The sequence below is a fragment of the Eucalyptus grandis genome, chromosome 7 (assembly GCF_016545825.1).
Source record: "Eucalyptus grandis isolate ANBG69807.140 chromosome 7, ASM1654582v1, whole genome shotgun sequence".
Lineage (NCBI taxonomy): Eukaryota > Viridiplantae > Streptophyta > Magnoliopsida > Myrtales > Myrtaceae > Eucalyptus > Eucalyptus grandis.
This window is the reverse complement of record NC_052618.1, coordinates 35,818,171-35,890,259: the sequence shown is the minus strand read 5'-3', so window position 1 is coordinate 35,890,259 and position 72,089 is coordinate 35,818,171. Positions and strand designations below refer to the sequence as shown.

Here is a 72,089-nt window from a genome sequence, read left to right as displayed (position 1 = left end):
ATCAGCAGGAATTTTCAGGGCTTGCTCGCAGATGTATATACCGATCGATTCTCTGCAAATTCTACTTTTCAATCGGAACTGCAAGCTCTTATCTTGACTCTGCACTACTTGCTGCACCTAGGTCTGAATACAACACATCTCGTGATCGAATCCGACTGCCAGAGCTTGATTGACATGATCCACGCGAAAGAGCAGCCGCCATGGGAAGAAAGGGTCTTGTTTGCTGAACTGAAGACCTTGCTCGCTGATTACCCTAATGTGCGCTTTCAGCACTGCAAAAGGGAGGTGAATAGAGCTGCTGATTAGGCCGCCAAAGCCCATGGTAGAATGGACCTGGGCCACAACTGGAATGTTTTCACTCTATTTATGCTGCAAGATCTTGTAGTGGCTGATGCCATATCTCTGGCTGTTCGTAAGTGTTGGATGTAATTTTGCAACTCCCGGTCGTAACGTTGGGATTACTTAATGAAGTTTTTTTTATCTTTCGGACCAAAAAAAAAAAAAAAAAAAAACGACGACACAAATGCGGCAGGCACCATTGTCACCTCAACAAACCGACTCAGAAATCTATTGCTTCTCATGTCGACACCCCCAAAACTTGGATCACGGAACCTCGTTCCTGACAAAACTCAAAGTTCCACTTATCCAAAGATGCTGATTCACTGAAAAGGATAATACTAAGTGCATAACTTCTTCTCCACTTGTTGCAACACAACAATACCTTTTCCAAACCATCAGCTCCGTGATTTTCAATTCACTAACTCTCGGCCGCAAGAAAACGATCACCTAATATGCGGTGGCCCGAGCTAAAAAGGGGTCGACCGAAAATGAATCCGAACTCTAACCAAAGCAAACAAAACCTTTATCCTCCATCGCAATTCCTAGGCAAAACGATTTAGAAATTTACCTTATAAACGTAGGGCTGAAAAGGCGTCGAGAAGAATGGTGCGGCCATGGTGGAATGCTGGCGACGACTTTCTGACTTCGTTAATGGGCATATGGGATTTAGGGTTCTTCCTTCATCATTGAAGACGTTCGCTTGATTTGGGGCAAGGGAAAACGTAAGAGAAGTGACGGTGGCATTCTATTTTGAAGGATCTAGGTCCTTTTGAAAAAAAAAAAAATGGCGTTGTTTTGTTTTTAGGCATCCATGTCAGTGCTGGTTTGGCCACATAGGATGGCTGGCACTGACTTTGTATCCACGTAGGCATTTTTTGAGCTAAATTTGCCGAAAGGACTAAATTGGCACCAAATAAAAATGTTTAGGACTAAATCGGTATCAAAAAAAGGTTTATGACTAAATTGGCAAAAAAACAAAAGGTTTAGGACTTTTTGAGACTTTTCCCTTACTTTCTCTAATTCCCAATTTCGCATGATTTGAGGCAATATAGCCCCATTCTCTCTTCTTATGGAAAGTATATACAAACAACTAAGAGAGAAGGTGAAGAGAGGGAGAAGAAGAGCAAATGTAGTCACCGAAGTCGCTTGAGACCTATCAAGATGCTTTATTTCTCATTTGTCGATCCATCAACTCATCATTTCACTTTTGCAAACTTTAAGTTTCTTGGATGAGCTCTATGCGCCTTCCTTGTTATACAGGCCATATAGCCCCATTCTCTTCTTATCGAAATCATAATGGAGTACAAAAAACTAAGAGGGAAGGAAACCTCAAATCTTATTCCGAGTTTAGGTGTAAAGTGTAGAGGGAAACTGTGTTTGGAGGCGGAATGTGGATTGCATTGCGAATACATTCTATTAACTATAGAGTAATGGATAGAAGATATTGGCAAGTAGATTTATAGTGGTTTAGCCTTATTGCTTGTTTTATCCACTCTCAGATATAACAGCTTAAAAATAAGGTTGGAGCACAATGGTGTAATCCTTGAGGCCTTGATAATGTATAGGGATGAAGTTGCTTCTCCGTGAAATCATGTCGTCCCTCCAAAAATACAAACACTTTACATTTGAACAGGGGCACCTGAAATTTAGGTCCCACTTTCAAGGAATCATTAAGTTTGAGTTAGATTTAACCAATGACATACAACACACAGAGCACATTTTTAAATGTCAAAAATGGGTTCTACTGGTCAAACACTCGTTTTGACACCCATATTACCGCTGGAATTAGAAGCCCAATTTTTACAATTCAGGATTATTGCCTGTTTTTTGCACTGTTAGTAATTTGCGTTTTCCAAATTTCAAATGCACATAATGAATTAGGGATCACAAACATTCCAACGCAACATAATCAAATCATTCGAATGTCGGATGAGGAAGTAATCATTGGGCATATTTCGATTCTTCCGATACCTAAAAAAGGTCCTAGAACCCAAGACCATACGGTTTCAAATTGAATGAAACTTTTAAGACCTATAAATAAATTAAGAGAAATAATTATTTAAAAAAAATGTCAATTTGCCGAAATGACATTTCATTCATAAATTCAAACCTTAGACCTTGATATTTTTCAAAATCTCGGCTTGGTAATTTCGATATTTTACTTACCAATATTGGTTTTAATGAAAAGCTTTGGACATCACCATCCTAGCAATGCGAAGAATCACGTAAATAGGACACGAAATGGAGAAGTTTATGGGCCCAAGAAGTGGCAGGACTCGGGTGCCATACCCCGCCCGGCCTATAAGGACGCGTATGACAATGCTTTTTAGATGGGGAAGAGTTTTTTTTTTTTTTTTTTTTTTTTACAAAAATAAATTTTTTTTTTTATTTCTAATTCTATTTTGGGTGCCATGTTCGCCCTGGCTTATAAGTAAGGTGTTGTGGGTGGTGAGTCCCGTCTTTAGTCGCCTCAGATTTATTTGCTAAAATTTCTAGGTTATACGACGGCTCTTGGGTATCATAAAAAAATATATAAAAAAAAAGGGCCTTGAGCAAATAGAAAAAGGATATATATATGGCTTTGTCACTCGACTAAATCCACGGGGGTCTTGGTAAATCGATATATTACGCATATATTGCTCGAAAAGATAGGAGACGCACTTCACCACCCGTGGAGAGCTCACCGGTCGATGGTTGCAGCCTCGCACAGGCGGAATTTCTCCGCTGGCGATTAAAGCGAACGATCAGCAGCGAGCGAGCGAGCGAGCAACTTCCCACAGCGCCAAACTCCCACCCCCCGATTTCCTTCGCCATTCCATCTCCTCTCCGAGCACAAGCGAGCGAGCCATTTCTCTCTCTCCCTCTCTCGCGCTCGCGTGCGTACAGAGGTTGCGGTTGCGGTTGCGGATTCGATTTGAATCAGCCGAGAGAAGAATCCAAATGGAAACGAGCAAAGGGGAAGACGCGGGCGGTCGCCCTCAGGTCCGCCATCCGAACCCTGGCCCTGGCCCTGGCCCGAACCCTAACGGGAGCGCAGGATCGAGAGGGAAGTCGTGCAAGGGGTGCCTGTACTACTCCTCCGTCTTGAAATCCAAATCTCAGCCACCTACCTGCGTCGGCTTCTCCAGGACCCTCAACGAAGGTCCGTCTTTCCTTTTCAACATTTGTCGCTGCTTTTTTTTCCCCTCCTGATAAGAAAATTGACACCGCGAATGGCGGCGAGAGGATTTGGTAATCCGCTGCGATTCGATCTTTTTTCTTTTTCTACTTTTCGTGTTGGGTTTGATGGGTTTGATGATGGCATCGCATTTGAGCAAATTGCTTGGAATTGAGGTCGGAGGGTTTTGCGGGCGCGGGGCTGATGCCCGACAAGATTAACTAGTTGAATTGGGGCACCAAAATTACGATGGTTTTTCATTTCTGGCCTATTCATCGATGTCCTGTCGATGTTTAAGCTTATGCTGCAACATGTTGTCGATAGGTTTTTCTGGCTCTTTGGGATTTTTGTAAGGACATCTGCTGCTACAGGTTCCCCTTCTGATTGTTTTGCCTGTTCGAGATTGTAGAGTTTGGCGGGGATCTTTTTCTCGTGCTTTGCCTTCAAATATAATGGTGCTTCTAGAGTGAGTGGTATGGTCTGATTGTGGGGCGTCCAGAAAGACACTCTGGTAACAAAGCCTTAATGTAAGCTGTACTGGGACAAGCCATGACTTTTGTACTCTGATCTCTGGACCAGCACTTTTTGAGTAGGATACTGGACATGATCTAGGGGAATTTCTATTGTCCCATTGGTGTTTTTACAGGACCAGTCCTGCATTTGATGTGGATTGCTGGATAAAAAGGGGTAAAACATGGTTCGTCAGATATGTCGGTTTTCTAGTTGTAACTGACTGAGGTTAAAGGACAGTTACGGATGCAAAGGTGATCAAAGTTACATTTGATGAAGTAAAATAGTTTATGGTTATATATCAGAAAAGTGATAATGGTCCAGTAGAAAGTGGCCCGAGTGCTTTTGCAAGTGAACAAAGGTTTGAACCTTGCTGGTGCAAGGTCAAATATTTTTTTCATAAGGCCAAAGAAACCATCAGAAGTTGTACTGGTTGAACCATCCACACTGGGTTTGATTGGTCTTTAAGGACTCCAATTCTTTCACATAAACCAGACTATACCATGCTCTGTTTCCTGGTTGAACCGGCCAGTCTTGTCCTGATTGAAAACACTGGTTTGACAATTTGCAATTTTCACTTAAAGGTACTTGTTGTCTTCTCGTTAACCTACAGACAAAATGTTCCGGCTCCATCTTGAGAAAAGCTTGAATCCTTTAGTCCTACCGTATGCTGTTATTTGTATATGCTGACCCTTAGGATTGTTGATCAGTGCCTAGCTATATTGTGGGAGAATCTGAGTTGGAAGCTACCAAAGAGGGCCGGAATCTGAAAGACTTCAGCTATGCCTGTGTTGGTTACTCTGTCTTCTTGGAAAAAAATCATCAATCTTCTGATGCAAAGGATAAACAAGCAGAGCTTCCATTCTGTGTCGGTCTTGAGGTAATGACTCCTCTCTGTCTTCACCTCAATGGGATTGCCTCTCTTTATGAATTAGCTTCTTCCTAATGACATCATGATGGTGTTTTTGTTCAACACAAAACTGGAATACTGCGAACACCTGTTGTAGGTTAATGGTGTATTTTAAGTCTTTTGATGTGTTTCTGTTACAAATTTAAGTCGCTGCAAATGCAGGATAAAAAAAAAAAAATTGTGTAAGATAATGATTATTGAAGTGTGATTTATTTTTGGTTGACTCAGTTATATGTTAGCAGAACGATGCTTTTTGAGATCCTACTTTTGAGCATGATGTGTCAGTTAGGCTATAGTGTGCTTTTCATCAGTGCTTATAAATTTCTTGGAGGCTCGACATTGTTTAATTGTTTTTTGCGGGTACTTGGACAGATTGCCATTTGATTCAGTATCTTTTGTTAGAGAAAGTCCTTGAAAGGACACAGGATACCAAGGTGCTACATATTTTTGCCCATTCATAGTTTTGGAAGAAGTTAATTTGGAGGATGACATGACATAGGCTGCACACTGGTGATTCTAATTTGTAAACCAAGTGTGACCTTAAATTAATCTTGCATGTGCTAATGCTCAAATTTGGACTTGAAAATGTTCAGCTAGGTTACAACAAACTAAGAATCTTTTGCAATGGCTTGATGAGACATCTTTTGAGCTATTGTTTCTCCTTTTTACTGGTTGATGTAGTTGTGCGTTTTCTTAGATGGTTTTAGTACTTTGGAAGCTTCTGTTTTAAGTAGTCAACTGTAAGAGAGCCTTCGATTATCAACCATCTTGTGGGCCAAATAAAATTTTTTAACTGTCTCTTCTGTCGTTGGTATATACTGTAAAATTAAAGCGAACTATAAATCGTCAACCATAGATAGGCTTGGTTATTTGAACATATTCGCTTATTCTTGAGTTGTTTGTTGGTAAAATGGGCATGTTGTATGATTTGTCCCCCACTTTATTTTTATCTGACAGCTAATTTTGTGTCAGGTTCTGTTAGATAAAAGAACAACACCTGCTGAGAATGTTCCTGCCAATCTTCATAAAAAGGAAGGTGAGGAGCTTATTTCTCTTTTGCAATACTTGCCTTATTACTTGGTTATATATTGCCAGCACACACTTATCATTCTCTCTTTGTTCTACCGTGCCCTTAGCCATAATTGGCATATTACTTGGTTATATATTGCCAGCACACATATCATTCTCTCTTTGTTCTACTGTGCCCTTAGCCATAATTGTCCCCTATGCCATGTTCTATCGCCGGCCTTAGGCCCTAGATGTGCTCTTCTCATGCTATTCCGCATTAGTTGCTTAGTGACAATTTGGTTCTTTCTTCTCAATATGGCCAATCCCTGTGTCTTCAGCTCCAGATGGTCATGCTTTTCCTCAACGGCGGAGTTACAAGCCAGCAATTTCTTCTGGCGATGATTACTTTAGTAGGCAAGTCCTCTACTCATTTGTATTATCCTCCTTCGTGTTTTAAGATTACTTGCAAGCCCAGATGACAAATCCCATTGATTTTCAGGTTTAAGAGAAACGCAAGTCTGGTTGCCTCCGGTGTTGCCAGGAATGTGAATAGAGTAGGAAACTACATAAAAGAGAGTGTGGATGATATTTTCCAGCCTTACCGGAGGCGACCGAAGTGAAGCAGATCTTTATGGCGTAGTTGAAGAATGGGCAACTTCCCTGGTCGCCAATTTTAACAGAATCCCAGTTTCTCTGATAGAGTTATTAATATTACTACATCCTTCGTCGAGAAGGGCCAAATTCCATTATTGTAATAAATGAATTTTGACGAGTGCACTTAAGATTCTACTAAGTTTTGAGAATCTCTATGGTTTCAGTTTTGCGCGATTATCATTTCCCGTCTTCAATCTCCGCACTTCACATTTCCTACCTCCTGATGTAGCATCTTGTTTTCAAGCAGTCACCTTTCTCTAGTCTAGCGCGGTGTGTGAATAATGTCTAAACAGTATATGCCTATTATTCACATTCCCTCATCTGATGTATCGTCTTATGTTCAACTTGGCTCGAGATTCAACATGACAGCCGGTTCAGCTTTCTTCTAACAGTTTCTTTTTTAACACGAAGCTTTTATTTTAATTATCTTTCTAGTTTATTTTACTTTTTGCCATGACCGACTCAACAAGCCTTGAGAGGCTAATTATCCAAGAAAAGTTGTCGATGGGCCTTGGCTGTAAGCTGCTTAGCCACTCAAGCCCATGATTGTATCTGTTTAAAGTGTTTTAACCGACTGTTTCTTCCCAGTTTTCATATGAAAGAAGTTGATCGATTTAGTATGTAAAACGGTTACGTCAAAGAGAAGTCAGCAGCCGTTCCCATGTAGTGTCACGGCCTATGATTCTCTCGTACTCGTGAATCCTTGAGAGGAAACTTTGGGTTATCGAGTGAAGAGTGATTATATAAAGGAGTGAATACAGCTGATTTGTGAGAGTAGCATCGGGATAATTGGTGCTAGGAATTCTAGAATAAAACAAATATATCTCTTAGAAGTTCTAAAAGTGGGATTGGCCTCCGTGCACAAATTGATTGATAGCTAATTTCCCTCTCTTGATGAGGCTGTGACAATCTGAAATCAGTTGTTGAGTGATCTGTTGTCCTGCTCAATAGACTAGATGCCTAAGTTAAGCTGGGTATGGTATGATCTTGTATAAGGAAGCTATTTGCCATATTGTTCTCTAGAACAACTATTGACAAAGATTAGCTTGGTGAATTCTGCTCACTAGGCATTGCATGTGTTGTTCCGCTATCAAGGAAATGCCGACCAGTGACACTAGCATGTTACTTCGTCATTGCCGTTTTAGACGGTTTGGGAGACTCATGATTCACTAGTCTTGGTGTTAAATCTATCCCAAAATGAAAACCTTACTTTATCCAAAGAATATTTTAATTAATATTATGAAAAGCCATAAACCCATATACTTATAATAAATTTACCTCAAATTAATTTTTTGACCATGAAAAACCTTATACTCATACACTTAAGATAAATTTACCTTATGTTAGTTTTTATTAAATTTTACTAACAAATTATTGAACTGGATGATATGTAACTCTTTAATAGGTATATCAATTTACGATTTAACCATTTGTTTGTCGTAAGTATATCAGTTTATGATTTTTCTTCAATTTAATATAAATTAATGGAGGATAAGTTTGTCATAAATATACCGGTTTATACTTTATGATTGTCAAAAAATTAATTTGGATAAATTTATTACAAATGTACCAATATATGGTTTTTCATAGTCAAAGAAGTACTTTATGGTAAATTTGTCCCATGTATATTATTTTGGAGTTGAGATGTAAAATCATATATTTATTTTAAATAAAGTATAATTTCAATATTTCCATTTAAATTCTATAAGTCATCTATTGTTGAGAAAATCTCAAATAAGGACCAAAAGTGCCATATTTTTCTTAAAAGAGGACTTGAAGTAAAGTTTGTCTCAAAGAGGGACCAAAAGTGGTCATTTAGTCTCAAAGAAGGACCTCACTCGTCAGCCAATGAATAAATGCATCTTTGATGTATATTCCGATGGCCTGATTAGGGTATTCTTGTCTCTTTTTTTTTTTTCCATTTTTGATTGCCCTATTCATCGTCTTCTTCGTCTCCTGTTCACTTCTTATTGGCCGATCAAGAACACCGGACTTGAGGAAAGGTTGGCAAGCGCCAGCTACTGGTAAGGGCCAGCGAGGGCTCAACGCCCATCATCGGAAGCGAGCGAGGGCTCGACGCCCATCGCTAGCAGTGGGGGAGGGCCATCAAGCCCTCGTTGGCCATGGGGAGGGGGGGCGTCCAAATCGAGGCCCTACAAAGAGGTCCTCAAGGGCAAAATGTGTAGCCGAAGAAGTCGTCGATCTGGGAGTTCAATTGTGTTCCAACTTTTCTACCTCAAGATCTTCATAAAAGGTTTTATCTTGGATTCTGCAAACAACAGTTATGGCCCCATTTCCATTACATGCTTCCCATGTGTCCAGACCATGGGGAGCGTTTTGACCGTTCATTTTGGCAAGCATATGTATCTGCAAACAAAATTTTTGCAAACAAGGTTATGAAAATCATAAGTCCTGACGATGACTATGTTTGGGTTCATGATTATCACCTTATGATCCTACCCACATTTCTAAGAAAGCGATTTCATCAAGTCAAACTCGGATTCTTCCTCCATAGTCTTTTTCCTTCATCAGAAATATACAGAACCTTGCCTGTCTGGGATGAGATTTTGGGGGGATTGTTGAACTGTGACCTTGCAGGTTTCCATACGTTTGATTACGCACGCCATTTCCTTTCATGCTGTGGTAGAATGCTAGGCCCGGATTATGAATCTAAGTGAGGGTATAATGGACTGGAGTATTTTGGTCGGACAGTGTATATCAAAATTTTCCCTGTAGGTGTTCACATGGGCCGGCTTGAATCTGTCCTTAATCTTCTTGCTACATCCACCAAAGTCAAGGAAATTCAAGAACAGTTCAAGGGGATGAAAGTGATTCTTGGTGTTGATGACATGGATATCTTTAAAGGCATCAGTCTAAAACTACTTGCTTTGGAGCAACTCTAGCAGCAGCATCTGCAATTACATGGCAAAATAGTCCTGGTTCAAATTGTGAATCCAGCTAGAGGTTCATGCAAAGATGTCGAAGAAGTAAAAAAGGAGACATATTTAACTGCCAAAAGGATTAATGAAGCTTATGGTGCTGCTGCCGGTTATGAGCCTTTGGTTTTAGTCGACCATCCCGTTCCACGTTACGAGAAGAGTGCCTATTATGCAATAGCAGAATGCTGCACCGTGAATGCCAAGAGAGATGGGATGAATTTAGTTCCTTACAAGTATATTGTCTGCAGGCAGGGAACTCCATGCATGGATGAAGCACTAGGCATAATGAAGGATGCTCCCCGCACGAGCATGCTTGTCGTTTCCGAGTTCATTGGTTGCTCGCCTTCTCTTAGTGGAGCAATTAGGGTCAACCCTTGGGACGTTGATGTTGTGGCTGATGCTTTAAGTTTAGCGATAAACATGAGCAGTTCTGAGAAGCAATTAAGACACGAGAAACGTTACAAATATGTCAGTAAACATGAGCACGCGACTTCACACACGATCTGGAGAGAGCATGCCGAGATCATTACAAGAAGCGATGCTGGGTATTGTTGGAGAAATCTTCTTGAAGTGTTTTGAAGTTAACAAAACGTTTCTATCAGTCTAGTCGAAGGCTTGCGAGACTCTTTGTTTAAAGTCGAAGACCTCCCGGACAGCCAAACTCAAGACTCAAAGTCTATCCTCATTGACAGTCTCTAATCCGTTGAAGAAAGGTTATCCAGAGCTGGATGTTTCGTTAAGGATTTAACCTTATCAACTCGGAGAAGATCTTGTGGCTGGAGAAGACATAACAGAGTCCTTTGATTGATCGAAGATTGACTTGATAATTGAAGATCCGGTGATTGCCTAAATATTATTGGAAGGTTCTGCTTATGGAAACCGAGATCCTGATTGTATGGGCGAACATGATTGATGGGCTATCAACACGTTCCTTTAATAGCTTGAACAATCTTCCTAATTGATTCCGTCCAACGGGTAGATTGGAGGAATTCCTTTGGTAAGTGCCAACGGGTATGATGGCATAAAGGAGTATATAAGGAGGACTGTCTTAGTTGTTCAAGGTGTGTGCGATAGAAGAATTCCAAAGTCTGAAGCTCCTTTTTGTTTAGACAAATCCTTTGAGTGAATACTTGTATACAAAAGAGAGTCTATATTTGTGAGAAATCTTGAGGAGGTGTGGTAGAACATCTACACTTTGTGGAATCAAGGCAAAGCTGTAACTTCTCTTTTGTTCATAGTGGAATCCAGCCAATAGGCTGTCAGTGAAGAAGAGTGGACATAGGCTTGATATAAGCCGAACCACTATAAACCGCGTGTTCAATTTTCTCTTCTCTCAGTCTTACTTTGATTAACGTTTTCTTCAACTGTCTAGTATTGTGCAATTGTTGAAGAAAAATCTTTTATATACCTATTCACCCCCCTCTAGGTACTCATACTAGCAATATCAATTGGTATCAGAGCCTGTGTACTTACTTTATTTGAAGTGTTTTACTTCGTAGTAAAAGATCCATGGCTAGTATGCTAGCACCAGGGCTGATGGAAGGGCAAAGCAATATCAGACCACCCTACTTTGATGGAAATGATTACAACATCTAGAAGAACAAGATGAAAGCTTTCCTATGATCAAAGGATCCTTTGGAATGGGACGTTGTAGAAAAAGGAATTACTCCTACCACTGCATCAATCTCTGAAAGAGGAAAAGAAATTGATGAAACCAGCGGAATGTCTCAAGAAGAAATAATCAAGAGACAAGCACTCAATGCAAAAGCAATTTACTCCCTATATTGTGCTTTATCACCAACTGAATATAATATAATATCTTCTTGTGGTACAGCAAAAGAAGTTTGGGACAGATTGCATATCACCTATGAAGGAACAGATCGAGTGAAGGAAACAAGAATCAACATTCTTCTCGGTCAATACGAAGCCTTCAGAATGAAACCAGGAGAATCTATATCGACATGTTTAGTCATTTTACAGATATTGTGAATGGTCTTGAAAATCAAGGTCAACCAACTTCGATCCCATGAAGGTAAACAAGCTACTGCGTGGACTCTCCAGGGATTGGAATCACATAAAGACTTCGATAAGAGAGACGCAAAGAATTATGCCACTATCTGTCGACGAGCTAATTGGAACTTTTCAGTCTTATGAAGTGGAACAGATCAATGAAGATGAAGATCCAAAAGGTAAGAAATCCATTGCATTAAAATCAAATGATGATTCTGATGATACAGATTCTGAAGAAGATATGGACAATGAGGAGCTTGCTCTCATGATAAGAATATTCAGAAAACTGAATAGAAAAGGAAGAATGGTCAACTCAAAGAAACAAAGCTTTCAAAGACAGCAGACCAAGTCTGTTGATGATGAGGAACCAAACAAAGACGTAGTCGCTTTGAATGTAAGAAAAGGGACACATCGACCCAACTGTCCTCTTCGAAGAAGAAGAGAGGAAAAGCTGAAAAATTTCGAAAAGCTCTCAAAGCCGAAACTGGAGTGATACGAGTGTGAAGAAAGTGATAATGAATATGCCAATCTATGTCGATGGCACAATCAGACTCAGACTCTGGATCAGACTCAGACAGTGAATTTGAGGTCACCGTCAAGAAAAAGGTAAAGTTGTATCTTGACAATGGATGCTCAAGACACATGACAGGAGACTCAAATTGTTTTATAAAGCTTGCTCAAGTAAATGGTGGAAAAGTTTCATTTGGAGGAAACAACAAATGAAGTATTGTGGGATTTGGAACTGTGAAAATTGGAAATCTCACAATAAGTAATGCTTCCTTAGTGGAAGGACTCAATTACAATCTTCTCAGCATTAGTCAACTGTGTGATACCGGTTTCAAGACCTTCTTTCAAGAAGGAATATGCCCAAAGTATATTCTGAAGATTTCCATACTTCTGTATCAAAGTCTGAAGACTGCCAAACTTTAGTGTCGAAGTCTGTTATACATCAAAAGTCTGTCAACTTTGACAAATTCCAGACTTAATGTGAATGATGAACCAGAAGACAGACTCTATGCTGAAGCTGAACTGGGTACAGACCTTAAAGCTAAATCTGTTCAGAAGCAAAATATGTTCAGACTCAGATTCTAAAGTCTATTGCTCTCAGACTTTACATCCAGAACTCGACAGAATGTAACTCAAGCCCAATCATATAACGGCTAGTGATCTGGTTTAGATTCCACATCAAGATTGATTTGATTGACTCAATCTAATTGATTGACGATTGTATATTGAAGACAAGAACTTTCTATACGAAATAGCTTTACTTATGGAAACCAAGATTTCATTTGTATGGGCGATCGAAATCAATTTGGGATTTTACCTTTGTCACTCAACGACTATCAAATCTTCTAGATACAAAGCTGTCCAATGGGTATATTGGAAGACGATCCTCAAGATATTGTCCAATTGGTAGTTTGGAAGTGGAGGAGTATTTAAGGAGATGAAGGACCGATGAGCAAGAGAGATAGAGCGTAGAATTTATAATTCCAAAGTCTGAACGATCTTCGATCATACACTTGTCTCTTGAGAGCTTAAACGTTTGTGATCGTGAGAGAAATACCAAAAGAGTGACTTAGTGAGATAGTGTGATCTACTACTAAGTGTTTGCACTCAAAGTTGTAATCTCTTGCTGATTGCATAGTGGAATCCAGCCAAGAAGGCTGTTAGCGTGGGAGAGTGGACGTAGGCTTGGATTAAGCCGAACCACTATAATTTATGTGTTCTTATTCTCTTCCTTAACTCCTTTGTTTGAAGTTTATTTTATTTCGCATATAGTTGCCAAGGTTTATTTTAAACACCTATTCACCCCCTTCTAGGTGTTCATTCTAGCACTTTCAGTAAGTCTCAAATACACAAGGCTTTGTCTCCCTTGTAATTGTTTGATATAATCAATAAAACTTTGTGAAATTTCTCCTTTTCTTGTAACTTTTAGAAAAAAAGAAGAAGGGCATTCCGATAAAACATTCATCGTCATCCTTCTCAATTGTATAATTTCTTTCGAAGAAATTTTGATAAGATGATGTTATATGATACTGGGGTGATATACGCTTCTTATCACTATTTTGTCCCAAGAAAAGATAGAATTGACAAGATTTGTATTTTCTTGCTTTTCTTTTATCTCTTACTGATTTAAGTTCCTCTTTTTGAAAGGTACTAAATCATGGTTGAAAGGGTTTCCATTGTACGTACTCGCCATTAAACAAGGATGGAGAATGAGGATACACACATTCGTGTTATTATCATGGAGAACCAATGGCGCAGATGCTGACTGAGCTTTCCAATCAAGTCAAGAACTTGACTCCAGTAGCCCTTGCTACTGCTACAAATCTTCCTACTACACTTGTTGATGTGCCAGCCACTGAACTTGTAGGAAAAGGGCCTGTTGAAGAGCTTCCTACTGTCACCCCAATAGTTATTGATTTTGAGGTTCCATCTAAGGAGAACCCAACCCGTTACTTTGATGAAGAGGGGTCAAGGCAACTTGCAAAGATCGAGGAATGCCTTTGCATGCTACAAGGCTACCAACTTCAAGGGCTCAACAAGCTATCACCTTTGCCAAGGTGAAGATCCCTGAATTCTACAAAGAGCCTAAGTTCACAAGGAGCTTGTAGACGAATTCCTTCAATAATACAAATTCAACACTGAGATCGCCTCAACTCGAGAGGAGCTAGTTCAGGTTGAAAAGAGATGAACCGAGACCTTTAGGGCATACACTCAAAGATGGAGCCCCACCGTGTCTTAAGTAAAAACGCTTTTATTTGAGAAGGAGGCTATGAAATTGTTACTTCAAGTCATGCCTCGAGGCTTCCTCAAGAAAATGTATAACCACACGTGTATCAATTTTGACACATTGATGGAATTGGGTGAATGCATTGAACAGATCATGCAAGAAGAGAGGTTTTCTTTTTTTTCTTTTTTTTTGTGAATAGATGCAAGAAGGGAGGTTGACTGAAACAAAATATTGTAGGTATGCCCCAAAGAAGAATAAGGAGTCAACTGTGGAGATTGCCTATATCCAAAACTCCTCTCAGAAATGTACAACTCTTCCGCTCATTAGCCTACTATAGAAGTTAGGAATTCCTCTCAAAATTTCGATAGCAAAGGAAAAGCCCTGCAAAGGCAATTTACTCCACTACCCAGACCTAAGTCTCAGCTATTTCCAATGCTGATCGACAGCCATTTATTAGTGAAAGAAATCCCAAGAGATAATCTACCAAAGTTCCTTAGGTTCGACCCAAACAAAACTTGTGAATACCACATGGGGGAGAAGGGACATCACGTGGATAACTACTTTGTCCTCCGTTCAAAGATCCAGAATTTGCTAGATAAGAAATTGCTCACCTTTAAGGATTTCATGCCAAAACTCCTTTCCGAAACACATTGGAGACATCAACATGATTTTTGAGGATGAGGACAAGCATATATTTCTCATGGATATGCATAAGTTGAGGCAAACCATGTCCCTCATTGATCACCAAGTGAAGGGTAATATCGCCCACGATGAGAAAATAGCTTGCCTATCTAAGTTGGTCAAGCTAGGAGTCCTCTAATATGGAGATGGCACAACCACTCAAGAATCGATGACTTTAGTCAAAGTTGATTTGGTTGGTGAAGACATGATTTTGAAGGTCATAAAGGAAGTTAAGAACCCAAGCAAAGAGGATGCTCGAAAAGAGGATCGTTGAGCCCTAAAAAGGAAAATCCTAATGTACCAAGATGGAGATAGAGAAATCAAAAGTGAAGATGAGTATAGAGTTTCCCACATGGATCGTGAGTTTGTCAAGAAAGCTCAAAAAAGTGGTGAAGTTGTTGATATCCTTGGCCAACCAAGTGGCAAGTATGACTTCAAGGTAAAGTTCACATCGCTGTTGAGTTTCTATGTCAATATTGGAGACATTGTCCCGAGTGGATGGCATGATCTCATTCAACCCTTGACAAAAGATGAAGGAGTTTCCTCCGATGGCTAGATGGGGTGACAAATTTGACAATGACTTGGTATCTATGATTGAGTCCGTTGTGATCCAAATAATTCACAACCTCCCACAAATTGGTCAAGGGACCATGAATTATAACACTAAGGTGGTCTCAAGAAGGCTCGTGAAGAAGGGTGAAGTCGAGCAACTTGTCAAGTTTGAATTGGGGCCATCAAATTCAAGTCTTAGAGATCAAATATCTTTCTTCGAAAAGGATCTTCCTCCTGAGAGGTAAGCATATACTAAGGCATTATACATATCCGCTTGATACTTCAACACTAGGATCTCAAAGGTACTAGTTGATAATGGCTTCACGTTGAACATTTGCCCTTTATCCATGCTCCATCAGTTCGGGATAAGCATGGATAGCACTCGCCCTCCAAGACTCCCATTCGAGCTTTTGATGGAATAAGAAAAGAAGCATTATCGGAGATCGATCTGCCATTGACTATCGGCCCTATTACCATTACTCAAATTTTCCAAGTACTTGATATCCTGAGCAATTGTAGCTTGCTGTTAGGATGTCCCTAGAGCCACGCTATTGGGATCATTCTAGCCTTCATCAGATCATGCGACTTGCTGTTGATAGTAAAATTGTGACCATTTGATGCGAAAGGGATGTGGAGACTTTCTATAACACTACCATACCCTCTGTCAAGCCCAAAGTTAAGGGAAAGTAAAGCTACCATGCATTTGAGCTCATGTCGATTACGCATGTGCCTACTAGGACGATCATAAGGAAGCCCTAATTCTCAAAGGCGTATTTAATGTTAAGTAAAGAGTTGCTCAAGAGTGGATTTACCACTGGTAAAGGATTAGGTAAGCTTACCCAAGGCATGCCAAATTCCATTGAAGTGGTCAAGAATAACAAACGTGAAGGTTTACGTTATCAAGGCGACCGAAATGGTCAAGTAATCATAGGGGCCTAAATATTAAGGGTAAGAGTTGCGAACATCTTCTACCTCCTCCATTGAACAATTACTTTCCTAGCCCACCAAAGCTCCTGCAAGAGAAGGAAGCCATTGTCCATTGTCTCTCCGACCTATTTGAAGATGGCATGATTTGAGCCATTGGCGAAGACAATGAGCTTGCTGATCCCGTTATGCAAGGGATGTTTCTAGTTTTTCTTTTCTTTTCAATTGTATTCCATTCATTTCACCTCTACAAGGGAATACTATTTGTTTCATTCATTCGTAATTTGGTTATAGTTTGGATCACGAACTTTAGTGATCTAAGACAATATATGTTGTAATGTTGTTTTTGCTTATCAATAAGACTCATGCATCTTGTTAATAGATGTATGAGGTATCTCAAATTAGTCTTATGATGATGCTTTGAGCCTTGTGCTTTCACACAATTCATAGTTTCAAAACATTTTAGTGGAATAGGGATGTCCAATGATATGATGGCAAGTTCCTAATAAGTTTTTCGAAAACTTGAAATTCGAAAATAAGTTTTCATGACATATGTATTGATAACTCTATAAAAATAGAGTTATTTTATCTATTTTAGGCAACAATTAATGCAATATCTATGTGAAAATATTTGGATTTCCATCTGATTATTCGAATTTTCCTTATTTATGCAGAATAATGAGGTATGGAGAAGACAAGGAAAAAATGATAAATATCAGGAATTCAAATTAAAAAAAGCAATGGAAGATGGATATCAAATCAGGAAATTCTTGATTTTGTTCCTTAATGTTATCTGCAAGTATTGGGAGATATATATTTGTGATATATCCTCTGAAGGGGAGAACATTGAGAGCTAGAGACAGCAATTAGGTTTTTGTTAAATTGTTTTTCATTCTTTTGAGAGTTTTTCAAGTATTTTGAAGAGAAGACAAAAGTGGTGACAGAATTCTTGTTCTTTGATTCAAGATGCCAGGTTTGATTTATATTTTTATTTTTTCATCTACTATATTCTAATTTTCATTTGTTATGGCTACGATAAACCTTAATCATGATGATGTGAATTTCATGATTTTTATGTTTTACAAGTGATTTCATTCATGTGAGTTATATATTATTGTGCTTAATGCTTTTGAGTGACTGGTCACTACTTAAATGATCTGATGTGTATGTTTGAGACTGAGAAGTGATAATATGCAATTGCTCCTTATAATATATAACCACGAATTAAACATGGATAGAGATATCGCGTTATTTGTCTGGGCAATATTCATCTTCCTTTGAGAAAGCATAATACCATGCTTTTTCACAATTTCTGCAAACTGCTCAAGGAGTTGGCAGTGTGACTGCTCATCAGGACTGTAGAGCAGAATATCGTCAATGTAGACGGCTGCACTTGATAAGATCGGTTGGAAGATACGGCACATGGCCTTTTGAAAGAAGGATGGTGCTACCTTTAGGCCAAAAGGTAGAACTTTCCATTGGAAGTGTTGATTCGGGATATAGAATCCTGTTTTGGATCTGTCTTCAGGATGGATGCCCAATTGCCAAAATCCGGCTTTGAGGTCGAATTTGGAATAGATGTGGGCCTTGGTTAACCACTAAAGAGAGAATCTCTAGATGGTAAAGGGAACTTATCATCTTGGAGGAAAATATTAAGAGGTTGATACTTGATTACCAATCTCATTTTCCCTCTGTTTTGTTCGGCGCGCTTATTGACATAAAAGGCTTCACAAGCCCATTGTGAATCGGAGATTTCAATAAGGCCTTGTTGCAATAGTTCCGAGCATTCCCTTTGAGCTAAAACCAGATGTTCTTGCTTCATTCCCATGTGGCTTGCCCTGGTTGGGTTTATGTCTTCATTTTTCATGAAAGGAAGGCGAACAAATAACTCTGGATTTTTCCATAAATGATGAGAACACTTTTGAGCGAATTTTGCATAATTGGATCTAGTAGACCCATATAAATGGAAAAGAGTCTCTGAATATTGACGAACTTAGAGAATTGATCTTTATATGTAAGACCTTTTCTAGGAATGATGCGAAGCTGAGAGATTTGAGTCATGATGTCCCACCAAATTATTAGATCTTTATTGGGAAGGTCTGATCCAAAGATTTTTGCCGTTATAGAGCACTGAGGGAAGAACTTGACAGTTACAGGAGTGGTTCTGACATTTGTGGAGTCCAGAATTCTTCAGGAAGAACCTTGGTGTCTAATATTGAACAACTTGCTCCTGTATCAATGAGAGCAATAACAGTGATGGGTTTGGCAAACTTTGAAATGAGGATTTTTACAGGGAAATGGGGACAGTGAGTTTGACTTGAAAATATGTCAAGGTTTGGTTCTGGGGATGATAGGGATATATAGAAAATATCTTCAGACTCTGAGTCTGACTCAGTTTCACTAGAAGTTTGGTAAGAGGGAATGGCACAAAGAGTTTGTTCAGATAGTTCTTCATCAGCAAAGAATAAGGATTCAATATCATCATTTTCAAGAGAGATACCTATTTCATTCTCAATGTGATGAATTAGATGATTCTGACCTTTTCTTACTTGAGGACAGTTTTTGGCGAAATGTCCTTTCTGATTGCAAATGTAGCAACGGTTTGATTTCTTGTGGCTTGTGCGATCCTTCCTTTTGCGTAGGTATCGCCATTTCTTCTTTTTCCGGAAGTGCTTGGAGCCATGTTTGGATTTCTTTATCCAAAACTTCTTATAGTGTTTCTTCTTCCGAGAATACTTGCCACATGTACCATCACAATCTTTCTTGGAGCATTTAATTTTCAGCTCCTATCGGGAGCAAGCTGATTCAAGGCGTTTGTCATCTGTGATGTATGTACGGACCATCTGGCGTTTTAAGCATAATTCTTCTAGGCATAGATGGACTTCTTGCTGTATTTCTCCCAAGGGAATATCTTGTACTCGTCTTTGTTTTCCAAAGAACGATCTTTCAACCATCTGGGATAGTTCTTTCGGGATGGAAGTAAGGAAAACATGCTTCAGATTTGGATTTGTTCCGACTTGATAAAAGATTTGAAGCATTATTCGATAATGCTTATCAAGATGTTTCTTCTGGAGAGAGCAGCATCGTCTTTCGAAAAACTCTCTTCTTTTTATTTCTATGAGATCATCGGGTTTTCCCACAAAGACATGGTATAAGAGAGTGATGGCATTGCTGAAATTTGGTGACATCAGAAAATGAATCTGGTCTTGTTTTGAAATTGATTGCCACCAAAGCTTCAAGCTTCTTGTGAATCTTGTAACAAAGTTGTACAAAACGTCATTCATATCATGGTTGGTGATAGACTGGGTATTCAACCAAGTATGAAATTCTTCAAGCCTTATCGGCCATTTGTGATAAATAAGGAATATCATCAATGGTGAAGAATTGAGAAGGATTGCTTGTCTGGCCTATGTCTGGGTCAGAATAATTTGATTCCATATCATCATCTGGGGGGTCAGCCATGAATATTGACGAAGTAACTGGTGTAATGGGGAGGGTATCAACTGTAGGAATTGAGAAGGATGAAGACGAGGAGAGGGATACTGAAGAATCTGATTCAGTATCATGAGAAGTTTGCTCTACTGGGAGCAGAGTCTGTTTTTCTGGATTGGCAGGATCAGATTTAACAGAGTTAGGTTCCTGGGTGCCTAAATCCTTTAGAAAAGATTCTAATGGATTTGATAGCATCATCTGATCTGTAGGTGGTATTTTTCCTTCTGTAGGGCTTTGAGGCGATTTCATATTTCTGCCATATCCGGTTCTCTTCTGTAAGGATCTGTTGGAATAGTGGAAAAAATAGATGTTTGTGGCGGTGGGGGTAAATACCCGGTTTTAACAGGAGGTGCCAATGGGTCAAACGGTCTGAACCTTCCTTCTTCAAGAAGCTGGATTTGCCTCTTGAGCTTCTCTATTTCTGGCTTTGGACTTTCAAGATAATGGTACCCAAGATGTTGTCCTGATTCCAAGGCGTGAAGCCTTTTCTGGAATTCAGAAAGTATCTTTTTGGTACTCTCATCGTACCTTTGGAGATCTTGCTGCACATTTCCAATTTTGGAATCAATTGCCTTAAAGGCATTGTTATGTGCCAACAGAGCTTCAGCGGCAGAGGTTTTTTTCTGTCTCCCATGTTCATCTACATCAGTGGGAGTAGGGATTTTAGGAACGTGGCGATATCTGCCATGGGGATCAATAAACTCTTCTGCAACAGGGAACGAGAGTTTAGAACTTTCCTTGACAAGAGGAGGAAAGTCGGTATCCTGGAACATAGCGATAGAAGCAGTGGGTGGTGCTTCTTCTAGGACTTCGAGGGGGTAAGAGTGCTTCATAGCCCATTTAAGTATTGGCTTATAAAATGGAGAGAGGGTTTGCTTCTTCTGGGGAGGAGATGGTGGTGTTTTTGGTGGATATGGTAAGGCTTGGGATGTAGTACTGGACTCTGGTGGTGGAGGTGGTGCATGAGAAACCATGAATTGGTATTTGTCACATTCACCGAGAGTATCAACGGAGGAATCTCCGTCTAAGTACCTTTGGTACATTTTATCCTTTGGCCTTTTCCGTCGAGGTGGAGATCTTGCAAAATGATCTACTTCGTCTGGGGAATTTGTACGATGAGAACATTGACAAAAGGGATCCCAAAAACAATGACCATAGTCATCTTTATAGTAATGAACAGGATGTCCATCACCATCGAAGTGCCGAACGTGTTTTTTTGGATCTGGCTTAGAAATAGATTGGGGAACACATGGTTCAATCATGAGGAGGGTTTGGAAGATAGAAGGACTTTCTTCCTTTTCCTTGCCAAATTTGATGGAAACAGTTCCATCTTTTTTCTGTACGAACTCTGAGTCCGTAGACTGGAAAGGCTTGTTATGCTGATGTAGCTTTTCGTAGTTGGTAATCCAAGTTTCTGGAAGAAGCTTGGCCAATGTATCCTTCGGAATCTGTCTAGGAACATGGATACATGATGCTTGGTCATTCTGCATAGAGATAAACAAAGCATCTTCATTACCATTGTTGAAGTTGAGGTCAAGTGCATGGTTCTACACTCGATAAACCATCTGGTAATGTAGTGTTGCAGCTACAGAATCAGCAATTTGAGGGGCTCTAGTAAGTTGGACTTGGACTTTCATAAAAGAAAGTAACTGGGGATCTGAAAGGGCGATGTTGAAATTTGGATATAGAGTGACAAAGACTGTTCCTGCATTCAAAGTAGTTTGAACAGTACCAATGCAAGCATGCTGGTATTGTAAAAATCTGGTATCTAACAACGCGATTCTTGCCACAACTGGCAAACCTTTACGACCATGGAAAGTGAGAGCAAGACGAACAACTCCATAATGGACATGAGTGTATCCCTGTTGAGCCTATTGTCTGGGAAATTCAGGAGGGATCTGGAGAGTAACAAAGTACTCCTTTCAAAAGGGAATAGGATCTTTGGTCGAATTTGGAGGACTGAACGTACTCCTTTACTTGCTTTGGGGTTTGGTGGATAAGCTGGCAGATGGAGCGGATGGGTGAAAATGACGAGTTTGGTTTGGCAAAAGTAGAATAACGGTTCATGAGGGGAAGTTGGGTTTCATAAATCTTGGTTTCATCGCTAAGAGAGACTTCATAGAGATAATCTATGTTAGAAGCATTAGAAATGCGAAATTCTAGAGGAGTTCAGGATGAAGATGAGGGAACAAGAGAAACTGGTGCTTCGAGGATTTCTAGTTCTGTAGATATAATGAGAAGAGATCTTCTCAGTTCTGGATTCACCTGTCAAGCGCATGGAATGGATAACATCAAAAACAAAACCATGGCTCTGATACCATGAATGGACCTAGACTTAGAACCAAGGAAGGAGAGTAAATTTCCTGCAGGTATGCATCCCACAGTGGGCGAACAACCCGTTCAAGCCCTTCAGGGACAGCCTTTTAGCAGGAAACCACTCGCCCTTTAGCTCTGATACCATGAATGGTCCTAGACTTAGAACCAGGGAAGGAGAGCAAAATTCCTGCAGGTATGCATCCCACAGTGGGCGAACAACCCGTTCAAGCCCTTCAGGGACAGCCTTTTAGCAAGAAACCACTCGCCCTTTAGTTCAGAGCCTAGAGATACTCAGAGATGCATTTCTTGAAGGATCCTACCAGGCTGAAGAAGAAGAGGAAATTAGAAAGCCATGGAGAGATTTTCACAAAGCACACACTTTACTTTAGGGGACTCTGCCCAACACATTACACCCTCCTCGCCTTATATAGGCAATAAGAGGTCACAAGTACACACATAGGGACCTAGCTCACGGGTCCAGATACAAACAGAGGCACCGAAAACTTTCGGGAGGGAATTATTCGCACATTATCAACAGTAACTATACTGTGAACAGTACCTACCCTAGCCTAGTGCTACAGTAAAAGTCAACAGTGACCTACTACAGTGAAATTGTACGGACTCAACGGTCTCATCTGTCACGAGCATTGTAGCTACACACTAAGTCATCAGAGCTGTCTTCTAGGAGATGTGCCTCGTATTTCTGTTCAAGGGCTTCAAGGTCTTCAGGTGAGAGGATTTGATTCAGCCTTCGTGATGAGGATGCTTCTTCATGAGCCCAATGTGATGCTTCTTCTTCAGCCCAATTTGTATTTTCATCTTCATGAGGGTCAGGAATTCTTGGCTGAGGCCAGTTGGATTGCTGTGCATAGAAAGATGTGTCCATGCTTTGGAATTGTTCGTAGGGATTCTAGGAGAGTGGTCCTCCAAAGCGTGCATAGGGGTCCTAGGTAGATTGGACAATGTCATCTTCGTTTGTCATTTCAGGCTCTTGGGACGATGTGGCTTGTCTGTATAGTCCGAGTGCTTCCTTAGCTTGTGGTGCTAGGTCATAATGATCCCACGTAGTGGGTACATTATTCCAAACATCTTCGGGAATGGTCTTGTTTTCTTGGCATAAGATTCTCTGGAGTTCTCGATATTCATGTTCACAAAGTCGAACAGATCTAGGATAAGATTTGTAAATCTGGGCTTCTCGGCTATTCAGGTTAGGTTTATAGGATGTGGTTCCTATTTCTAGTGGTGCATCGAGAATACTACCATTATTTCTGCAAAAATTCCATGGACGTCGGAAGAACAGGATGGTGTGGACCTCAGGATTCGGCGTCATGGATCTGAGTTCTTTTTCCAGGTCTTGTTTCCAACATGTAGGATGATAGAACCAATTTAGAAAATGTAAAAGATTTCTATCACATTCTTTTTCGATGTTTCTTCCGAGCAGGAATATCCTTGTGAGGTTGACAATGAATCTTCTGGTTGGAATTTCAAAAGCTATTAGGTACTTATTGGTTAAGTACCATAATAACGTTTTGAGCTGTTAAAGGAAATCATCTTCCTTCCAGATAAGCGGGTGAATGAATGGATAATTCATATTTAACCCAAAAGGATAAAGAATCGAACCTCCGTTGAATCTGAATAGGTCTGTGTGGATTTGCCACATGAGGTTCTCCAGGTTTTCAGCAAGGCTGTCATTCTGGATTTGCTGAATAATCTCCTGGGGGTATTTCCAGCTTTACGAATCTTTGATATTCTCAATTTTGTATTTGACTCCATGATTGAGCATTGGAAAGCATGTCTCTTGATGTACATATTGATCTCGGCTGGTGCCTTTGGCCTTGATAAGAAGTCAGCAAGTACATTCTTCTTTCCAGGAATATGCTTAGTTTCAAAGGAGTATTTTGAGAACCATTCAGCCCTTCGAAGCAGTTGGGAATTTGGAATCTATTTCTGTTTAAATTTGGTCATCTGAGGGAAAGATGCCATGTCTAATTCTACCAGGAAGTGGTGACCGATGAGATGAAACTCAAACTTTTTAAATCCATTTTTTACTGCTAAGATTTCTTTGAAAGTGGAATGGTAATGCATTTCAACTTGGGAAAATTTTCCACTTTTATGAGCACATAGGAGTCTCTTACAATCAATTTCTTCAAAAAGAATAGCTGCCCAGTATTCGTCACTGGCGTTAATTTGAATAATCCTTTTGCCTGTTGATGGTATTTGTAACGGTGGGAGATTCTGCATAATCTCCTTAAGTTCGTTGACTTTTCCCAAGGTTTCTTCAGCATGGATTGCAAAGGAATCAGAAGCTTTGCAATGTTAGGGACAAAAACCCTGAGATAATTAATTATCCCAAGGAATTGCTGAACTTGGTTTGTTGTGAACTTGTCTTGAGGAAACTTCAATAATTCTTGAGCGATGTGTGGCCCTGGATAGTATGTACCTTTGTTAAGGTGCATACCGAGAAATTCGATTTCTATCAAAAGACTCATTATAAGCCAGGAATATTCATAGGTTTTAATGCACTTATGGTTATTTTAATTCACATAGGGATATAGTGGATGAATAAGCTGAGTAGGTTTGCTATACCTAGAGATAGGATAGTAAATAGATTAGGAAATTCCACTATCACATGTTTGAATCGTTCTTGTATTCACAACAATCTGAAATTCATATCTAGTGGTTATGGTGAAATCGGATGCTCTAACAAATTTATCTAATCAATTTATTGCATTTAGTCTACAAATTTTGTTTTTAATTTATTCTTAATTATATTTTGATTTGTTAGGTGAATTTTAGAATTAGTCTATTGGTTTATTAATCATCGATCTCCGTGGGATGATAATGTTTTCATCATTATATTACTTGTTTAACACGTGCACTTGCGTTTAGAATTTTACGAACAAATATTTAGAGCCATTGCCGAGGATCGTTTGTTTAATACTAATTAATATTGATACCAGATAATTCTAAGTTTAATCTAGCTTTTGTTTTGTTTTATTTTTTTAGGGTGTACATCAGTTTATGAGACGTAGCAAACAAGGGAAACTTGTTGAGCTTGATTAAGAAATCGAGCGTACATTCAAAAGGCGACTAAGGCTGTGCATGATAAAATTTCTGAAACAAAAATTGATTTCTGGCCAGAAATCAAATTCTTAATTTCTATTCCCCATACAAGTTTCTGAGCAAAGAAACCCGTTTGATAACAATTCAAAAATTCTATTTCTTAAACAAAAATTCGTTTGATAACAGAACAAAATTTCTATTTCTAGGAATAAAAATTGATTAGATAACAATATAGAAAATCCTCAAATACAAAATAATAGTCGAAATAATACTAAAACAACATGGAAAATCCTCAAATACAAAATAATACTAATACATTACAAAAGTTGACAATACAAATTCATGGAATTTCCGGCATATTATTATCCCTTGCCATTTTATTAGTAATTATTTTCCTACGCGTATTTATTTGGTTTCCCTCCTCGGTCAATGTATTGTTTGCAAGCTCATCCTGCGTAAATTCAAACAAGTACTGCGGAAGCATGAATATGGGTACCATCAATGGTGCCTATATAGCCTTGTCATTCTCTCAAAAACTAGTATTATACAAGATTATCAACAAAATAAAATTAATGGTGTAAAAGAATATATGAGAATTCTACCTTAAAGTAATGTTTATGGTTAGGAACCAATCGGGGGAAGGTCGGTTTATTTTGATTCTCGAATTGAATCAGTCTAGTTGCTCATTCCTAATTTCTTTATTGTTGCTCAATGAACCTTTAATGGCCATGATTCTCTTGCGTGCCTTTTCTAAAGGAAAGAGCCCAATTGTTTTTAAGTAAGCATTTAAGAACTTTGGTCGTTTTTGAAAATTGGGGACCCATTCAATTGCCTTTCATCCTAAAGAGGAAATTTTGAAAATTGGGGAAAAAAAAATTCAAAAAATAAAAAAAAATTGAAAAAAAAAAAATGTAAAAAAAAAAAAAAACACGATCAAAATAAGAAAAAGAAAATTAGCAATAATTTGTGAAGTTATGATTATGAGTGAATTAAGTTAGCAAGAAAGTGCAAGGTTCTTTTATATGGTTTGATTTCAGTTTCTGATTTCTATTTTTAAACCGAGAAGTTAAAAATTTCAGCTTCGATTTTTCAATTTCTCTATTTCTGGAATATAAATCTGTTTCAGAAATTAGAGAAATTAAATTGCGTTACCAAACGGATATCTGTTCCAAACTTGTTCCGGGCAACAGAGAAACAGAGAAATCACGCGAAGAAGATGGCAGACAGTGAGAATGAAAATCCACATAGACTCTTAAGAGATTATGCTGTGCCAACAATTCAAGGCACCACATCAAGTATTACAAGACCTGCAATTCAAGCAAACAACTTTGAGATTAAGCCGTCACTCATTTAGATGCTTCAACAATAAGTGCAATTCAGTGGGCTACCAAGCGATGATCCAAATGCTCACATCGATACTTTTCTTGAAATCTGTGACACCATTAAATATAATGGAGTTACAGATGGTGCTATTAGATTAAGATTATTTCCATTTTCTCTTAGAGACAAAGCTAAGAGTTGGCTTTCTTCTATTCCTACAGGATCAATTGCTACATTGAATGATATGGCTCAAAAATTTCTTGGTAAGTTATTTCCACCTGCAAAATCTGCGAAGATGCGTAACAATATTACTAATTTTATGCAGATGGATAATGAATCTTTATATGAAGCATGGGAAAGATTCAAAGAATTTCTTAGGAGATGCCCACATCACAGACTACCCGTATGGATGCAGGTACAAACTTTTTATAATGGCTCTAGTGTAAATCTTCGTTCTATAATTGATGTCGCTGCAGGAGGAACTTTAAATAATAAAATATCAGAAGAAGCCTACAATCTATTAGAGGAGATGCCGTCCAATAGTTATCAATAGCCTATTGAGAGATTACCAATGCGAAAAGTTAGCAGAGTTTATGAAATGGATCCTTTTGCTGCAATTGCTCCACAATTTGAAGCACTCAACAAAAAGCTTGATAATATGAGTGTTTTGGTTATGAAAATTCAGAATTTGACATGTGAATTTTGTGGTGGAGGACATGTTAGCACAGAATTTTAGGTATGTAATACTTTTAAACAATCTAGTGAAAATTCTAACTTTGTTGGAAATTTTAATAGGTCACAGAATAATCCCTATCCCAACACATACAATCCAGGATGGTGCAATCATCCAAATTTTTCATGGGAATAATCAAAATGTGACGAGACCATTGGGATTCAAACAATCAGAAGAGACAAAATCAAATTTGGAAGATATAGTCACTAAACTTGCTAAACAACTCATGACTTCATCAAAAGTACAGATGTGAGATTTCAAAACCAAGATGCTTCAATTAGAAATTTGGAGATGCAAGTGGGTCATTTAGCAAGCATGATGTCAGGGAGACAACAAGGTTCTTTGCCTAGCAACACAAAGAAAAATCCAATTGAAAACATGAAGGCTATGACCCTGAGAAGTGGTAAACGTGTGGGAGTAAACTTTTTCCAGATAATCACAAGCCATATGTGCTGCCAATTCTATTCCCTCGGTGAATCCAGCAGCACAAAATAGATAAGCAATTTTCTAAATTTCTTGATGTTTTTAAAAAATTGCACATTAACATTCCTTTTGCAGATGCTTTAGCACAAATATCCAGTTATGCAAAAAAATTTAAGGAGATTTTGGCAAACAAAAGGAAACTGGAGGATTATGAAACTACGAAGTTAAACGAGGAGTATTTAGCCATCTTACAAAACAAATTACCTCTGAAATTAAAAGATTCAGCGAGTTTTACTATTCCTTCCACTATTGGGGATTCTTATTTTGAAAAAACATTATGTGATTTAGGTGCAAGTATTAATCTGATGACTTATTTAGTTTTCAGGAAATTAGGATTGGGCGAGGTAAAAGTAACCACAGTGTCACTTCAACTAGCTTATCGATCAATTAAATATCCGAGAGGTATTGTGGAAGATGTTTTGGTAAAAGTTGACTAATTTATCTTTCCTGTAGATTTTATAGTTTTTGACATGGAGGAAGATTTTGAGGTACCACTTATCTTAGGTCGATCTTTTCTAGCAACATGAAGAACTCTTATTGATGTACAACAAGGGAAGTTGATCCTTAGAGTTCAAGATGATCTTGTTTCATTTAATGTTTTTAAAGCAATAGAATATCCATCTGATGATAATTTTTGTTTTAGAGTTGAGACAGTTGACAAGTTGGTAAATAAGGTTTTTAAGGAAAATATTTTTAAAGATCCACTTAAAGTATGTCCGATTCAACCAAGGGACAAAGATATTCAAAATGAGGAGATAAAGGAATACGCAAATTTCATGGAGGCAATTCCACCATATTCAAGGCAAAATGCAATTAAACTTGGGGAGTTGGGACAACACATAATAAAGCCTAAACCATCAATTAAAGAACCTCCAATTCTTGAATTTAAACCATTATCTTCTCATTTGAAATATGCTTATTTAGATAGAGTTTCTTCTTTACCGGTAATTATATCTTCTTCTTTGACAGATTTGATAGAGGAGAAATTGCTCAGAGTATTAAGAGAGCATAAATGTGCAATTGGATAGAAAATAGCTAATATCAATGGAATTAGTCATTCAATTTTTCATGCACAAAATTTTGATGGAGGAATAATATAAACCCACTATCCAACCTCAAAGGCGTTTGAACCCAAAGATGCAAGAAGTAGTCAAAGCTGAGGTAATTAAGCTACTTGATGTAGGTATCATCTATCCTATCTCTGATAGTTCTTGGGTAAGTCATGTACAAGTTGTGCCAAAGAAAGGTGATATGACTGTACAGAAAAACGACAACAATGAATTGATTCCAACTAGAACAGTTACTGGGTGGCGTGTGTGTATGGATTACTAGAAAAGATCACTTTCCTTTACCATTTATTGATCAGACGTTGGAAAGACTTGCGGAACATAAGTTTTATTGCTTTCTTGATGGATATTCAGGGTATAATTAGATTCCTATTGCATCAGAAGATCAAGAGAAAACTACTTTCACTTGTCCCTATGGTACTTTTGTTTTTAAAAGAATGCCCTTTGGTCTTTGTAATGCACTAGCTACTTTTTAGAGATGCATGATGCCTATTTTTTTTGATATGGTTGAAAAATATATTAAGATTTTCATGGATGATTTTTCCATTTTTGGCTTATTATTTGATTCTTGTTTAAATAATTTGGCTTTGGTCTTACAAAGATGTGAGGAGACTAACCTTGTTTTAAATTGGGAGAAGTGTCACTTTATAGTGCAGGAAGGAATAGTACTCGAGCATAAAATTTCTCAAAACAGAATAGAAGTCGATCGAGCCAAAGTGGAGGTCATTGCAAAATTGCCTCCGTCAATATCTGTGAAACTTGTTAGAGGATTTTTGTGGCATGCAGGATTTTGCAAGCGATTTATAAAAGATTTTTAAAAAATTGCTAACCCCTTTCTAATCTTTTGGAAAAAGATGCTCATTTTATTTTTTCTGTTGAATGCATGCAGGCTTTTAACACTTTAAATGAGAAGTTAATTTCAGCACCAATTATGGCAGCACTAAATTGGGATTTACATTTTGAGCTGATGTGTGATGCTAGCGATTCTGCAGTAGAAGCTGTATTGGGACAAATGAAGAATAAAATTTGTCAAACCATATACTATGCTAGTCGAACCTTGTTAGGTGCACAATTGAATTATTCAACAATAGAAAAGGAACTTTTGGCGATAGTATTTGCTTTTGATAAATTTTGTTCTTATTTAATTAGCTCAAAAGTTATAGTTTATTATGACCACTCGCTTTTAAGTATCTGCTTGAAAAGAAAGAATCAAAACCCAGGTTGATAAGGTGGATTTCTGCTGCAAGAATTTGATTTGAAAATCAAAGATAAGAAGGGGATTGAAAGTCTAGTTGCAGACCACTTATCAAGAATTCCAAATTCAAAGGAAGAGGTAAGACCAATTTTGGAAGAATTCCCCGATGAGAAATTTTTTTCCATCAAGTCCACAAAAATTCCTTGGTATGCTGACTTTGTAATTATTTGGTAAGTAATGTTCTTCCTCATGAATTATCATATCAATAAAAGAAAAAATTCTTTTATGATGTTAAAATTTATTTTTGAGAAGAACCTTTCTTGTTTAAAGTATGTGCAGACCATGTCATAAGGAGATGTGTTCCAGATGAAGAAAAGGCAAACATTCTACATCATTGTCATGATAGAGAGACAGGTGGCCATTTTGGTGTCACCAAAACTGTAGCTAAGATTTTATAATCTGAATTTTATTTGGCCTACACTTTTTAAAGATGCATACTCCTATGTAGTTTCATGTGATAGATGTCAGAGAACTGGAAATATTTCAAGAAAAAATGAGATGCCTTGAAACAACATTATTGTGTGTGAATTATTTGATGTTTGGAGTATTGATTTAATAGGACCCTTTGCACATTCTTATGGAAATTTATACATTTTAGAGACTGTGAAGTATGTGTCTAAGTGGGTAGAAGCTGTAGCATTGTGGTCAAATTCTCGAAGAAAAATATTTTTACTCGATCCGGCACTCCTAAGGCAATCATAAATGATATGGGGACACATTTTTACAATAAACAATTTGAAGCACTTTTGATTAAGTATGGAGTCACACATAAGGTTGCAACCCCTTATCATCCTCAAATTAGTGGTCAAGTAGAAATTTCAAATAGGGAAATCAAGAGGATTTAAGAAAAAAACTAGTGAATGCCTCGAGGAAAGATTGGTCAATAAAACTTGATGATACACTTTGGGCCTATAAGATAGCGTTCAAGACTCCAATTGAGATGTCTCCTTTTAGGCTAGTGTTTGGAAAAGCTTGTCACTCACCAGTTGAATTAGAGCATAAAGCATATTGAGCATTGAAATTTCTGAATTTTGACACGCAATCTGCAGGTGAAGAAAGATTATTGCAACTGAATGAGTTCGAGGAATTTCGCAATAAGGCCTATGAAAATTCTAAGTTGTACAAGGAGCGTACAAAAAGATGGGATGACAAGCACATATTCATAAGAGAATTTAAAATTGGTCAAAAAGTCTTACTTTATAACTCTCGTCTTAAACTTTTTCTAGGAAAGTTGCGATCTAGATGGTCTAGTCATTTCACAGTTACGCAGGTATTCCCATATGGAACAGTTGAAGTTGCACATAATACGAGGACACATTCAAAATGAACGGTCAATGTTTGAAGCTCTACTTTGAAGGTGGTTACAACAAGCAGAAAACTACTATTGAACTCCATCCTTCAGAATAGCGACATCCGAAATCGTTTGGCTGAAAACTATAAAACAAGCGCTTCTTGGGAGGCAATCCAAGCATTTTAATTATGTTTTTATTTATTTTTAAGTTTATGTTTTGCAAAAAAAAAATTAACTTTTCTCTGTTTTATCTAGGTTAATTTTTTAGGGAGCATCTTTCAAGAGTTTACTCATCAAGGTCATCTATGAATTTATCCTACAACCAAGGGAGTTTTCTTCTTACTATTGTATTTTTTGCATTGAGGACACTACTTCATTCAAGTTTGGGGGAGACAAATTTATTTTTTGGACACTTTTTTTATCATGATTGCTTTCTCGTTGTGAATTTTTACGATTCTTAGGAAAATTTAAATTTTATTTAAACTTGCAATTAATGTATGAGTTCATCTTAATTCTGATTATGTTGATCCACTTATTGAACACTAAAAATCCTTAATTTTTGAATTATGTGTAAATCTAGAGAATATTCATTGAGCCTTTTTGAATTATGTGTAAATCTAAAAATTCTTAAATTTCACCCAAATCTTAGAATTTGTTTGATTTTCTCTTGAAACGAAATCCTAAGCTAAAATCTAACCGAGAAAATGATTTAGGCAATTTTTGGATCAATTGAACCTTTTAAGCTAACCCCGTTTATTTATCCTTAGTCACCTCGTTGAGCCTTAATTATTACCAAATTTTTCATTAGCACCCATTAGGGGTCGCAAATGGGTGGGTTGGGTCGGGGTACAAGTCGGGTCAAAAATCGGTCGACCCATATTTGACCCATAATCTTATAGTGTAAATCTAGTAACCCATACCCGACCCGACCCGTATTGCTAAAATGTACTTATTGTTAAAATATTTTTATGTAATACAAATTTTTTAAAAATTTTTATACAATACAAATTTAATGGAAAATTTTTATAATTATTTTTAAAATATTTTTTAAAAAATCGAATTTTTTTTTAAAATAAAATTTAAAATTATTTTTATTTTAAAAATATAATTTTTATAATTTTATTTTTAAAATTTTAATAATTATTTTTTCTTTTTCTCTTTTCTCTTTTTTTTTCTTTCTTCTTTGGCGGTCGCTGGCCACGACGACAACCGACGACCGGCCACGGGCGAGATCGAGCTCGCCGGCGTCGAGCGGGGCTCGATCTCGCCGATCCGGTGAGGTCAAGGCCTCGCCCGACGCTAGTGAGCTTGAGCCTCGCCAAATTCGGCAAGTCTCGAGCCTCGCCGGTCGTCGGCAAGGACGAGCCTCGCGAGATCTGGCGAGACTCTAGCTCGCCCGCATCAGGTGAGGCTCGATCTCGCTAGATCTGGCGAGGCCTTGCCTCGCCCAATGCCGGCGAGCTCGAGCTCTCGATTACACCAATGTCATCTTTTTCCCTGGACCTCACCGAAAGCTCTTCCTTGTCGGTGTTTCGCCAAAACAGCCCACCCTCCACCCGCAAACCATGCTCCGGTGATGCTCAAAAGCGTCGACCTCAACCAAGAAAGGGAGGCAGTGACGGCTAAGAATAAGACGACACAACAAACCGACGATCTCGAAGATAGGCACTCTCAACACAAGCTCAGATATTTTGTTGAGCGAGTGGTGTGCTCAACTGGAACAGGGGACTCTCGGCTCGAACGGGATCGAAACCGGCCCCGGTGCTCTCAACATAAACTAGAACATGCGTAACGACATGACGAGGGACGGCTAGTGGCCAGAGCTTGTGTGGTTTGGCTTAAGGAGCGTCAACTAGGCAAGGTTGCCAGATGAAGCTTGCACATGGCCGAGGTGTCAACTAAAGCCCTTTCTCTTGGATCTCCTTTGATTTCACTCTTAGCCAACTTCTCTCACTCTCTCCCTCAACCTCTCCGATCCCTCTTTCTTCAGCCATTGCCCTCGATCCTCCTCACAAATGCCCCTTTTTTAGAGTTCCCTCCTCCGCCTTCAACTGAGCTCATAGCCCCCTTCGACCTCACCAAATCTGGCGAGGCTGAGGCCCGCCCGACGCCGGCAAGCTCCAGCCTCGCCAATCCAGGGAGGCTCAGCCTCGTTGTCGTCAGCGACCTTTGAGGGAGTGGTGGAGGCAAGCTTCAAAGGCGGGCGGCAGAGGCGACTTGGAGGCGAGCCGCATCAGCAAGTGGCAGAGGCGGCTCGAAGACGAGCAGCAGAGGTGGGCCAAAAATGGGTTAGCGGTTGACGAAGGTGAAGGTCGAAGGGTTAGTAGCTGAGGAAGTTCATGTCTTTTGGGTTTTAACAATGGGTCGAAAATGGGTCAGAACGTTTGACCCATTTTCGATCCATATAAAACTGAACTTAAAATAGGTCGAATGTGGGTTATGGCCCATTACAACTTCATAACCCACATTCGACCCATTTGTAAAAAAATATGGGTGCAAAATGGGTCCATGACCAATTTTGCCACCTCTAGCACCCATATATGTTTAGCCTAGCCGTTATCAAATTATATCATTATCCCATGCCCTATAAACACGTAGATTTTCTTTTGGGATAAAAATTATTTGAGCTTGATAGAAATTTGAGAGGAATGATGGAGTATGAAAAAAAAAAAAAAAAAGTGGTTGCAATGGTTGTTTGGGGTGTATTGCAAAATATATATATATTGCTTTTATGGTTCCCTATCGAGCTTTCAATTGAGTGAGCATTTTGGATACTCAATGAGTTGGAAATTTTCATGTTATATTATGAGGGACTTTGGGAGAAACTCCACCATAAAGCAATTTAAAAAAAAAAAAAAAAAAGAATGATGATATCTAGTGACCAGAAAATTATCTTGAATGAGTGAAATTGGACAGTGACATTGGCTCTAATTAAATCCTAGAAATCAACGTGTTGATGGGTAATTTGAGCTTAATATTACCGTTATCTCACCTTTAGCCCAGCCTTACATTACAAACCGAGAAAAGTCTTCTTGATTTTTGGTTGGATAATTAGCTTACATTAGTGGAGAGATGAATGAAAAACAAACTTATGAGATTTGGTCATAATTATTGAGAATTTTTGAGAGGTTGCATGTCAATGTGAATTTATCTAGATTGCATATAATTCGAAAAAGATGAAGACTCTCACACACACACTTGGATCACATATTTAGAATTTGTCTTAACTTATAAATCAATTTCAATGCTTGTATGAAATTTGTGTTTTTCTTTGAATTGTGAATTTGAGCAATTATGGAAAGATGACATGGAGGAGATTGTTAGCTTGAGTAGGTGTTATGTCTTGATTTATGTCTTGATTTTGTTCGAGGACTAGCAAAATGTTAAGTTTGGGGATTTGATAACTCTATAAAAATAGAGTTATTTTATCTATTTTAGGCAACAATTAATGCAATATCTATGAGAAAATATTTGGACTGATTATTCGAATTTTCTTTGTTTATGCAAAATAATGAGGTATAGAGAAGATAAGGAAAATGGCAAATATCAGGAATTCAAATAAATAAAAAGCAGTGGAAGATGGATATCAAATCAAGAAATTCTTGATTTTGTTCCCTAATATTATCTGCAAGCGTTTAGAGATAGATATCTGTGATATATCTTCTAAAGGGGAGAACATTGAGAGCCAGAGAGAGCGGTTAGGTTTTTGTTAGATCGTTTTTCATTCTTCTGAAAGTTTTTCAAGTATTTTGAATAGAAAACAAAAGTGGTGACATAATTCTTGTTCTTTGATTCAAGATGCTAGATTTGATTTTTATTTTTATTTTTTCATCTACTATGTTCTAATTTTCATTTGTTAGGGCTACGATGTAGCCTAACCATGATGATGTGAATTTCATGATTTTTATGTTTTACAATTGATTTCATTCATGTGAGTTATATATTATTGTGCTTAATACTTTTTGAGTGACCGGTCACCATTTGAATGACCCGATGTGCATGTTTGAGATTAAGAAGTGATAATATGCAATTGCTCGTTATAATATATAACCATGAATTAAACATGGATAGAAATATACCACGTTATTTGTGTAACTTTCGGTGATAAGGTGATCCAAAAGACTCATTCTAAGCTGGGAATATTCATAGGTTTTAATGCACTTATGTATATTTTAATTCACATAGAGATATAGTGGATTAATAAGCTGAGTAGGTTTGCTATACTTAGAGATATGATAGTAAATAGATTAGGAAATTCCACTATCACATGTTTGATATCGTTCTTGTATCCACAACAATCTGAAATTCATATCTAGTGGTTATGGTGAAATCGGATGCTCTAACAAATTTATCTAATCGATTTACTGCATTTAGTCTACAAATTTCATTTTTAATTTATTCTTAATTATATTTTGATTTGTTAGATAAATTTTAGAATTAGTCTATTTTAGTATTCAATTGGTTTATTAATCATCAATCTCCGTGGGACAATACTTTTCTCATCATTATATTACTTGTTCGACACGTGCACTTGCGTTTAGAATTTTATGAACATGTATGCATTTCATTTATTCATATTCACATACTAACCATTTTTTATTACATCTCAAGTATGTCATTTCATATCACCATGATAGTCATATGCATGACTCGAATTCGTATCTAAGAGATTCCTACAAACCCGATTTTTCTAACTCAGGGAATGAAAATGATCATCAAGTCATTGAAAGAGAATGGCTCAGACATGAGTAATCCAAACTTCTAACCACCGAACAACCACTCATCGTGAATTTAGGAGACCTAGAAAATCCTAAGGAAACCAAGATTGTGGTAGGTCTTTCTCAAGTAGTTGCTAATAAGTTTATCAGCCTCCTGAAAGAATACCAAGATATCTTTGCTTGGTCTTATGCTAATATGCTGAGATTATATCTTGAGATCGTGGAACATGCGTTACCACTCGATCCTCATATTTCGCCCAGGAAGCAAAAGCTCAAAAATACAAAGCCCGACCTGTCTAAGAAAATTGAGGAAGAAGTCATGAAACTCTTGAAAGTCTATTTCATCAAAGTCACCCACTATGCTAACTGGATTGCCAACATAATCCCAATCATGAAGAAGGATGGACGAGTTTGGGTGTGTGTTGACTATTGTGACCTTAATAAAGTAAGTCCTAAAGACAACTTTCCGTTGCCTCACATCGATGTCCTAGTTGATAGTATCGCAAGATTTGAGTTATTCTCTTTTATGGATGGATTCTCTAGTTATAACCAAATCTGGATGAAAGAGGAAGATAAGACCAAAACGTCTTTTATTACTTCATGAGGAACGTTTTGCTACAAAGTCATGCCCTTTGGTTTGAAGAATGTAGGGGCAATTTATCAAAAGGATATGGTGACGTTGTTCCACAACACGATGCTTAAAGAAATTGAAGTCTATGTCGATGACATGATTGCAAAGTCAAGAGAAGGTGAAGATCACACTGAGGTGTTAATAAAGTTATTTGACCAATTGAGGAAGTTCAAGCTAAGGCTTAACGCCGCAAAATGTATGTTCGAGGCAAAGTCTAGGAAGCTCCTCGAATTCATAGTTAGTAAAAAGGGCATCAAGATAGATCCCTTGAAGGTGAAAGCCATATATGACTTAAAACCATGGAAGTTTGAAGCTTATTGGGAAGGTTGAATTATGTAGCAAGGTTTATCTCCCAGCTATCAAAGATTGCAAAGCCGTTCTTCAAGCTATTGAAAATGAACGCCAAGGTCAATTGGGACAATGAATGTCAAAAGTCCTTTGAAGAACTCAAGCGATATCTTTCGCAGTCGCCTATTTTTGTTCCGCCTATTCAAGGTTTACCTCTAATTTTGTACCTTTCCATCAATGAAGAGTCCTTGGGAGCTATGCTAGCACAAAAGGACCAAAAGAAGGAATAGAGTGTATCATCTATTACCTTAGTAAGAAGTTCACCACCTTCGAGGTTCAATATCCCGAAGGGGAATAGACGTGCGTAGCCCCCATTTGGGTATTGCATCACTTGAGGCAATATACCCTTCATCTCCGTATCTTGCTAGTGACTAACAATGACCCAATCAAGTACCTTTTGGAGAAGCCTACACTGGTTGGAAGGCTTGCCAATTGATTGCCTTCTTTTATAATTCTTAGAATTAGGATGACAAGAAAATGACCAACCACACATGATCGCCTAGTTTAGGATAAACGATCCTAAAAAGTAAAAAGAAATGCATGGATACCTTAGGTAAACACAACCACTAATAGAAATTTTAGTGTAACCCAAGTCCCCAAACTTAGATATCTAGTTGCTTAGAAATTGAGGGAACACTCCCAACCCTCGATTGAGTTTTCTAGCCAACTCCCAAGAATGAGACTAGTGGCGAATCTTGTCTTATTCTAGGTTGTCTTAAAACAACTAGATCGTATAAAGACTTACCATGATTTAGCATACTCAATGTGGCAATACCCCAAAGGATGAAGTGATGCCATATAGGCCAAGTGTACTATCAAGAGGGCTATCGTGGTAAAGGTACTCTTAAATCTAATATTCACACCCTGACCTCATTTCTTAAGGTGTGTTGCCCATGCATGGAACGTGACACTCCGCTGTCACGTAGGGTATGAGTATTGGAGAACTCGTGACCATGTACGAGGGAACTCACAAGAGGTTCGATCCAAAAGATGAGTTGATGACGTTTTTTGGAATGTGAACTGTGAGGGAACTCTCATAGTCATGTACTCCTAAACCCGACCTTTCCCCTCCTCATGTGGGATGGTGGCAAGGCCGAGTCCCGATAGGTTCCACTTGATTTTAAGCTACTAGAATAATAATGGAGTGAAAAGACAGTAAATCTCTCACATTTGAAAATTTTTGGTTGTGTTTTGTATGCCCACGTAGATTATGAAAATAGAGATAAGCTTGACGCAAAAGCTAAAAAATATTTTTTCATTTGGATATGCTTTTGATGATTTTAGTTATTGTTTCTAGGATGAACAAAATAGAAAAATAGTAAGAACTGCTATGTTACATTCAATAAAAACATGTAGTATAAGGACAAATATGTGGTAGAATTTGGTGTGAAGAAACCAACGGTGGAGAATATAGAGACTGAATTGGAGGACGTTTTTAAGAGTGTTCTAGTTGAAATTCCTAAAATTGTTGTTGTAGACTCTAATCCACAACCAAAACAAAAATCACATACACATAAACCCACTTTGAGAAGATCTACTAGAACATCTAAACCTATGTAGAGCTATTCTTCGTCATTGAATTATTTGCTTTTGACTAACGCTGGCAAACAAGGAAACTTTTCGGAAGTAGTGCAGATTAAAGATTCTGTTAAGTGGGAGTTAGCAATGCAGGATGAGTTTGATTCACTCAAGAAGAATATAACTTGGGTGTTAACTCAGTTATCAGATAGGAAGAAGGCATTGCAAAACAAGTGGGTGTACCCAATCAAAGAAGAACCTAATAGCAGCAAGAGGTACAAAGTAATGTTAGTAGTCAAAGGGTTTTAGCACAAGGAATGAATTGACTCCATAGAGATTTTTTCTCTAGTTGTGAAATTGACTACTATCAAGCTTTTGAGAATTTACATCCAGTGCAGTTAGATGTTAAGACTGCATTCCTCCATGGTAATTTGGAGGAGATATCTACAAAGTATAATCGTAAGGTTTTCAAGTTCTTAGAAAAGAAAATTATGTTTGCAAACTAAAGAAAAGTCCGAGTGGCTTAAAACAGGCTCCTAAACAAGGTAAAAGATATTTGATACATTTATGTGTGGCAATAGGCTCACTAGAAGTGATATGGATCACTACTACTACTACAAGAAATTTGACAATTGTTATATTATTTTACTGTTGTATGTGGATGATATGCTTACTACAAGATCTAACATGATAGAGATTAACATACTAAAGCAACAATTATTAAAAGAGTTTGAGATGAAAGAGTCAAGCACAGTGAATTAGATTCTTGAGATGATGATCATGATGGATAGATCCAAATGAATTCTAAAGTTATTTCAAAGAAAGCATAACGAAAATGTGCTAGATAAATTTAGAGTTTAGAATGCATAGACCAGAAGTACTCTTTAGGAAGTCACTTTAAGCTCTCAAAGAAATAGTCACCAAAGATAGATGAAGAGCGGGAGAGTATGGCTAAAGTGCCTTATGCATCAATTGTTGATAGTTTAATGTACACTATGGCATGTACTAGACCAGACATATCTCATACGGTAGGAGTTGTGAGCAAATATATGGTGAATATAGGAATAAAACATTGGGAAGCTATAAAATGGCTATTAAGATAATTGAAAGGCATTTCAAGTATGTAATTATATTTTATGAAAACATGATGTAACTTTACAAGGCTTTATTGATGCAGATCTTGGTGGTGACTTGGATAAGAGCAGAGCACCTCGAGTTATGTTTTTACCTTAGGTGGCACTGCAATCAATTGGATGTCTAGACTTCAGACTTGTGTCTCTCTCAATCATTGAGGCAGAGTGTGTTGTTATATCTAAAGCTAGTAAATAGATGATTCGGTTGAAAAATTTTCTAAATGAGATAAGCAAGGATCAAGATAATAATGTTCTTTTCAGTGACAGTCAAAGTGCTATTAGTCTTGCAAAGAATTTGGTATTTCAGTCAAGCATAAACACATTGAGTTAAAGTATCATCAAATTTGTCAGTTGATAAATGATTGGACACTCTCATTGAAGAAGATTCTTGGTGTAGAAAATCAAGTAGATATGTTGACAAACATTGTCACCATTGACAAACTGAGGCTATGGAATGCCTCAGTTGGCCTCATGATAAGTGATGAGGAGGGTCGTCGAACTAGGACAAATCAAGTTATAAAGATAAAGACTATGAAAGATTAATGTTGTTTTTTGAAAATCAACCTCCAAGTGAGAGATTGATGGAGTTGTAAAGTTTGATTTAGGAAAATAATGGTTGAGCGCATAAACAATTTATTATGGGCAAGCACTTACCAGTAGATCATCCATTCTACAAGTAGATAACAAGGCTTTTGTTGTTGTTAATAGCATACATGTAATTTCATCATGATTATGTATGCTCTAGACTTTTGCTATTTATAGAGGCAATATCTTGTATAGTTATAACATTGAAGCTTATAATCCTAGAGCTTATAACATTGATACTAATAGTGGAAAGATTACTTAGTACGGCATCGTGGTCTTTCCCTTCCTGATTTTGGGAAGGGTTTTCTATGTAAAAGTTATTGCTTGTTTTTCTTCTCCATTTTTTTTTTTTTCTCTTCACACATTCGCATTCCTAAGAACTTACTCTTCACTACCGACTTTGGCCCTTCCTTCATCATGAGTAACCATGTTTGGTGGCCATGACCTTAACCTCCATCCTCCAGTAACCATGGTCGCAAGCATGACCTTAACCTCCATCCTCCAGTAACCATGGTCGCAAGCTTGAGCTCATAATACCAATCATTGAGCCTCACATATAGAGTTTATACATCCGACAAAGCCTAAACGAGTATCACGATACCAATCCTCAAGCACTAAGGTGGGCTAGCTAACAAAATCCTCAATCCCCAAATTCCTAGTTCACTAGTTGTCTTGATTTAAGTAGTGTTTTTCCACATAGTCCTTAGCTTGTGTTCTAGATGACCTTGATGACTAGGGGTGACTCCGGACTTCTATATAGTGTTCCCTACAAATGAACTTTCAAAGGAAGGTATTTTCTTAAAGATATTTTTCAAAAGATGATTGCAGAGGTTGGATTTGGGAGACTCCAATCGAATCCATACCCCTAGCCCTAGAACTAGAGGGAAACTCTCTATCATGACTGAAAATAGATGGAACAATTCATGTGTCGACTTTTGGAATTAGTAGCGTCCTCACCATATTTAACCCATTTTCCTCTCAACTCCTCTCTTCCGATTACCTAAAGTAGGTAAGTTTGAGTTGGAGAACCTAACTTAATCTGTATCACTTCATGATTCACCAAACCAGTTTTTTTAGTACAATTATCATCCTCCCCACATCATAAAGGACAAAAAAAGGCAAAGCATTCCTAGCAGTGTGGTGCGGTCTCTATACCATTTTGACATTGCTTTCAATAAACCAATTATTTGATCTTCTGCACTTTTTAAGATAGAACTCTCTGTAATTTAGTGCCAAAAAGTTATGTGGCTACGAAATTTCCTTTGTCGACAAATCTTTGGTACTTGGTAGGTGAATTGCTACCCAACACAACCAACCACGAGATCCAATGGGAACCTTCCATAAAGTTTAGGTACCACTCATGGTTTGTCATCACATACTAACTTCAAACAGGCAAGCAATCCTAAGGATTTGATCTGGGTAGGAAGCAAGCTTGTCTTCTTCACTCAATCAATCAAGAGTAGTAACACCTACGCCTCCATTTAAGTTAGTCTCTAGAAATATATCACTTTAGAAACAGATCTTACGATAAATAGAACAGTGTGCATGAGAATGGGGGAGCTATCACATCCGGTGAGAGTTAGCTGTATTTTGAAAAGCCTCGGACGTAACCACTGCGAAGGAAAGCAAATTCAAGTGGGGAAAAAAGGCGGGACAGATATGCCCACTTAAGCTTGGATGCATCTAATCAATTTGCTCAGTTCATTGAAATGAAAATGTGGACGCAAATGATTGTAAGCTTGCTTGTCGTATGCATGTGATGAATGATTTATACTCCAATTTCCTCACAAATTTTATCTGAATTCATCGTACGTACAACAGGCGTCCATGTGCGTTCTAGGGAAGAGAAAGTTATAGAATTAGCGGTTTCTTTTCAAGGAATGACTCCAATGAAATTTTAATGGACACTATACTTTTAAAACCTAATAAATGATTAAAAACGCGCCTTGGATCAAAGGAGGGGGATCCACCTCCCGGAGAGTCTATCCCTTTTTTTTTTTTTTTCAATCAAGAACTTCAAATGAAATGGTTCAAACTAGTATTAATCACTGGTCCACCCCAAGTCAATACGAGGCAATTTTCCTTTTCGATTAGAACTTCTTCCCAAAGTCTTCACACAAATGGATGGGATATGTGGGTGCTTAGAGGTTACGATTTTCGGTTTATCCAAATTATTGAAATATTACTATTTTGAAAAAAAAAAAAAGAAGGATATTTCGTCACATTCAACAGGCAATGATGGATCTGAACGGAACGGAGGATTTGTGCTCTGAAATGGTATGCAAAAATTCGTGATGGAAAGGATGGACTCCATCGAACGAAACGTCAAATGACGGTGGTGAAAATTCAAATTGCAGGTGCACGCTCGGGGGAAATTCTAGTGCGTTTACTTTTTCTTTTTGACCAAATGGGCCAGCGAGTAGCTTTCCATTATACTCTCCCCCGAGCGTTGAGAGCAGAGATATGTCACACGGGAGCACAAAGAGAGACATGTCCGATACGGGAGATGTGGAGCCAGGGAGAGATAGATAAGAGTCGAGCCATCGTTCCCGAAAAATAAACGATTTATAATATATTTTAAAAATAATTATTTGTATCGCCTATAAAGATATATAAACTAAAAATAAATATATGCTGTTGTCGGTAAGAAAAATATTTTTAATTGACTAATAATATCAAATGATTACTTTTACGAAAATATTTTTCCAAATCGTTAATTTTTTCACAAAACAAATGGAGGAAATTTTATTTATCTCAAGGAAAATTTCATGATAATGGAAAATGTTTCTCGAGAAATCTCTTTTCAAGAAATATTTTCTCCTTTTCTGATTAGGAAATTAATTTTTCTTAATTTAAGCATGCATTTCTTCTTTGACTATAAATAATTTTCCTTTGATCGATCATTTTCAGCAAACTAAACGTATGAAAGTTCGAATAATTCTCTAAAAATAAAATTTCACTCAAACAAACACAACCTAATCATAGTGACCAATAACTCTATAACCATTAGAAGGTTACATATAATTATCCAGACACGAAAAATCATAACAAATTATTCTATCAAATCCTATTGAAATGAGGTCTTTAATTGCTAAAAGCAGCAAATGTTCGAAAACCAAAACATAGTATAAATACACTTAGGACATTATATACATTATTCCGATATGGTCAAGCTTCAGACTAATTGTGCTTTCTATAGTTTCTTTTTCAAATTATATTAAATATAAAGTACAAGTCAACTAGGGAGAAATCATGAATTCACCACGCATTTTTTTTTAAATTAAAAGAACAAGTCACATAAGTAAAAAAATAAATAAATAATTCCCGAGTCCTAGAAGGAAAATTTTTGGGGACCAGTTTTCTTTCTGAAAATTCCAAATAATGCATAAGACTATTCATGTTATGAAGAATAGTTATTTATATTTTAGTGATAAAGTAGAAATGAATATGCCAATAACGAATGGCATCTAGGAGTTATAATAACAAATAAAAGTACTTAATTTTTTTTTAAATGGTTACCCATTATAACAAAAAGGGTTAATATCATGAAAAAGCCTAAACTGATATACATATGACAAATTTACCAAAAACTAATTTTTTGACCATGAAAAACCTCAAATAAGTTGTGATAAATTTACTCCAAATGATTAGAAAAAACCCCAAACTTATATACCTGTAATAAGTTTACTTCAAAATAATTTGTTCGACAGCCAAAATTCCAAACCGATATATTTATGACAAATATACCATCAATTAAATTGGATTAATATCACAAAAAACATTAAAAAAAAACCAATACAATAGTGACAAACAGAGAGTAAAATCCAAACAAATATATCAATCAACTATCACGTGTCATCCAATTCAATAATTTGATAGTAAAATTTAATAAAACCTAATAAAAGGTAAATTTATCATAAATGTACTAGCTTAAATAAATTTGTCAAAGTTGTACCAATGTATAGTTTTTTTTTTTTTTGGTAAGTACCGATATAGAGTTTTTTATGGACAAAAAATTAATTTTGGTTTGTCATAGATGTACTAGTTTATTTTTTCATGGTATTAACCTTAACAAAAAGTATAACCCAATAATACAAGTATAACCCAATAATATATGTATGTATGTATGTATGTATATGTGTGTATTATTTTTCCCAAAGCATGGGGCCAAAACTTGTACGATGATGAAAGTTAAATCAATCACTTTCTACATTATTGTGTTATTTATTTTCTCTCAACTCGTCTATGTTATACACTTCATACTAGTCACGGTAATCGCACTTGACGCTGGAATGTGCATTTCTATTTGTGTTGGGCATGCATTGACATTCTTAGATGTTATTTACTTTTGTCACGCATCAATCCATTTTCACTTGTGATCACAAGGATGTCGTTGAATTTGTTATTCTATGAGGCTTGTGTTAGACTCTTCAAGCTTTCAGCTGATTTAATTATATCCTCAACCTTATTCAAAAAGTGAACTTAATTACACATTCAGTAAAGGTTTAGGACCTAATGAGTCAATTGAAAGTTTTAGGACTCAACACTTCTTGATAAAATTTTAAGACATAATTAAACCAATAGAATTTCTTTCTAATTATATTGCATTCTGTACATAAGGTTAAGGACTTGTGGTACAATTTTCCTGACCTATGTTTGTGCATAAATACCAAAACAATAAAACATTTCCAAACTTTTTCTTTTGTATCAATTGGGTGTATGTGGCTTTTTAAGCACCTAAACTTACAAAAGGTGGCACGAAATGTTGAATATTAAAATCAGTTTTATTTTTTCATTTTTTTCGGTCATATTCTAATTCTTCTCTAATGATTATTCTCAAATTTTTGCCATGTCTCCTTGCAGGAGTGAGAGTCAAAATCTACACTTGAAGCGAAGTCTTCCCCAACCCAATACCCCTGAGAAGGTGGGGATAACCCCCACTTCCCCCTTCTTATGTGGAAATGGTGGTCATTAGGGCAAATCCAAGTATTTAAATATTAAAATCAATTTAAATGAATATACAATGGAGAAGTTACAAAAGAAGGCATTTAAGCAAATTTAATTCTATCCTTGTTGTTGAGTATGTGATTATACTTATCTATCCGGTGCCATATCGCTTAATGTAATTGTCATTCAAACCTTCTTCAATGGTCAAGTTGAAAATCAAAACTATCTTTCTTTATCCATTGTTTGAGATAAATTGCAGGTTTACGATATATCTCGCAACTAAATGAATAATTTTCATTTCTTTATTCTTTTTAAAGTGGACAAATTAATGTGCTAAATGATTACACTAACTTAAGCTTTGAAGCACACCCGACATCTTCTACACACTCTGAAATGTTACAGAGTGGATAAACATTCATCTCGAGTCCTCGCTTCCAGCACGAACCTCATAAAATTATTGTTAATCAATACACACGGAATTGTGTCCAAAATTAATTTCGCGATCTTTTGCACGAATTAGTGCGAGTTCTATTAATTATATGCAACAATTTGTGATTTTTACCATACGAGAAAGGTATGTGTTTATAGGCCAAGTCTGTTTGAAAATAATTTTAAAAAGCCATGTCATTGCCATGTCAACATTTTCCATCAGCCAAATTAGACAAAGTTAACGGAAGAAATTGATTGAACCAATTTGATAAGTTTTAGGATTTGATTATACATTTTGCAAATTTTAAGATTCAATTGCACTTTCGTAACGAGTTTTAGAACTCAATAGTACTTTTTGCAAGTTTTAAAACTCAATTACATATTCATGATAAATTTTAGGATTTTTAACTGAAAATGTAAACACGTGCCCGTCAAAGCCCATGCTCCAATGCATCATGTCGGCATGTGTTACAACAACATAATTGAAAAGGAAATAGGTTCTCTCCCCCACCCCCCAACCACACACACACATACTTTGGAAATACTCAAACTTAAATTTTGTTAAATCCACAGCTCAAATCACTTAAAATCTTTTGAAAAATACGTACTTTGTTAATGACCAAGACAAGTCCAAATCGAACGGAGGCTACGTATTACCTCAAGTGCTAATGTCTAGTCAGCGACGTAGTAAGCGATTTAATTCAATTGGCCTTAGTCGATGGGGGTGAATTTTGTGAAGTGGTCCTCTCTTGCCCACTTAAGGGGCAAATTGATAATTTTCCCATTCTTCTAGACTAATTTCTGAAACCACGAATTTGAGATAAACATCGATGTGATCCGACGTGTATGCCCATAATTCGTCGAATAAGTTAAATACGAATCCCAATTATGGAACATCGCAGGCAATAAAGTAAAGTACCATCGGCCCAACTCGATGGAGAACGCGACTCAATTTCCTCCCCTCGTTATCATGCCAAGTTGACGGAGTCTTGATGACGACGATTTCAATTAGGCCATTGAAAGTGATATGCTGGATAGTGGGGCATTGACGTTTGACTTTTCATTTTGTATGGTATATCTGTACAGATTCACGTATGTTTGACAAGAGATAATCATCAAAATTAAATCCCATTTGAGAAATTTTTACAATTTATTCATTTTTTTATGACTCCTTATCGCATAAGATGCCACTTGAGATGCCATATAATCAAGGCAACTTTTAATGGTAGCCCAACAATCACGTCGTCTTTTTTGTTCTCTATTGATCAAATCAAAAAAAGAATTATATGACTCATGGCTCAATCGGTTGAAAAAAAACCTTTAGGGATGTCATTGGATAAAAATAAAGAGACCATTAGAATGTGTTTGGTACGATCTTAATATTTTTTTTGTGACTTAGAATTTTTTTTAATAATTTTCTAATTTTTTTTCATTTTTTTCATTTTTTTTTTCATTTTTTTTTTTCATTTTTTTTCCTTCCTTCTTCTTCCTCCTCTAATCAGGCCCTAGCAATAGTTGGCAATTGGCCAAAGGCAAGAGTCAACGACCTCATTGGCCTCAAGGGAGCCTTGTTGTGGCTGTTGTGCTGGGTGAGGTCAAGCCTCGCCGAGGGCCAGTGAGTCTCCCTCAAGGTCGACAATGTCATTGGACCTCATCTATGGCCAGCCACTAGCCATCACAAAGGCCTAACTAGAGGAGGAAGAAGAAGAAAACAAAAAAAAAAAAAAAAAAAAAAAAAATTGTTTCAATCTTTATTTGCAGGAATAAAGAAGTAGATTTTTTTCACTTCTTGTTTCCATTTCAAATTTATTCCATAGTCACTTTGTTCCGGAAGAATAAAATAATTGGTCGACGTTATCAAATGGATTTATATTCTTCAATATAATAGAAAAATAGAGAAATAAAATGGTTACTAAACACGGCATTATTGTCCATTTCCCTATTATTTAAGGCTATAGTAATTATCTATGTTAAGAGCGATGATATTGGGGTTTTAAGATTTATTCTCTTAGGTTATAAATTATAATAGTAGAGGAAATATTATTCTTGTAAAAACAGTTTATCCTTCTAAATTAATGATCGATAATAATAATATTAATAAACTTAATTGTTGCATTTCGAGCATGTAGCGAGTATTGATCGAGTTTGCGAAGTTGTGTGGGTTTTATTTCATTTATCATTGCTTCATATGCGCGTATGTAGAATCGCAGTAACATAGCATGACATTGACAAGCGTGCAATGAGTCATCAGCAGTGTAGGTAAAATTATTCAGATATTTTGTTTGGCAAGGTTGACCCCATCAAATCGCAAGATCGCACCACGCAATTTCTTTTTTATTATTATTATTATTATTATTATTATTATTATTATTATTATTACCACAACCACCACCTTTGATTTGGGTTTTCGACGACCATAAGAAACCGCCGAATCCATTTGAACATTTCAACAGATTGTGATATCGGTTGAAACTGTAATCTGAATTACACTTTGACTTTACCAGGCGCCAATCACCAAACACCAAACGAAACTTCTACTAGATAGAAAAATTCCATTGACAAATGTTATGTTGGGCTAAAATTTAGAAATGAATTTGTCTAACAAGTATCTTTTTCTCAATTTTCTTCGCAAAGTAAGTTCCAACATTATAATATCAATTTTTCGTAGATTGATTTGAACCAAATCGAAATCTTATAATCATTTTAATATCCTGAGTAAATCAAAAGTCCTAAACTCCGTCTAATCTAACCTACCCTAAAAGCAAATAATAGATAATAGCTACTTCCAGAAAAAACAAAAAAACAAAAGTATAATACTGAAGAGAAGAAAAGAAAAGAACCCCACTAAACCGGGTCGAGAAACCCCGTTCGAATGACCTCTTCTTCTAACCTAACAGACCCTTCAAAAACTGGTGACCATCCTGTTCAACTTCAACCTGCCTCCTTCAATTCCATTCCCGGCCATCTCCTTCCTCTTCCTCATCTCCAACACTTTCCGGTGGCTGTTTGAGTGAGCTTCGACCGAGAACGTCGGGCTACAAGCCGGTCTATACTCGGGGAAGAGCCGGCCTGACTTGTACCGGACCCCACATGCGTTGCAGAGGGTCTTCAGGCCCAACGGGCCAGCTCGCCACTGCGGCGTCTTCTGTACATGGCAATGGCTGCAACGCCTCTGGAACTGAACCGGGCCGTCCTGAACCGGCGGTTCCCTCGTCTTTTTCATCTTCTTCTTCTTCTCCGGTTCGCTCTGGCTGCGCACAAATTCCATGCTCGTGAGCACGCTCGTGAAAGAAAGGCACGAGCTCGACGAGTTCTCCGAAGAGCACGATGATGTGGAAGATGACTCGGAGGATGGTGGCTGGTCCTTCTTCGCGTGCCGGGTCCGTTTGGTCCGGGTCTTGACCGGAACAGGTGAAGGAAAACAGAGCGGTCTTATGAGAACTGATCTAGGTTCTGGTTCAGACCGGTTTTTGGCACTGCTTTCTTGTTCCCACTTTCCCGGGAGGTAACAAGTCGGGAATTCCGGCAGGGAATCATCGTCCACAAATTGAGACAACCATTCAAGCTCCGCTATATCATCATCGTCCTGCACAACAGCATATAATATTCGGATTACTAAAACGTAAAATTAACTGACATTAATCAATTCTAGCAAAAGAGAAAATCTAATAAAATCATTATTTTGCTATTACCCAAAAAAAAAAAAAAACATTTACGAACCGCATGGAACTTAATAAAATCATTTCTTTTTTTTTTTTCTCTAATTTGGAAATACCACCTTAATTATTTCACGAGATTCTCACATGAGTATAATTCACGACCGCGGGAATGCAATTTTTCCATTCGACATAGCATAAACTAAAAAAAAAAAAATCTGACAAGGAAAACCTTCAGAAAAAAATAATTCTTAAGGAAATTACAAAAATAGTAATTTTGATAAATAAAGCGAAGAAAATATCTGTTACCGGAACAGTCAATTCGCTGGTCAAGATAGGCTCGCTGGAGGCCGAAGGAGAGGAACTGAGATTGGAGCAATCGTCATCGCCCGCTTGCGAAGAAACAGAGAGAGAGGAGTCCTTTGGTACCTCCGCCCCATCGTCTTCCTCATCTCCTCCTCCTCCTCCTCCTCCTCCTCCTTCTTCTTCAACCTCTCCATCCTCATTCGAGAAGTCGAACCAGTCGTCGACGACGAAATCGTCGTTGCAGGCAACCAAGGACACTCCGCCGTGACCGAGCAAGCAGTCCTCGACCGCCACGTATTGGCCCTCCTCCGTCTTGCTGCGGAAACTGGACTTGAGCGCTCTTTCCACTATGGACGACGACTCCATTTCTCCTTTCTCCCTGTATATTAAAACCCCCACCGAATCAAAATCTTCACAAACTAGTAGCGGTTCGACGAGAAACCCAGACACTAATTCACTTCGAAACGAGTTTATTTCTACCCTGTACCTGAGTGAACAAAGAATAGAAAAGCTGGTGTTGAAGAAAAAGGGAGATTGCTGCGGATAGGAATGAGGAGTAGGTCAGAGAGAGCGCACTGAAATGGGGCGAAACAGGCGGTGGAATAGATGGTTTTTATCTTTATCTCATTCTTAATTATTTTATATCTTACTTTTTGGGTTTTCTCTGTGGAAGTGCTTTATTGGGGCTGGTCGAATTTCTGGTATACGATCATTTGTTTATTTTTACAGTGGGGGAAGGAAAACTAGGTAGACGTGTATTTTGGGGGAAAATTCAAGGACGATGGGTTGAATTTGGCGGTTCATCGAGGAGGGTTGACTGTTCAAAGAAAGTTCCCGAGGGTGGCGGAGGGAGGGGAGCTTCGTGCCTCCTTGGACTGCTCGGACTAATCCAACCCCGATCGAACCATCTCGTTTTCGTTATCACTCGACAAGGGCAAGTCTGTTTGACCATTTGTTTCCGTGTCCATTGCGACTGGTCCAAGCCGAAGATACCAGGAAAACCGCGTTGGGTCGAGCCGGACGTCGTCACGCGACCAATGAGAAGAATTGAAGACCCAGCAATATAAAGTAATATAGAATTCAGGCTAAGCGGTTCAGGATGGGTAAGTTCAGACTTAAAACTTAGAATCCACACCATCAGGGCTGCGTTTCTATTTTTTGGAACTGGAAATCGACTTGTTGATCTTGAAATTGACAATGGAATTCAATCTATTGGTCTGGACCAATTCTAAGGTCAATCCGAGAAACGATCAATTTTTTTTTCTTGTAAGGACATGGCAAATTATAAATAATAAGTCACATATCATACACCAAAGATGTTAAAAAATTAACATCACCCAATTCTTTCCTGATACAGTCTTTTGCATGAGAATTGTAAGAAGGTAAATAAAATTCATTCTATTGGCAAAAAATGAGAATTTGAGCTTGGCCTAAAGCACTCAGTGGACATGTGTAATGAATGATAAAACACTATGTACCATGAGAATCGAAAAACAAAATTCATCAACATATAGCATCAAAACAATGAGTTTTTTCTTCCATACCAATAGTGTTTTTTTTTTTTTTTTTTGGTAAAGAGTAAGGGATATATTGACTTTTAAACCAAGAAGCTATACAGCTATACAACAAAGGTTCTCGGCACCAAAAAACTTGGACTCATGATGACAGAACAAGTTAAGATGAATGGAAGGGTGTCGAGAGCGAGAAACAACAAATAGCAAAAGAATAGAAACAAAACAGCCAAACAGTAGCAAAGAGACAACCAAAAACATTGATGCCAACAACAGAAGATGGGAGAGGCAAGCAACCACCAAAATAGTGGCAGCTCACACAACAAACAAGTCATAGACTAAAAGCAAACTAGGGGGATGACAACACCGCATTTGAGGGTAACACGACAGTAACTTTGAAGGAGCAAGATAGCCAGAACCTGCCCTAACAGTGCCTCTAACGAACCGGAAGCAGCTCTTTCATCGAAGAATCCATAACTGCACCATCAAGGAGAACCTTTGAGGAAAATGAGGGTTGGGATAACCTCTTACTACACCTGAAGAAACCGCAACCTGGCTTGTAGTATCCGCTGAAGGATACGCCATAAACACCATCCTAAAGAGGTGAACAAGATTAATCAAAAATAGATGGATGGATTCCCCAGCTCTATTGGAGTCTTCTGTTTCTAAGAGTGTTCGAAATATGTTTGAAGGTTAGAGCCTTGTCTAGAACGGCTTTATGGAGGTGCAACTTTAAAGCTGGGAGGAAAAAATTTTGATTATGGAAAAGGATGTTGTTCCTTTCTTTCCAAATGAGATGGCATAAGGCGCCAAAAGCAAAGCGAGCCAAAGATTGGTGAAAAGTTCCATCGTTTAAGTGCTTTGTAGCCCAATCTAAGTTCTCAACCCAAGACCTATTCCGCCAAGTGAGGTTGCACTTAGCCGCCGAGTAAAGTGCAAGGGTACTACACCCAAAAAATAAGTGGTCGACTGAGTCCAACCGAGAAGAACAAAAGGCACATAATGCATGTGGGATTCTCTTATAAGCAAGCAAGAGTACCTAGGTTGGCAGTCATTTCCAGGTAATCAGCCACAAGTGAGATTGATACCGGGGTGGCAGCGAGGTATTCCAAATGAAAGAGGACCAAGGGACCACTTGTCCTCTAGGCTGGAATAAACTCCATATAGAGGCAGAGAACACTCCCGAAGAATGACCAAGCCATAAAAGGCGGCATCATCGTCAAGATTAAGGATCGGGAGAGGGTCACCCCAGTTTGCAAGTGAGGTAGAAACGTGGGAGGGGGTGGCCAATGAGGAAAGGCCAACAGCAACTGAAGCTAGCCGAGGGCTTCCGGAACAGAAGATTTCCCGGTTGGAGAAGAAGTTGTTAAGTGGGCCATGCGGGTGCCAGGGATCAAACCAAAACAAGACTGAAAGTCCATTACCAATGCGCCATAGAAACTGCTACTGGATAAGACCCCAAAGATCAAGCAATTTCTTCCAAGCCCAGGAACAAAACTTAGGACGAAGGATAATCCAGAAGTTCTTCCACTTAAGAATGTGGAATGTATCCATTTGCACCATAACGACTCTTTATCAGTGAAGATGAGCCATATGTGTTTGAGCATGGCAGCCTTGTTGCTCTCACGAAGAGAATGAATCCCCAGGCCACCTTCGTTTTTAGGCAAGCAAACTTCACCCCCCAAAAAAAATTGGCCCTTTCCAAAGGAAGCCGGAATATCTCGCTCTATCCGATTGAGAATCGAGGAGGGTAAGACAAAGACACTTGCCTAGTAGATCTGAATGGAATTGAGTACTGACATGATAAGCTATACCCTACTAAGGAGAGGGAAGCGATTGGTCCAGGATTGTACTCTAGTTGTGATAGAATTTACCAGGGAGACACAGTCCACCTTACCCAACTTGGTGGAGATGATAGGCACACTAAGGTACCTAAATGGCAAGGAGCCCAGCTGAAAACCCAAAGTGGCCACTAGAGTGTCCCGCAATGAAGAGGGGCCACCCAATAAGAAAATTTCACTTTTGTTTAAGTTTGGCACAAGGCCAGTCCAACTGGAGAATAAGTGAATCCCCTACTTAAAAAGTCGAATAGAAGCCAAGTTAGCTTCTGAAAAGAGGAGAACATCATCTGCAAAGAAGAGGTGAGAGAGCCTAGAGGGCTTGCATTACCAAAAGAAGTTAAAATCCGGCCTCCTGGTCCGAGTATTTAGAATCTCGGTGAAGACTTCCATAACAAGCATGAAGATGTAGGGAGACATAGGGTCCCCTTGCTGAATACCCCACCCACTAGGAAGAAAGACATAGACTTCCATACCGATAGTGTTTTATCTCCCTTCATTTGCAAATTTATAATTAGCTTTTTTTTTTTCCTATTCTAATATTATGCACAACTAATTATCATGTTGTTTTATTCAAGATAGCTATAAGCTTCGAGAAAAGTAAGCCGTGGAACTTCATGGAATGAGTATGAAACTTACGCTTAACATAAGTGAATAGCAAGAAGTAAAAAAGAGAGAAACCTAGGGTTAGTCCTGCTTTGGTTAGGGCCTTGAGCCGAGAACCAATGTGGTACCTATAAAATATGGTCTTTAATTGGCTAATTTGGTCCAGTTCCCAAGTTGAACTAGACCAAATGCTCACCCCTATAAAGAAATACATATGTAAGCTAAAAGTGGGGAAAATTACCTAAAAATCCTAAACTTATTACAATTTTTCCAAATTAGTCCTAATTTTTTTTTATTAATTCATTTTAAAACATTTTGCAATTGTACCAATTCAGTCCATCCTATCAAATTTGGCCAATCAGCATTGATGTAGACGTTGGTCAACGTGGTGGATAATTTTTTATTAATATTTTAATTTTAAATTATTTACTTTTTCTTGTTTTTCTTCTCTTTTTTATTTTTCTCCTCACTCCTTCCTCTTGCTCTGATGACTGACCAAAGGGGAGGGCCGGTCGTCGACTAGTGGTAAGTTCACTACGCTAATGGTTGGGCAAGGCCTACCTCATTAGATCTGGGTAAGGTCCTAGTGGTTGGGCGAGCTCGAGATTGACCACGCTTGCCCTTGCCCAGTGATGACAAGATGAGCTCACCATTAGTTAGCAACCAGTCCTCCCCCCTAGCTGGTTCTCGGAGGAGGGGAAGAAGGAGAGAGGAGAAAAAGAAAAAGAGAGAAAAAAATGAAAAATAAATAAATAAATTATTAAAAATTTGTTTGCTAGCATTAGGTGGTGCCCACGTCAATGCCAGTTGACCAAATTTGACCGGATGAACTGAATTGACACAATTGGAAAAAGATTTAAAATTGAATTGACCAAAGAAAAATGTTTATGACTAAATCGAAAAAATTACAATAGGCTTAGGAATTTTTTCGTAATTTTCCCCGCTAAAAGTGTGTTGTCTTATTTATTGAATACTTTTTAATTATTCTTACTTAAATATCAAAATGACAACAAAACTCATTGCATTACATCTCCAATAACTTTCTACTTCTTGTAGCGTTCGGTTGGTATCTTGAGCCAGTTTTTTGCTTACCAAACAAAATCCACATCCCCTAATCCAATCGATGATAAGTTATTCTCACCGAAACAATTTGGAGCGAGTCCCTTGAGGCTTGACCTCACACTTTTCTGGAGGCAAGAACACATTGGGTTTTGAGAGGCAAGACCGAATAGAGGCCCTCACATCTTCTCAAGACCTCAACCTTCTTGAGACGCAAGATACAAGATTTGCTCAGCCCTGGGGGATTAAGCGAAAGTATCTCCTAGAAAATCATCAACAATTTGTGCATCAATTTGTGATGCCTTCGAACACTATTCAAAATATATGGTGGTTATCTCATTCATTTGGCTTCTATGTTTGATACAGATTCCAGATCAAGGTTTTGTACCTTGGCCGTAGTTATCGTACTAAGGTGAGAAATTAGGCGAGCTGCAGTGCGTAAGTCGCGCAGGAAGAGTAAGTTGAGGCAGAAAGGAGAGAGACGGCGAGAAAGACGGTGAGAAGATCCCGGACATAAAGAGAGAGAACGTCATGATATATAACCATCCCGATCGAGAGAAAAATCATCCACCATCGTGGTGGTCGCCACCACAGGAACCACCCCGACTTGTCGCTTGGAACCTCAAGTCATGCACGAACCCCTCATCCCTCAAACACGCGCATGCATATGCACAAAGAGAGAGGGTCTCAGTGAAGACAGAGGAAAGAAACTGAGATAGTCCATTGTCGTGGTTGCCGTTGTTAAACAGCAACGACACATAGGCGTTTTGTAGTTGCCCTCCATTTTCCTTTCCCCTCTCTTTTCGAGCATCGCAAATAGGGTTTGTTTTCTATTCTTTATGTAGCTCTTTTATATTTTTGGGATAGGAGGAATCTTATCTATACATACCATATTAGGAAGTGGGAATGTTATATTTGAGGTACATGTGAGTATGACATGGCCTTATTCTTTGTATGTAACCCGCCACATAAATTAACAAAATCAACTCACAGATAGCAGGCATTCAGTTTATTTTGATGGTAACTAGTATTAGAGCGGGCATGATCTACTGGGGTTTTCATGGGTCTTTCTTCTTCCTCGTTTTGCACTCATAGGGAAAATTACTAAAAAAATCATAAACATATAACACGTATGCCTATTTAGTTTCAAACCTTCTAATTTGGCTAATTTAATAATCATAAACCTTATGGTGATTTGCTAATTGGCCAGAAATCACTAATGTAGATGCATGTTGTAAATAACTTTTATAATTTTTGACTTTTTGATTTTTTATATTTTTTAATTTTTTAATTTTCTTTTTTCATTGTGATTGCTGAGGATCATCAGCCACTAGGTGAAGGCCACCTCGCCAACGGCTAGCAAGGGTGTGAAGGCCCTCACTAGCCACAAAAGCCCTAGTCGAGACCATCATGGTCTCATTGGCTTTGGCAATGGGTGCAAAGGCACTCGCCAACAACCACCAAGGGCCTAGGCGAGGGCCATGAGCCTTGCTAACCAAAATGAAAGGAATATATATATATATATATATATATTACTCAATGTTTTAAAAAAATTGCAAAAATTATCTATGTCGGTACCGACCGACCAATGTCCACGTCAATGATTTTCAATCAAAATTGGCCAAAAAGAATCAATTAATAAATTTTCCAAAGACTTAAGATTAAATTGTGTAAACTGAAAGGTATATGAGTGAATTGGCACAAGTATAATAGGTTCAAGACTTTTTTGATAATTTTCTCCATTCATATAATTGGTTCTTTTACCTCGTGCGACATCCACCGTTGGTGCCAAGCTTTGTCTAGTACCACTAGAATTCATCATGACCAACAACTCTTTTTCTTCTACTTTGCCTACTCTAAATCCTTTCGTCATGCATATCACTGATTATGTTCAGGGAAGGCTTGACATGAATAATTATATTTGTCTTGGTCCCATCTTTTGTCTTGCTACAAATATCAGATTTACAAAATCACGTTGAACAAGACAGGAATTTTGCTTAATCGTTTCAAAAGGTTTTTCTCTATTAATTAATGGCATATTCTAGCTGCTATTCAACACCCCCTTTGAGATCACGAGCAGGTCATGACTCATGCACGTACATACATCAAGGTCTTGATATCACAAATCAATTTGATGCACTTCCTTAAGACTTCCTTTATGCTTCGCGGTATCTCAATATCAGAGCCACTTCTCACATGAAGAATGATTCGGGTGATGGAACATTAAAATATTATATCATGTCTTCATATGATAATTTAAGTTTTCAGAATAATGGCAATGATCACACCAAATCTCACATAGTACTAAAATAAGAAGTCCTTAACTCAAATCTTTCAAGCTAATTGACACTCTTCTCTTGGTCGTATGGTTGCTCAAATTCTTCAAATCATAAGTCATAGTTGTAAGAAAGTCCTTTAGGGACCTAAAGTTGTAGTGACCCCCCTCTAAAAAGCCATGTACCATTCGAGAATAGTTCCTCTTTTTGTTTTGCTTTTGTTTTGTTTTTTGTTTTTTAATTTCAAGCTCAGTTTATTTCGAGAAAAATGAAAAATTTGAAAAATATTTTTCTAGAAATGATCATTCATATTGCTTGAAATAATTATTTAATGAAAAATGTTTTCATCATTGACAACAATTAATGTCTAAAAATTATTGTCAATAATAAAAATATTTTCTTCCATTTATTTTTGTAAGCGACAAAAGCAATCATTTCATAAAACATATTTTTCAAATTATACATTTTTCTTGAAACAAATGGAGCCTTATTGTGCATTGGACTTCATTCACTGCGGTGTGTGGACTTCACTAAAATATCCTGTTAGTGGCTTCCGATACCACGTTATAATTAGTGCAATTTTCACCTAAATCGGGTATCATAGTCCAGCTCCTGCAAATTCCTTAGATTACCTGCATTCAATCCTTTTCTATTCAACCAGATCAAAAGCACGTGCTAGGAACGTGATAGTTTGTGTGTTGTGCAAATACTATTGCATAAAAGTTCATATGCTTGAAATTAAAAAGAAAAAAATGAAACATGGATACAATTTCTGAAAAATCAACATTTGAGATACCAAGTTAAGAATAATAATGTAAAAAAGAGAATTGTGGAATTTTTTGGTATATTTCAATATGTATAATTTTGGAAGAGAGGTTTGAGGAATTTCTGTGTATTTTGATGTATTAGTGATAAATAGTACAATAGCCTATTTATAGGCTTTATTGGATAAATATTTAAGGTAACATAATATTAAATTTAATCGATCAAAGATAAGAGACCAAGTTGAGAATGATGAAGCGGAAGAGAGGTTTGAGGAATTTTTGTATATTTAGATGTGTTATTGATAATGTATATGAGCCTATATATAGACTTATTTGATAACTATTTAAGGTAACATAACATTAAATTTAATCAATCAAAGATAAAGTACCTAGTTGAGAATGATAAAGCGAAAAAGAAGTTTGAGGAAGTTTTGTATATTTTGATATATTATTGATAAATAGTAGATGAGTCTATCTATAACCTTTATTGGATAAGTTATTTAAGGTATCATAATACCAAATTTAATCAATCCAGTATATCCAATGTTAAAGGAGAGATATATATATAATCCCAATAGAGAATCAAGTAAATATCCTAATATTGCTAACATGAGGCTTTAAATGATTATTGAATATAAAGTAATCACTTCCATTAAAGTTGTTTTCTCCAAAGTAATGAAAAGTACCATTTCATCCATGTTTGCTATTAAGAAGATAATAAATAAATATATGTTAATGATAATCTAGACTTTTAGAAAGTTGACAAATTGTAAGATATACATATGTATCAAAGCATAGGAACTTTAAAGTAGTAAGGATAAGGATTTTCAAAAGCTATTAGAAATCACAACTTTAAACATTGTACTCAAAAGTAGCAAAATCTCTTGTGGATGGGCTAGTGTTGTCTTGGCTTAGTTCGTCAAGTTATTCTCTCAAGTGATTCACCTCCTCTTGAAAATGTAGAGAATTCCTCCTCTCGACATGCAGAGAACTACAAACCCTGTGTTTAGTTTTTGCTCCTCCACCCTAACCCTAACCTCCATATCCACCACCCCTCTTTGCACCTTCATCATCTTTTCCCTTTCCTAAGGTTTTGGGAGTCGGTTGATTCGTTATGCATGTCCTGTTCCTGGGAATTATCGATGGCTTCTCCACTCATCGCCCCTGTTTGTTCATTACCCACTTGAACAAGGTATCTGGTACTTTTACGATTCCTCAGTGTCTGTTCGTTCTTCTCCTGCATTCCACTGGTACTCGGTACAATTTCATCTCCTCAGTTTATTCGTACTTGTCGATGTCTTCTTCGACTTGAATTTGCTATGTTGGGACACACCGACTCTGCTACCCTAGATATTCGGTTATGGTAGTCTTCCCTCGGCTCGTTTTGCGACGCTTATTTCTATATGACCGCATGGCCTCCGAGGCGGTCCCCGATTCTCGTGCGCCTTGCCGCCCTCTCGCTCAGATCACCTGGGTAGGCTTACAACTGAGCGGAACATCGACGAATGGGACGTTGCACCACCTCCTGAAAAGTTGGAAGAATGCAGTTTATCTTTAGTTGGCATGCTTCTTTCTAACCCATCCATCAATTTCCATGCTTTCCAGACTACTATAAAAAAAGCATGGCGAGTTGACCGAGCTAACTTTACTCAACGAGAGGGTGGTTTATATGTTATCAAATTTCAGTCGGCCGCTGAAAAAAAGCGTATTCGGAAGGTGGGCCCTGGCTATTTTCAGGTCATCTCCTTATTTTAAAACCATGGCAGCCCAATACCCCGCTTCATTATTATGATTTTTCGACCTGTGCTTTTTGGATTCAAATTTTCGGCCTGCCTTTGGAATGGACCACTGAAAGTCTGGTAACAAAAGCTGTCCAAGATATTGGTCGGGTCCTAGAAGTCCGACTTGAAACAAAGGAGGGACCTACTACCAGAACGGGTCGTGTCCGGGTTGAGTTAACACTACAAGACCCTCTTAGAACAGGCAAGCTTATCCGTGTTGCTGGGAAATTGCTGTGGTTGGATTTCCGATATGAGCGTCTCTCGCATTTTTGTTACTCTTGTGGAAGATTGGGTCATTACGCCATGTATTGCAAGGAAATACCCTATGATGCAGCTAAATTTGACTCTAGAGACACTATGGTATATGGTCAATGGCTTAAGGCTGAACTCAAAGAACATAGTCCTTTTTGGGAATCTTTCTATGCACCTCATGCTCTATTAGATCAGCCTGAAGAATCTGTACCTGAGACACCTCCGTCGCAGCTGCCGAATGCTCCTCCTTTGCCCCCGACCAGTTGCACCACCAAGGCCATGATCCACCTCCCGGTAGCTCCACCATCCCACGTCCCTATAGGAACAAATCAATTGCATTCTCAGATGGAACATATGGATGAAGTTCCTTCTCATACCGCTTTGATACCTGCTACAGTTAAACAGAAGGGCATCCAGATTCCTACTATGGATACTCAGACCCACAGAAAGCTCAAGCATTCTAAGATGATACCTATTATGAACGCTTCCAAAAAACAGAAATGGTATACGCCTTATGACAAAAAAAGTTTACTGCTATATGACTTGGATGAAGCAAACCTGATGGACACACCCGTGCTTGGAATTGAAGAAGACTGCAATCGGGCAATGGTAGCTGGCCCAACACAGTAGTGTGACTCTCCCATTCTTATTGCTGACAAGCTCAGTACAAGGGCTGAGGTGGCTTGCCCTCAAAAGCCACCGGTAGCAAAATGAAAATGCTGAGTTGGAACTGTCAGGGTCTTGGGTCTACCCTGACAGTTCAAGCCCTTCGGGCCCTTGTGGCTCGAGAATGCCCAGATCTCCTGTTCATAATGGAGACAAAGAATGGTCCTACAAAATTATCAAAAATTCAGAAACAGCTGAAATTTCCTCACTCTTTTTTGGTTAACCCTATAGGTCTAGCAGGGGGATTAGCTATCTTTTGGCATGCTCAACTCAATATCAGCATAGTTCATTCAAATTCTGACTTTATCGATCTGTTTTGTACTGATTTGGGGAACCACATACCTACTCGTATCACCTGTATTCATGCGCTAGCAGTGTTTAGGCTTCGGCAGCAATTCTAGGAGGTTCTTCGGCGGATTGCAGCAACTAACTCTTTACCGTGGCTCTGTATAGGAGATTTCAACGAAGTAATTTACCACTGGGAGAAAGTAGGGAAAAAGTTAGCTGATTTTCATCGTATGTCCTCTTTTCGCGAGGTATTACATGACTGCTCCTTGATTGATATGGAGAGCAAAGGCCGTGCATTTACCTGGATAAATAACCGTCAGGGCGAAGATAGTATTAAGGAACGTCTGGATAGATCTCTATGCAACTTTGAGTGGAGGCTAGCTTTTCCGGATGCTGTTGTTAGTGCACTTCCAGCGGTGGGTTCTGACCACAGCCTGCTTTTTCTGAATACAGTAGCTTCCCCCCGGCGAGCTCGCCCCTTCATTTTTGAAGCATTTTGGCTTGATCACCCTGACTGCAGCAAAGTTATCTCAAATGTTTTGCACCAGCCGACCACTGCTCACCGCGATTTGCCATACCTCTTAAAAAGGGTCAGTCTTGCACTTTCCTCATGGAGCCGCCAGACCTTCTCAAATGCTAATAAGAGGATCTGCGAACTGCAATATAGACTTGAACAGATTACCAATCAATTGGATACTCCCTATGACAGACATGAAGTAACAGCACTTCAATCAGAACTTCAGCAGCTTTGGCAACAAGAAGAGCAGTTCTGGGCTATGCGCTCGAGAATTAAATGGTTGAAATGGGGCGACAAAAATACTAAGTTCTTTCACGCCACAACCATTCAAAGAAGGCAGCGTAATCGTATTACGATGTTACTAGATGAGGAAGTTGGGTTGGGTCAGAGATGAAACTGTATTAAAGGACAAGACTCAACTTTATTTCACCAATCTATATCAATCCGTTGGGTTTCGTGATTATGGCCCAATTCTAGATCGTGCCCCGTTTAGTTACCCCGCAATGAATATGGCTCTCACCGCTAGGTTACTAAGACCGAAATCCGTGCAGCCACCTTTTAGCTAGGAGGGAACAAAGCCCCGGGCCCGACGGCCTCAATGGACTGTTTTATCAATCTAACTGGGACACTCTTGAAGATGTTGTGTTCAATTCAGTCCAAATAGCTTCTTCTTTTCGGTAAAATGCCCTTGGCTCTCAACCGTATTGCTATTACTTTAGTTCCAAAGCCCTCCCACGTAGTCTCGACCATTACCGCCCTATTAGTTTATGCAATTTTGCCTATAAGATCATTTCTAGAATTCTAGCCAATCGGCCAAAACCTATATTGCCACAGCTCATTTCACCTGAACAGAGTTGAATACAAGACAATATTTTGGTGGTCCAGGAGGTAATCCATCATATTAAAACCAGAAAACGTCGGCGTCACTTCCCGGTAATCATTCGCATGGATATGCAGAAAGCTTTTGACAGAGTTGAATGGGACTTCTTGATGGCTTACCTACATAAGATTGGCTTCCATCCGCAATGGGTTCAGTGGATTTTCCAATGCATATCAACTGTATCTATTAGTATCAAGTTTAATGGTCAACAGTTGGATTACTTCCGCCCTACTAGAGGTATTCGTCAAGGGGATCCTTTATCCCCGTATCTTTTCATCCTCTTGATGAACCTATTATCTAATCTCATCCATCGAGCCATTGACATGGGACAGCTCACAGGCGTTAAACTTAACAGGTTTAGTCCTACCCTCTCTCATTTGTTCTTTGCTGATGATGCTATATTCTTTGTAAATGGCACCACTACTGACTGCCATAACCTAGCAAGTATTCTGTCTCAATATTGTTTAGCTTCGGGTCAGTCCATCAATCGAAACAAGTCTGGTATCTTTCTCAATAAGGACTGTCCGAGCCAGCTTAAAGCTAACCTAGCCAGTGAACTCAGAATACCAGTGCTGGAACGAATGGGTAGATATCTAGGCATCCCCACTGATTGGGGCCGATCAAAACGAGAGCTATTTTCATGGATCTTGGGTAAGGTTCATTCCAAATTGGAGGGATGGAAGGAAAATCTAATCTCAAAGGGTGGCAAGGAAGTCCTACTTAAAACTGTTGTGCAGGCCATTCCCTAGTATGCAATGTTTGTTTTTAAAATTCCATTATCTATCTGTAAATCTATTGAAAAACAAACTGCTAGATTCTGGTGGCAGAATGATTGTCGGAAAACGGGGATACATTGAAAACAATGGGCTGTGTTGAAAGAGTCTAAGGCGAAGGGAGGACTAGGCTTTCGAGATTTGGCGGCTTTTAACAAAGCCATGTTGGGTAAACAGGCTTGGCGTCTCATCCAACAGCCGTCCTCACTGTGGAGCAAACTTCTTAAAGCACTCTATTTTCCTACACAAGATTTTCGCTACGCCCGGAAAGGAGTTCGCCCTTCTTGGGGCTGTCAAAGTTTACTGTTAGGAAGGGAGGTAATACTTCCTAATCTACAGTGGTCTGTTGGCAATGGCACTAACATCAACATCAGGCAGGATCAGGCAGGACGCTCCATGAGCAGATTCGATCCAACATTGAAAAGGCCAACGAATCTTACAAGAAGAAAGCTAATCAACATCGCAAGAAGACTCAATTTCAACCGGGCGATCTTGTATGGCTTCACTTGAGGAAGGAGAGATTTCCATTTCGTCGAAAGAACAAGCTCATGCCTAGAGCTAACGGTCCATTTAAAGTTATTCAGCGAATTGGTGACAATGCTTACAAGATTGACCTTCCAGAGAGTTTGCGTTTCAGCAACCTTCAACGTGGGAGACCTTTCTCCTTACTTGGAGGATGAAAACCTTCTAGATTTGAGGACAAATCTCAAACAACCCGGGAGGATGATGCGGGAGCATCCAACGTAGCTCCATGGACGAACTCGGAACCATCGATGCTTATCCAAGCCAATAAAGATGTTGGGCATTATGTGCTTCGATGGATCATTTTGAATGAATAATGTTAATTACTTTGTGGTATATCAATAGGTATCATTGGGAGGCCATTTTAGATGTCCTGTATGACCAATTGAAGAAGCTTCTTAAGGATTATTTTCTGGTCAAGGGAAGAGCTCGAATTTTGGGAAGGCTAGAGGTTCACGGAAAGCTAACGGTTCGAGAATGTGGAAGGCCGAAGATTAAATGGCATTTAGTTCCCGTGATAGTAAAGGCTTTTTATTAAGTTCCTAGCCGTTTTTATGCAGTCCAAGAGTCGAACGTTTCAGTTTCTAGGCTATTAAGGTCTGTTTTTAATATGTATTAAGGTTAAAATCCTCCTATAAAGAGGGGAAAACTATCCAATGTAGGAGATACGAATTTCATGAATGAAAATGGTGAGATTTCCTCTGCTTGAGTGAACTCCTTTGGAGAGTGGATAACTCCTTTCGGTTTCTTTATCCTTGGAGCGTAGATCACTCCTTGGTGGTGAGCCAAGAAGCCCTTTATCCTTGGTCGGTGGAATCTTTAGGCCTTGGTGGTGAGCTTCTCCTATCCCGAAGTGCTTTATCCTTGGCTGGTGGAAGCTTTAGGCCTTGGTGGTGAGTCAGAGATCTCGATCCACATCCTCGCTGGTGGCGTGGCCTTTATACCTTGGGAGGAGATTGTTATATCTTTTCTTATTCCTCTTTGTTTCTTTACCGTACACACTAGTCCATAGACTTAACCACAAAAATCCCTTCAAAAAAATCTCCGTTCTTGAATCACTCATCCCATCACGCATTAAGTATTCTTGGTGGACCTCTGCAGCATGACGAACCAACAATGGTAGCTGATCTACTCGTTCAGAATTCAAATGACTGGAATATCGAGACTCTACACACATATTATGACGCACAAACAGTACATGACATACTTCGCATTCCAGTGCGACGGAACCTCATCACTGATAAACTAATCTGGACATCTACATCAAGTGGCCAATACACAGTTCACAGTGGCTACCATGCTATCAGAGGAGCAGAAAGAGAGACTCGAACCTTATCCGCCTCATCGTCGTATCAGGTGCCTCCTCAACTTTGGAAGCGTATCTGGAAGCTTCATCTCCCACCGAAGCTCAAGATTTTCTGCTGGAACATCTGCCATAACGCCTTGCCCACAAAGGATAACCTATATCGTCGTCGTATAAGCCCAGATCCTCTTTGCCCGCTTTGTCATACCCATCAGCCGGAGACGATTGAGCACCTCTTTTTGCTCTGCCCCTAGACATCTGACATATGGTCTCACTCATCACTCGGTCTTTCTATCGTAGATACAGGTATTCGCCGCATAGATGAATGGTTCCCTACCATACTTTTTGAAAAAAAAGTCGTACCTGCCCTGGAGCTTATTGTCGCCGTTTGACGGTACCTCTGGAAAGCCAGAAATAGCGCCATCTTCTCCAATCGACGCCTGGATCCATCCTCTGTTGTCCTTGCCGCCATAGCCCAGCTTCATTTTGCTCAGATCTCCAATCCCTCTCTGTTGCAACATAGTCATCAGACCGAATCTTTAGCTCGTTTCTAGCGATCTCCTCCTCCGGGGACCCTCCGCATCAATATCGATGGGGCTTTCATCCCTGGTAACCTTACCGGATCTATTGCAGTCATCTGTCGTGATCATTCGGGGCTTTTGAAGGATGGATTCACCATATCTGTGCACGCAGCCTCCGCTCTGCAAACTGAAACTCAGGCCCTTCTTTGTGCTCTCCAGTACGTGCTTCAGCTCCCTTCCGAGACTCCCTCTCTGGAGATTGAATTGGACTGCCTTGTCTTGGTTGACGCCCTCAACGGCCGGCAAGAGCCTCCATGGGAGATCCGCCCCTTTTTCCACGAAGCCTCTCTCCTTTGTCGCTCTGTCCCTCTTTTGCAAATTAGGTTTTGTGCTAGGGTTGCAAATTCAGTTGCTGATTGGGCAGCGCGTGCACACAAAAACGGCTGCCTTTCCTCCTCTTGGGCCGAATCGCCCCCTCCCCCCCTCCTCAACTTGTTATTGTCTGACCTAATAGCCGCTGACCGTATTTCCTCTCTTTATAATTAAGTTTTATTTCCTGCTCATAAAAAAAAAAAAAAAAAAACATTGTACTCTTTCAAATGGGCCCCACTGTTCCTTTTTCTTTTTTGTATTTTGATTTCTTTACCCGGTTCTCTTTACACCGCAGCATTTAAACTCTCTACCCAAAACAGTGATGGTTCCATGCCAAAAAAAGAACAACAGTGATGGTTAATGCTGTTGCGTGTTAGTTACTACCACTGTAGTGTAACAATAATTTCAATAATTATTGTGCCCTTTAATTTAATTTTTGGAACAATATTTATTTATTTGGTTTGATACTGTAATAGGATATGATTAGGGATAAAATTGTCTAGAAGACTTCATCACATGTCAATTGAGAAGTTACGATGGAGATTTTTAACTAAATTAAAGCTCAAAAGTAAAATCATTGGAACTTGACTTTGATTAAAAAAAAAAAAAGGTTATTGCGAGTTGATCAAGTAATATTAAAAATATAGAGATTGGGGAAACTATTTTTCACATAACTTATTTTTTTGAAATGAACATACCTTAAAGTGAAAATCATGTTGAGATAAACCTAGAGGACAAAGAAAAATTTAGGGAGTAACATAGAGTGGGGAGAGTAGTTGGTGACAACCACCCAACTCAATTAATTGGCAATAAAAAGTTAATTACAGCAGGCCTTGTTTGTTTGGGTTTATATAAAGCAAAACGTATTCTTTTTCTTTTTTTTGGGTTAATACTTTGAAAAACCCCAAACTAGTATACTTGTGATAAATTTATTCCAAACTATTTTTTTAATCACCAAAAATCCCAAATTGGTATACCTTTAACAAATTTATCCCAAATTGGTACACTTGTGACAAATTTACCCTTTGTTAATTTTCGTTAAATTTTATTGTCAAATTATTAAGTTAAATGACACGTGACAATTAACTAGTATACTAATTTGGGATTTTACGATCCGTTTGTAAACTGATTTTTTTGTGGTATTAATCCAATTTAGTGAATGGTATATTTATCACAAATTTATCAGTTTGGGCTTTTTTAGGTCGAATAAATTAGTTTGGGGTAAATTTGTCATAAATGTACCAGTAAATTTTAGGGAGATTTTTATGGTCATGGCCGTGATGGTTAAGGCTTGGTAGCTTCAATGTAAATTTTCACCTGTGGCTGGATTCGTGGTGGTGACCCACCACCCGGGTGTACCAATTTGAGATTTTTCATGGTCAAAAAAATAGTTTTGGATAAATTTGTCATAGGTGTACCAGTTTGGGATTTTTCAAGGTATTAACCCTTTTTTTTTTTTGGTAAAAAAGCAAAACGTATTCTTTTTCCTCATTAAAATTAAAAATATTATTCAAAATTCAAAAAATTATGAAATATCAAAATTGAATTAACATGTCGATATTTTCATTTTGTGAAAATCGTAAGTGTTTTGTATTAAAAGGTTGAAGTACGTGACTCACAAGTTTTTGTCAAAATAAGAAAGAAAAAGTAAATCCAACTAATTATAGACATAAAGAACATTTAGAAAAGAAAAGGGTTTTAGAAAAGGAATGGTTAGTGAAATGTTATTATGACAATAAGACTGCATTTGTTTTATAGAAAACTTAAGATTTGGCAAACATTTTTCAAAAAGTGATCATTTGTATCATTTATAAAAATAAATGAATGGAAAATATTTCATTACTCATGAAAATAGCTAGTTATAAATTATTGTCAATAATAATAACATTTTTTATTGATTCATTTTTCTAAGTAATATAACCAATTATTTTTTAGAAAATATTTTTAAAATTTTGAGTTTTTCGTAAAATAAACATGCCCTAAGTGTAGTTATTTTTTTTTTAAATAGAGTCTTGTTAAAGATTTATTGGAGGTATTCTTTAACCGTAATTATTATGAAAATCTCATGGTTTTAATGCACTAATTAAACATGAAACGAGAATGACAACGCAATAGAAATAATTGATTTTCTTTAATTAGGTATTTATCAAATAACAAAAATCCTTTTCATAATAGGGAGATCAGCCGCTGATGCTTTAACAACTTCTCGATGCCACGCGGGCCTCGCTAAAGGACAAGTGACAGCCAGGTTCGTTTGATTGATTCAAGAAAAGGAAACTGGCAACGAAGTAGCAACGAAACTGCCACCCTTGTCGTTTGTAAACTCTTTGTACTTACAAAGTTGCCCTCTCACTTTCCACTTATTTACGGCTCTGTACCCTGTAGATCCCTTGGCCGCGCTGATGGCGCCGCCGCCTTTTTTCTGTTACCTATTTTCCCGCTCTTCTCAAAAGTAATCTTCAAAGAGCGTGGCGCCAACTTAACGCGTGGGAATCGACCGCCCAAAACTCGACGAGGTTTTGATCAGAGGGGTCATAGGCTGTCGTGTTGTTCACGTGCGAGGGAGAGAGCGAGGGTTAGTTGCTTTTGCTGTTTAAAGCAATTTGGGAACTTTAAGGACGGGTTTTCGACCCAAAAAACAAGAAGGGAGGACGGGTTGCTCCACGTCGCTACGCATTTCGGAAATTCGGAGAAAGCGAGAGAGACGAGAGACAAACGCTAATAAGCGGCGTTGATTTGTAAGAAATCAGATCAAAAAAGCCAAACCATGGTATAGTTGCGCGTGACTCGCGCGGCCCAATATGCTCTCTTTTTTCAATTATTGTGCCGCTCTTTTTTTTTCTTTCTAATTTTGTGCCGAATATTATATTTCCTTTTTGAGTCCCAACAAGCCCACTTGAAAAAAAAAAAACCCCTAAACATCCCTATTTGGAAGAGGGGAGTTTCAAACTCTCCACTTAATGAAAGTGGTGGCCAGTTGGCAAGCCCCACTAGTTCAGAGATCATATTTGAGGCAGAATCCGAAATTATCTTTTGATTCGGGGACTAAAATTAAACTAGACTTATATCAAATAGATAACACTGAAGGTGTAAGTTTGATCAGTTCAATCTAGTTTGATTTGATTTTGGTTTGAACCTCATAGGTGTAAGTTAAAGATATTAGTCTAGTGCTTTTGGTAATTATTTAGTGGCTGCTGTTAATTAGTGTCCAAAAAATCTCCAACATCTCTTTGTTATTAAACAAAAGTAGAGATGTTATTTGATGTATCTGATAATATTGAAATATGAATTAAGATTTTTAGTTCTTACTAAGAAAAAAAGTTCAAAAAACTAATCCAAGCAAGGAAAAACTTGTACTTGGACATAATTTTATGAATCTAAATATCACAGTCATTGATTATATAGAACTCACTTGATAACAGTTATAATAGACTAGATTCATAGAGAACTAGATCTATACAATAATTTGCCTAAATAATTGCATATCCAAATTCATTTTGTCATGTCCAACAAAAACGTGCTAATAACTTGAGCAAGAAGGCATAACTTTGAATATGGTAGTTGACATCAGGATTTGGGTGAGTAGCTATGTGACAACACTATAGAGAAAACCGGTGCTTCGTGTAATATGCTATAGTCTCAATTACCTCATAAAGGAGTGATGACTTTCATGTGCTTGAATAAATAAGAGAGTCGAAATCAAGAAGAAAAATAATTCACAAGTCAAGATAATCTTGAATTAGATGAATGAAATCAAGCGAATCTTCTTATTTTTGTGGAAGACAATGTCGGTAGTTCAAATTAAATGATTTTTTATTTATTTATTCATGTTATGTTTTACAAATGAATGTGCCACCAATAAATTCTAATGTGAAATATTTTTTTTTTTGCTTATGATTCAATATTGGTTGAATTTTTTTAGTGAAATTAAGAGGATTTATTTTTATCACAAAGAATCCACCTACATAGACAAATTAAAAATTTAGAAACTTATGAATTGAATTAGATGCAAAAGAATTATATTTAATTGGTTTCATTTAATTTACTAATTGAAGCAAAAACGGTTTACCGTTTAGCTGTATCCCTCATTCTTTTCAATTTTCCTTTCAAGCTTTTATAAAGTGCAATAACAATGCAAAGCTTTGATTATGGCTAGGTGGTTGTTTAGTGGATGCTCTTATTCCTAGTCTTGGATGTGCATGAGGTTGGTCTATCAGGAAACTCGGTGGCATTAAATGCATATGGATGGTAGGGGTGTCAAAAACCGAATTGAAAACCGAAACGAACTGATCTGAATCATTGCGGAAAGATTGTTCTATGAAGGCCCATATAGTGTGAATTGCGAACCTCGACCTCCAATCAAACTTGTGATTGGCAACCTCGGTATGAACGTGACCTGTTGACGAATGCGTGTTAACCAACCAATGTTACTAGACACCACGAGCGAAAGAATTCGTTATTTCGCTCGATAAGTCGAATTGACTGTCACAAGAGAACTTTGATTAGGTTAAGTCCTCAAAAGAATAGTAGAAGAGAATTTCTCAACTTTTTTCCTCCACAAAAAATATATCTCCCAAAGAAATTAAGTCAGTCTTTAATATAGGCCTTTTAGCGGTCACACAAACCCTAAAACCAACTCTAAAAATCTAATGGGTCATATTCTAGAATATATATGAACAAGAAGATATATATTGACTTGGTCAAATATTTGATGACCAAATAATCAAATTGTACCAAGATTTGATCCAAGGTCATCTCCACGCCGAAGATCACGAACCACATGACGCCAACAGCTTGCCTGAACTGCTTGGTCCACGCTCGAGTAACCAAACGAGTAGGAATAGATAATGGGTCCTAGCACCACCTCATCGATATGGCTCGATGTCCACATCACGAACCGAACAAAAAGTTCAGTTTTTTGTTCGGTTCTTATTCAGTTCAATTCTCATTAAAAACCGAAACTTTTCAACTAGTTTGGTTTTTATCGGTTCAATTAATCGAACCAAATTGATAAATAATCTCTCTCAAGAATCGAACCTATTTGGTTTCTCGTTTCTCTCCTCTCGTCTTCTGCTTTCCTCACGTGCAACAGAGGTACGCTGCGTCGCCGATGATGAAGCTTCCACGACCGATGCTGTGGATTGCCCGCGCCGCCGGCAATTTCGTCTCCAATCCTTCTCGAGCTCTTCGCCTCGTCTTGGTACTCCTCTCCTCACCTCCCTCTCTCTCTCGCTATTGTCTTAGCTCATGCTCGCATTTGGGCTTTCCTGGCTGATTCGTTGTGAGGTTTGGGGTCTAACATCTTCGTGTGTGTGATTGCAATCCTTATTTATAGTCTTGCTAGAGAGAAGCCTACGCAAATCAGCTCGTTTGGGTATTCACTCTCTGCACTGGCGCGCACCATGGTCCAATCAGGAGGCTCGGTGGTCGCTGCTCATTGCCCCTTGTTGCTTCCCAGTCGAACTTCTTAAAGGGGTTAGGTGCACTTTTCGAGCATCGGAACTTACGGGCAGTCTCGATTCGCTGGTATTTTGTGAAATTCTCTAGCTGTTTTCGTAATGGGTTTTGTTGATGATTGATGGTGGCTGTGGGGGATTTTTTGTGACTAAGTAGAGTGGTGTGAATGAATCTAATGGTTTGCGTGATTTGATATTGTATGATTAGCGATTGGGTTAGAGCTAACAGTAGAATGCTCATGATCAGAAATTGTTCGATGGAAGGCGCTAAGGAAGTGTGGTTGTTTGAAAATCAATTTCTTGCTTTTTTTCTTTTGTGTAAGGCATGAATTTCCACTTCTTTGCGGTTAATGACATTGCTAAGCTAATTTTCCTTGCAGCTCCTAGAGCATTCATTCAAAACTCCAACTTGCTTACCTATGTGCACATGACCAATTGGCTGCTAGCAGCAAGCAAGACAAATAGTTGGCATGTCATAATTATGAAATAGATCAAATTCGGTTGTAGGTTTCCACCGTTCTCACCTCTGAGTTAACTTTCTTGGACATTATTGCTATTTCTTCTCTCTGTATGTTGAGATAGAGAACAACCAAATATTGCTGGAGGAATAGCTCAGAAATTTTTCTTTACTGCCTGTGTTGCTTTCTTGAGCTAGTGGACTTGGGTACTTCTTTACCATGGATATCCCATTAGAATGTTCTTCATGGAGTAAAAAATTTTCCATGTCTGGTTGCGTTATTCCTAAATCGTGATGTGAAAGTGGTACTTCAGCACATTTGTTTGTCTCTTGGGTTGCAATATTATATGGGTTTTTCTGATGTACAACTAAGATTTGAGACATCTAAAGGATAGTGGTTACTATTTCCACAGTCCGTTGGTTACTTCTATATGTAGTCTACTGCCATCTAATTATTTCTAGTCTCTGTATCGACATCTTTACTTAATGTGATGTATCATATGGGAAAGTGTCACGGGTCGGTTGTTTTCGATCGATC

The 72,089-nt window shown here is 38.2% G+C and overlaps 2 protein-coding genes, 1 long non-coding RNA gene, 1 other non-coding gene and 1 pseudogene across 6 annotated transcripts; 2 read left to right on the top strand and 3 right to left on the bottom strand.

Moving 5' to 3' along the window:
• The first annotated feature begins 2,973 nt into the window (after positions 1–2,973).
• On the top strand, positions 2,974–6,838 carry LOC104453376. Its single transcript, XM_010067911.3, has 5 exons — positions 2,974–3,481; positions 4,717–4,886; positions 5,889–5,952; positions 6,263–6,338; positions 6,424–6,838. The coding sequence occupies exons 1-5, from the start codon at positions 3,280–3,282 to the stop codon at positions 6,542–6,544; spliced, it is 633 nt and encodes a 210-aa protein (XP_010066213.2). The 5' UTR covers positions 2,974–3,279; the 3' UTR covers positions 6,545–6,838.
• A 696-nt stretch (positions 6,839–7,534) lies between these two features.
• LOC104455500 lies at positions 7,535–10,086 on the top strand (annotated as a pseudogene).
• A 16,818-nt stretch (positions 10,087–26,904) lies between these two features.
• On the bottom strand, positions 26,905–27,008 carry LOC120296524. Its single transcript, XR_005553472.1, has one exon. It is a non-coding gene; the product is annotated as a small nucleolar RNA R71 (small nucleolar RNA).
• A 21,377-nt stretch (positions 27,009–48,385) lies between these two features.
• Positions 48,386–50,350, bottom strand: LOC104453374 (GATA transcription factor 6). 2 transcript variants are annotated; one of them, XM_039316271.1, is made up of 3 exons: positions 50,197–50,350; positions 49,713–50,088; positions 48,386–49,333 (listed from the first exon to the last, which is right to left on the bottom strand). In XM_039316271.1, exons 2-3 carry the CDS (start codon positions 50,073–50,075, stop codon positions 48,650–48,652), a joined length of 1,047 nt encoding a protein of 348 aa, XP_039172205.1. In that variant the 5' UTR covers positions 50,076–50,088; positions 50,197–50,350; the 3' UTR covers positions 48,386–48,649. The 2 variants fall into 2 exon arrangements, with proteins under 2 accessions (XP_039172205.1, XP_039172206.1); XM_039316272.1 differs by having other exon boundaries at positions 49,713–50,322.
• Positions 50,351–59,225: 8,875 nt separating this feature from the next.
• Positions 59,226–65,741, bottom strand: LOC104453373. Of its 2 annotated transcripts, XR_005552958.1 has the most exons (7): positions 65,109–65,741; positions 64,774–65,003; positions 61,052–61,406; positions 60,805–60,940; positions 60,355–60,627; positions 60,008–60,112; positions 59,226–59,288 (listed from the first exon to the last, which is right to left on the bottom strand). It is a non-coding gene; the product is annotated as an uncharacterized LOC104453373 (long non-coding RNA). The 2 variants fall into 2 exon arrangements; XR_005552957.1 differs by having other exon boundaries at positions 60,805–61,406.
• Between the last annotated feature and the right edge of the window lie 6,348 nt (positions 65,742–72,089).

What these genes read in the sequence shown, in the direction of transcription:
- LOC104453376 (XM_010067911.3), top strand. Translation starts at nt 3,280, where the DNA reads ATGGAAACGAGCAAAGGGGAAGACGCGGGCGGTCGCCCTCAGGTCCGC. An exon ending in CATTCTGTGTCGGTCTTGAG is followed by an intron (nt 4,887 to 5,888) that starts GTAATGACTCCT and finishes ATTTTGTGTCAG; the next exon opens with GTTCTGTTAGATAAAAGAAC. An exon ending in GGCGATGATTACTTTAGTAG is followed by an intron (nt 6,339 to 6,423) that starts GCAAGTCCTCTA and finishes ATTGATTTTCAG; the next exon opens with GTTTAAGAGAAACGCAAGTC.
- LOC104453374 (XM_039316271.1), bottom strand. Translation starts at nt 50,075, where the DNA reads ATGGAGTCGTCGTCCATAGTGGAAAGAGCGCTCAAGTCCAGTTTCCGC. An exon ending in CCAGCGAATTGACTGTTCCG is followed by an intron (nt 49,334 to 49,712) that starts GTAACAGATATT and finishes GCTGTTGTGCAG; the next exon opens with GACGATGATGATATAGCGGA.